Source organism: Cavia porcellus, unplaced genomic scaffold, assembly GCF_034190915.1.
Source record: "Cavia porcellus strain 051 isolate PalLab524CR breed Dunkin Hartley unplaced genomic scaffold, mCavPor4.1 scaffold_8, whole genome shotgun sequence".
Lineage (NCBI taxonomy): Eukaryota > Metazoa > Chordata > Mammalia > Rodentia > Caviidae > Cavia > Cavia porcellus.
In genome coordinates, this window is record NW_026947491.1 from 48,012,972 (window position 1) to 48,085,060 (window position 72,089).

Here is a 72,089-nt window from a genome sequence, read left to right on the forward strand (position 1 = left end):
ACTAATGGGATGTAAATTAGAATAGCCATTCTGAGGGAGAAATATAGAGATCCTTAAAAAAAAACTTAAAGTAAGAGTACCATATATTCCAGTACTGGGTAAAGACTCAGAGGGAATGATATCCACATAACCAAAAACACCACACTAATCACAGACGCCAAGATATAGAATCTGCCTAGTTGTCCATCAACAGGTGATGGAAAAACTATATGTGTTATAAACGCACAATGGAATGTTAGCCGTAAAGAAGAGTGAAATATTGTCTGGAATAAAATAATAGATCTGGAGGAGCTCATGTTGAGTGAAATCAACCAAACACAGACAGAAAATTGATGCATATTCTCTTTCATTTGTGGAAGTTGAAAGAATTGACCTAAATGTAGAATAATGTTTACTACAGATTGGGAAATATGTGTGGGGAGCATGGAGGAGGAGGAGTGGACAAACAGAATTTGGATTTGATTGGTGCACAGTATACATGAGTAGAAATACCACGTGGAACTCATTGTTGTGTACAATTAATATATATTAACTAAGGATAAAATAAAATAATTACAAAATTAAAGAAAAATTTTTAAGTTCTTGCAGTATTAGTATCTTTAAACTTCTGTTTTCTTTAAATGATTTCTCATTTTCTCTTTCTCCTTTCTCTTCCTCATGATTGATTTTTTTTCAGAATTTATCTTCACTGCTTAGTGCTACGCATCACAGAGACAGTGCTTTGATGAGAATTTTGCTGTTTAGCATGTTAACATATGCTGGGTGTGGCATATGCCGACCTATATGATATCATCACAAATCTTTGACAAATATTCTATTTCTTGGTACTAATATCATTAATTATACAGAAAATCAAGTTTAAAATACTACCACATTGTGAAACTGTTTGCTTTTGTTAAGATTCAGTTTTACTAACAATGTAAATGAAATAGTTTCTTTATATGCTAATTTTTAAACTAAGTCAGTGTATTTAATGATCTATATGCTACATCTCAATCTCTGTATTTTAAAAAATCTCTGTATTTATTTTAGAAAAATATACACTTACCACTCCAGTGTGCTGGTGATATGACTTTTCTTTTAATAGTGATCATTCATTAATTCTTTACCATATTGCAAGCCACACTTTTGTTCCCATCATTCTAGTGAAAGTCTTTGCCTTAATTTATTAAGACCTCATTTTGCCTTGAAGTAGTAGATGACTTATTTTGACCACACACGATTCATAACATTTTCTCATGAGTTGCCTTAATGTTACAGATATTTTCCCTCCTAGTCTTTAAATTTCTAATTTCTACTGTTTCTTTTTGTGCTTTTTATGTTTGTATGTCTCATTCCCCCATCTTATATACTTTTAAACTGAGCAGATATATTGTTGGTAGATATTTTTTGAATTTCTAATTGCTTAATTTCCAAAAATAATTTTTCTTAAGAATCTCAGGAATGTCATCAAACCTATGAGGTTATACATATTTTCCTTCTAGGTCTTTCCCTGAATGTTTATAATCTGACAAGTTTGGACAGCTGTTGAGCTAATCACTTCATACTTATTATTTATAGGAATGAAGCTTCCTTCTGAGGATTTTTCCTATCTATGCTCTATAAGCCCTGTTTGACTTTGGCATACAAATAAAAGTGCTTGGTCTCTGCTTTTTTAGAGTATCATTTATTCTTCTGGGATCCATTAAAATTCTAGAATAGCTTAAGATGTCATTCAGAGAAACTAGTTGTTACCTGTATCTTAGCACTATTCTAAGAATGTACACCATTTAATTAAATCAGTTATTTTATTAGAATATCATCAATAAATAATGCAGTTGCAGATACATGTTCAATGCTAAGAACTTTACAAAAAGTTTTCCATATGAACTGTTTTTATTTTGGATCTAACTGAAATTTGCTACAATGTTTAATTTACTTAGTTAATTTGTTATATGCAGACATTTTGACTGTTTTTGTTTCAGTGTGTTTTTCATTTACTGAAGTAAATTTTATTATGAAAAAGCAAAACTCTGTTTATATCCCTTACCCTCACTCTTTGCTTTGTCTTTACCAACTCGTAGTCAGAGGAATAGCTGAATATTCATTGCTATTGCTTTTGTTTTACTGATGCTTTGCTCCATGGAGTATTAAAACTGGAAGCCAGGAGTTTGGAGTTCTCAATTTGTGGAGAAATCATCTCTATCGTTTTTCAATAACTAATACAAATTATATGTTACAAAAATTCATTAAATAGTTTGAAATTTGAGTAAGTGTTTCTCAAAGAGAAATTTTGTTTGGATATTCCAATATTTTTAGTATTGTAAAATCTCACTATATGTGTGATTAACATATTTCCTACCTACTGAAGTGGAGGCTAGCTCAGATCATGTGTGAAAGTTCTACAGTCAGGTCCCAGAAATCATAGTATCATAGAGAAATGGCATTAACTTGGTCATGACTTGCTTGAGGATTCGGGTGATACCATGCAATACAAGTGTACCCTGACCTTTGCAACAGGTCATATCAGGATGCAGTGAAAGAGCTTTTCTGCATTCCACCTCCCAGCCTGCCTCTGCTTTTTTACAATATATAGAGACCTTTCTGTGGCTACTAATGTGCTCTACTGAGCAAGTGCTATGAAATCACTTTATCTTGTAGTCATTAAATCTACACTTCTATGAGATGTCTGATATTATAATACAAATGTTAAGTAGTTGCTTGAATTATATCAAAAATCCACTGATTATATTTCATTTAGAAGATTTTAGACTTTGATAGCTGAGGTAATATGTTGTCAAAGTCATTATGAAATGATATTTTTTTTGGTGTGATGGTTGTTATTCTTCACATTTCTCCAATTATGCCTTTATATAGGCAACTTATCTTTATATGGTCCTCATATGGTTTACATATCTTTGTGTAAGTATTACCATATTAATGAATAAAAATTAAAAGTAATGTATTTCTTAAATGACATTTCATTAATATACATATTAAAGCACAAATTTTAGATTTATACATTCATGAAAAATATCTATAGCTCATAGATAAACATAATCTTACAAAAAGCATGTAACTTAAATGAAAGAATTTCTTTTACTTACACATCTGAAAGGTATCATGGTCTCCCTCCAGCAATTCACTTATAATTATTCTTTCTTAAAAATTTTTAAAAAACAGGGTCTTGAGCCTGCCTGCACCAACTTTCAGCTTCCTGCCATGCATGGACAGCTCTGGAGATCTTGGGCCTTCCTGTGCCCTCAGTTCTGGAAACTGGGTGGCCAGAGATGGGTGTCCTCGCACCATTCCAAGCCCCAGGAGTTTAAGATCATTGTTCCCACCAGACAAGGAACTTCACAGCTTCTGGCTCAGCAGGGCTTGGGTCTCCCTGCTCCACCCCCAGTCACCCTCTCTCAATCCAGGGAATGGGGCATCCAGAGTCCTAGGAGCTGAGGGCATAGAAGAAGATTTCCAGCAGGCCCTGAGAAACCCTTGAAATAACATTTGAAACACAGAAATATAGGAAAATGACATAATGAAAGACCAAAATGCAATCTCAAACTTCCAGCCAACCCCAAGAAATGTTAGAAACCATGCACATAGAAGAAAATATAAGTGATACTCCTGAAATATCTGAAATAATAATAACTGAAATAAAGAAACAACTCCAGGAAGCTTTTAAAAAATTCAAACAAGAAAAACATCTCCCATGTAAAAGAAGAAATGATAAAGGAAATGAAAGGGATGCTGAACATATCTAAAGAAGACCCAGTTAAAAAATTAGAGGAACCAAACAAAAAGACAGAATCCATGGATGAACAACATCAGAAACAACAGAATATATGAAGCAGATTTAAAGAGACATACAGGAAATCAAAAATACCACTGAAAGTTGCCCAAACCACTTCAACGGAAGTGAAAATAGAATTTCAGACCTCGAAGACAAGATTTCAACTATTAAGTAGGAAAGAAAAATAACAAGGAATCAGGAAATAACAATTCAACAGCTTCAAGATGATGCAAAGAAAAACAACATAAGATTGGTAGAGATAAATGAAAAACAAGGGGACAACACAAAGGATGTCAAAGGGGTACTTAGAGAAGAAATAGCTGAAAATTTCCTGAACATGAGAATGGAAACTGATATCAAGATCAGTGAAGCACATCGAACACCAAATACAAATAACCAAACTAAAACTATACCCAGACATATAATAATCACATCCCAAAAATCAAACATAAGAAAACAATATTAAAAGCTGTCAAAGAGAAAAGACCCATCACTTATAAAGGAAAATCTATCAGAATCACAGCAGACTTCTCAGCACAAACAAAAAAGTCAAGAAGAGCATGGAGTGAAGTATTTCAGATCCTAAAGGAAAATGATTTCCAACCTAGTTTGTTGTACCCTGAAAAATTGTCCTTCAAAATGGATGGAGAAGTAAGACACTTCCATGACAAAGAACAGCTAAAGAATGTCATGATCACCGAGGCAACCATGTAAAGAATACTTAAAGACAGTTTAGATACACTTAGAAAAAAATCACTAAGCAAAGAATGCAATTAAACAGAATAGAAAGATAAAGATGCAACAGCAGAAAGATAACATGTCAACAATAAACCAATATATAACAGTTATAACAATTAATGTAAATGGTCTCAATGCACCAATTAAAAGAAACAGACTGGCAGAATGCATCAAGAAACAACATCCAACCATATGCTGCCTACAAGAAACCCATCTAACCCAAAGGACACTCACAGACTGAAAGTCAAATGATGGAAAACAATACTTCATGCAACAGGAACCAAAAAAAAAAAAAAAAAAAAGGCAGGGGTAGCTATTCTGTTTACAGACAATGTGAACTTCAAAGCAATAATGGTCCAAAGAGAAAAAGAAGGTCATTACAAACTGGTTAGGGGAAAACTTCAAGAGGAAGAGATAACAATCTTAAATATATATGCACCAAGTTCTGGAGGTCACAGGTATATAAGCTAGTATTAATAGAAATGAAAAACCAAATTAGCAATAACACAATTATAACAGGAGACCTTAACACACCATTGACACCAAGGGAAAGATCAACCAGACAGAAAATCAGCAAAGAAATAACAGAACTGAATCACACCTGTGAACAAATGGACTTGATACACATATACAGAGTGTCCCATCCAACAACATCAGAATACACATTCTTCTCAGCAATACGGGGGACATTACTTAAAATAGACCATATACTAGGCCACACAACACATTTAAAGAAATGCAAAAGAGTTGAAATTATCCCATGCATGTTATCGGATCATAGAGCCATGAAACAAAAATTAAGGGTGAAAGAAACTGCAAAAATATCACAAACACAAGGAAATTGAATAACACACTCTTGTGCAATCAATGGGTCACAGGGGAAATTAAAGAAGAGCTTAAACAATACTTACAAGCAAACAAAAATACAAATACTACTTAATGGAATCTGTGGGATGCAATGAAAGCTGTCTTCAGAGGGAAGTTTATTGCACTGAGTTCCCACATCAGGAAAACATAAAAATACAAATAAATAACCTAATGCTACACCTCAAACATCTAGAAAAAGAAGAGCAAGTCAAGCCCGAAGCCAAGATAAGGGAGGAAATAAAAATGAGAACAGAAATTAATGCAATAGAGACTAAGAAAGCAATCCAAAGAATCAATGAATCAAAGAGTTGGTTCTTTGAAAGAATAAATAAAATTGATAAGCCCCTCACCAACCTTATTTTTAAAAAGGGAATAAAACCTCAAATTCATGCAATAAGGAATGAAAAAGGGAAAATCACTACAGACTCTGAAGAAATACAGAAGATCATCAACACCTGTTTAGAAAAATTCTACTCTCATAGATTTGATAACATGGAAGAAATTGATTCTTAGAAACACATGAAAAATAAAAGCTAGGTCATAAGATGTAAAACTACAGAATAACCCAATTTTTATTAATGAAATTGAAAATGTAATTAAGTCCTTACCTACAAAGAAGAGCCCAGGCCCAGACGGATTCACTGCAAAATTCTAAAAGGAATACAAAGAAGACTTAATGCCAACACTCCTTAAACTCTTCAATGAAATCAAAAGGGAAACAATACTTCCTCAGTCATCCCTGGTAGAAAATATTACTGTAGTACCAAAACCTGAGAAAGATCCAACTATAAAGAGAACTACAGGTCTATCTCCCTAATGAACACAGATGCAAAATTCTTCAATAAAATGTTGGCAAATAGGATGCAGCAAATCAGCAAGGAGATTATACACCATGACCAACTGGGATTCATCCCAGGCATGCTGGGATAGTTCAACATAGGTAAATCAATAAATGTAATCCACCATAGCAATAAAGCCAAAAGTAAGAATCACATGATCATTTCTATAGATGCAGAAAAAGCTTTTTATAAGGTCCAACATTCAATTATGATAAAAATTTTACAGAAAATTGGAATAGATGGTCTTTACCTCAATATAATCAAGGCCATCTATGACAAACCAACAGCCAGTATCGTACTAAATGGCGAAAAAAGGAAGGCCTTTACCTTAAAATGAGGCACAAGACAAGGATGTCCCTTATCACTGCTCCTATTTAATATACTACTGGAAATACTAGCCAGAACAATTAGACAAGAGAGAGAAATAAAAGGGGTAAAGATAGGAAAAGAAGAAGTAAAATTATCATTAATTGCAGATGACATGATACTCTACATAGAACACCCCAAAACGCCATTAAAGACTTTTAAATATAACAAATAAATTTAGCAATGTAGCTGGATACAAAATCAGTACTCAAAAACCATAGCATTCCCATACACTAACAACAAAATTACTGAGAGAGTAATGAGAAGCCACACCCTTCACACTAGCAACCAAAAAATGAAATATTTAGGAATTATTCTCAAGAAATAAATGAAAGATCTATATAGAGAAAATTATAATATACTTAAAAAGAAATTGGAGAGGATCTCAGAAAATGGAAAGACATCCCTTGCTCACGGATAGGAAGAATAAATATTGTGAAAATGGCCATTCTCCCAAAACTCTTATACAGATTCAATGTAATCCCGATAAAAATACCATCAACATACCTCATAGATCTAGAGAAATCACTCCTAAAATTCATCTAGAACCAGAAGAGACCTAGACTAGCAAAGACAGTTCTAAGCAGCAAAGGCAAAGCAGGAGGCATCACAATCCCTGACTTGAACTTATACTACAAAGAAACAGTAGTAAAATAAACATGATACTGGAATAAAACAGAGCCAAAGACCAATGGAATAGATAGAAGATACACCCACAACAAGAAACACAGTCAACCACTTTTTCTTTGATAAAGGGGCTAAACGCATTCGCTGGAAGAATGACAGTCTCTTTAATAAATGGTCTTGGAAACCTGGCTCTCCATTTGCTGAAAACTAAAACTAGATCCACGCCTATCACCACGTACTAAAATAAAATCTAAACGGATCAGAGATCTGAATATTAAAACAGAAACGCTGTATCTATTGGAAGGCAAATTGGGAAAATCCTTGAAGACATAGGTGTAGGAAAGAAATCATGAACAGGAATCAAATCGCACAGAAATACCTCCCAGAATCAATAACTGGGATCACATCTTATTAAAAAATTTCTGCATGTCAAAAGAAATCTCTACCATAGTGAAAAGAAAACACACAAATTGGGAAAAAAAATCTTAGTGTACTGTCCCTCAGACAAAGTACTTCTGTCTAAAACATATAGAGGTAAAAAAAAATCAGACCCCCAAAGTTCAAAGACCCTATCCAAAAATAGTTATGTGAGATGAATACATACTTCTCAGATGAAGAAATACAAATTCCAAATAAATACATGGAAAAAGTGTTCATCATCATTACCCATTAGGGAAATGCAAATTAAAACCACACTGAGATTCCATCTCACTCCAAAAAGAATGGCCAGAATCAAGAAAACTACCAACAATAAATGTTGGATACTGTGGGGAAAAAGGAACTCACCTGCACTGTTGGTGGGAGTGTAGACTGGTGCAACCATTTTGGAGATCATTCTGGAGATTTCTCAAAAAGCTGGAATTCGAAGTCCCATTTGTTATAGCTATTCTACTTCTAGGCATATTCCCAAAAGAACTGAAAGCATCATACCACAGTGATATATGTGTACCTGTGTTTATAGTAGCACAATTTGAAATAGCCAGATCTTGGAAACAACCTAAGTGTCCATCAACTGAAGAATGGATAAAAAAAAGATGTGGTATTGTTATACAATGGAGTACTACTCAGCTATAAAGAAGGATCACATTGAGATATTTATAAAGAAATGGGCACAGCTTGAGACCATACCCATAAGCGAAATAAATCAAACTCACATGTATAAATACTGAATAGTTTCCCTAGTGTAAGAAATGATAAGAATAAATAAAAGTATGTGGTAATAATGATTCCCCATTATATTGCTTTGAAGCTTTATAATTTTTCATTTATTAGTTGGAATGGTTTTATTCTGGGTTATTTGATTTTATTGTCTGTGATGGTTGGAAGAGCTATTTTGAAGAAAACAAGACATTATAATAGCTAGTAATGATTTAATATCATCTTTTTTTGAAGTCCTACCATGCTTTGGTTCTTCTGTCTCCATTGGTTTTATCATGTTGTATCTTACTGGATTTTATTAAATGTGATATTATAAACAAAAATTTTTATGGACAAAGAGATAATATAGTAACCATTGTTCATTTTCTATTAGTTGTTTCTGAATACCCTGTAATACTTTCATTCTCTTGAATGGTTTTATACTATTTTGTTATGTTTGATACTATAGTGTATGAAGGTATACTCAAATATTTCAAGGAACGAGACACTATGGTGGCTACTGTTATGTCGGGTTGTCTTGTGGTGAAACACTAAGTTGCTTGAATTGTTCTGTTCTGACTTGTTTTGTTATGTTCTCTTTTATCTTAATCTTTTTAAAATAAAAAAAATCAGACAGAAAAAATAAATATGCTGGGTTTGGATACTGTAAAATCATCAGTACAATTTGTAATAATTAGTGTCATTTTATTGCTTTATGTTCATGACTATATGTATTTCTATATTACTTTTATGGTCCTGAATCATGATAGAATGGTACAGTACAAATTGAATCCTTAACAGTATCTACATTATTCTCTACCATATAATATGTTGACAATTAATGGTTGTATTCTAATTATATTAATCTGGGTCCTGGATGAACAAGGTTGCGGTAGACTTACCCATTAAGCATTTGATATATGTTGAGAAGGAAATGTATGTTGCTCTTAGAATTATTCTTCTGAAAATTTCATATGTGTAAAGGGTTTGATTTTGGTTTTGGTTTTTATAAATGTAAGAATCAAAGGAAAATTCTGCTCACCATTTTTTAGATAATTGAATTCTTTTCTACCATTTTGATAGTTAATGAGATAGAGAAGAAACAATGTCTTCTAAGTGATATTTATTCTATGAGCAAAAAATGGTACCCTAAAAACAAATCTCCCCACACAACTAAAAGCAATATATTCAAAAGAAGATTAAATAAGTGTACCCAGAGCTAAAGATGTCAACATAAATAGATCACTTGGAAGCTATTTTCAAGTTTCTACCACAGCAAGGAGTAATGTGGAATTTTTTTTTTTTTTTTTGAGTGGAGGAAGTTTAGTCAGAGTTTTACTTGTGACAAAAAAAATTGAAAACAACAGATAAATAAAAACTGGTAAGATCATTGGGAACTGACTGCCACATAAGATGCCCTATGGAGGCTGGTTACATGGGTGGTAAAGAGAATTTACCAAGATTAAGAAATAGAGTTTATTCAATAATATACAATCGGGAATACTGGAGACAAGTTTTCAAGAGAGATCTGAATTTTTGTAAGAGTCTGAAAATGTGGGAAAAGCATAGGCAACAAATCTAAATATCTCAGAAATGCTTTGTGTGGAAAGCCTGCTTCCTGTCGATCTTTTTAGGAACACCTATATTGTACTAAAATTATATATTAAAGTATACAATCATTTATTTCACTCTCACAGAAGCTCCTTTAGTGTCAAAGAAAGATATCTATCCACATTAGTTCTTTGATTTAAAATGGTTTACTGGAGGAATTAATTGGCTGTTTCCAGTCAGTTTTATTGCAGTGTCTCATGACTACTGGGTATGTAATCAGCAGGATTATATCTGCAGAGAAATTTTGCTGGTAAATGTTTTAACTTTTTGTCACCATATTCACCTCCAAAGAAAAATGTGCATCAAAGGCAAAATAATGAATGTGTGTTTCAGGTTATAGATATATAAATTAAATTCATTGTAAAATTTAAGAGATTTGATCTTGCTTTCTTAATAAGATATTTCTAAGGAAGCTTTGGGGACCTTGTGTATTAGTGTTTTATACTGCATAAAAAATTATCAGAAATGTGGTTCATTAGAAAGACAATTGTGCCTTGCCTCACACAACCTATCAGCTCTGCCATGCTGTAGTCAAGGTGTCGTTGGGGCTGGGTCCACAACAGGAGGTGATATGGTTACCTCCCAGATAAGTCGTAGAGTTTTAGGACTCACATTTTTTATGGATGGGAAATTTGTTGATTTACTTATTTATTTTTGGATTTTTTAAAAATTTTATTTAATGAGAAAAAAGAAAAAAACAGAAAAAGGGTACAAGTTATACAGAATTTCAGAAAAAAATAGTAGAAAATCACTAGTTAATTACATATTGTCATCTTCAAAATAGTTGTTGAAATTACAAAATTAAAGCATGTAGAGGGGACTTTCAAACAGTGAGATGGCAAACAGTTTTGTTCAATGATCCAACAAAACTCAATAATATGGTTATCTGTCTTATACACTTAAATATATATGCAGTTATATCTTTTAGAGAACTTTCTTTTCCTTTCTTTTGTACAATGACAATTACACATTTTGGGTTTTATTATTCCCACAGTTCTTATTACTTTTTTTTGAAGGAAGTAAAAACCAAATGTGACATACCAGGACAAAGTCAGTCAAATCAAAAGGATGAACATAATACATAATGTAAAAACAAAATACAATCTGATCAACAATGGTTACCATAATGCCTCTTGTTATCTTAAAAAGAATTGCCTATATCATCAGTTATAATAAAATTGAACAAAACAGTAAAGAATAAGACCAATAAAGCCAAAACATTGGAGACATTAGAGAACTTCAAAAGAAGATAGTAGTCAACCAGAATGGATGTCACAATGAATCTTATTGTCTTCATAGTTGTTGCCTATACTTTCAAACTTGGTACTATCTAGCATAACAGAATAGAGGAAAATCAGTCAAAACAAGATGGTGAGAGCAATACAGAGTTTCAAATCAAGTTAATAAGAAATCAAAGTGGGTCACTATAATATATCCTGCTATTTTTTATTTATTTTTCCCTTAATTAAAAGGATAAAAATGAAAAACTAGATAATAAAAAGGAGATTGAGATAAAAAAAAAAAAGAGAGAGAGCATAACAACAAAACAGTGCAGGTCAAAACATAGCCATTTAAGCAAAATAGTGTTTCACCGCAAGATAATCTCGACATAACAGTAGTTACCATAGTGTCTCCTCCCTTAAAATCTTTGGGTATAACTTTGTATACTGTAGCACCAAACATATCAAGACATTGTAAAACCATTCAAGAGAATGACAGTATTACAGGGTATTTAGAATCAACTAACAGAAAACAAACAATGGTTTCTGTATAATCTCCTCATCTATAAAAGTGTTTGTTTATATTATCACATATAGTAAAATCCAATAAGATACAACATGTTAAAACCGATGGAGACAGAAGAACAAAAGCTTGATGGGACTTCAAAACAAGAGGATATTAAATCAGCACTACCTATTATGATGTCTTGTTTTCTCCAAAATGGCTGTTCCTACCATCCAACCTTCTCTGCCTCTTTTCTGTTGAGCTCTTTTTCTGTCATTAGTTGTCAGTTTGTCCTCTTCATTTCACTTTCTGCTCCATTCATTGTGGTCTCTCTGCCACTATTTCTGGAAGCTTGGTATTTTTTCATTTTTAGAATATCCTGCAGTAATCTCTGTAGAGTTGAATTTTTGGTTGCAAATTCCCCTAGTTCCTCTTTATCCTGGAAGCACCTTGTTTTTCCATCAATTTCTAGGGACAGTTGTGCAGGATATATCAATCTTGGCTGGAGGTTATTATCTTTCAAAGCTTGAATTATTTCCCCCCACACTCTTCGTGATTTGATGGTTTGTGCCGAGAAGTCTGCTGTAATTCTGATAGGTGTTCCCTTGTAAGTGATCTGTTTCTTGTCTCTGATTTTAATATTCTGTTTTTATATTGGATTTCTGGAATTTTGATTATTATATACCTGGGTGTAGCTCTGTTTGGGTTGTAGGTGGCTAGGGTCCTCTATGCCTCATACATCTGAGTATCTTTACCTTTTGCTAAATTAGGGAAATTCTCCTGGATTATTTCTGTGAATAGCTTTTGTAGTTCATTTGTTTGAGTCCCTACTTCTTCTATGTTCTTAATTCTTAGGTTGTAGATTCTCTTGTCATCTTCTAGTCTTTGTATTATTGCTGTTTGTTTTCTTGTTATTTTTAAGAAGTTTTTCATTTCATGCTTACAAATCTGTCCTCCAGTTCTGATAATCTATCCTTAGTTTCTTTCAAGCTGTTATGCCAGCTTTCAATAGAGTTTTTAGTTTCCTGGTAATCTCTGTGAACCTGCTTCATGTATTCTATGTTTTCTCTATTTTCTCCATCAAACACTTCTCCCCTTTTTTTCTGTTCTTCCATTCCACCATCTGTTTTTTCTTGGGTGGTGCTTAGCATTTCTCTAACTATTCTACTTATTTCTTGCTTTATTTCATTAAATACTTCATTTTTTAACTCATCTATGAGGCTCCGGGGATACTGCTTTATATCTATAGGTGCCGTGTCTGATATTGCATGTTTTCTGTCTTCATTCTCTTTTGCATTTACCATTCCTGGATCAGTGTTCTCAGGATTGGGGGCTGAGGACCCTTTCTTGTTGCTCCCTTTTCCCATACTTTTTGTTCCTTCCATACAAGCATATGTAGGAGGCCCAGTTTTTTTTTTTTTTTCTCTTTGTCTGTTGCAGTTTGTTTGAATCCGCCCACTGGAGTGTACTAGGGAGACACAGACCTGGGCAGCCTCTGCTGGGCCTGCCCCTCCAGGTCAACTGAATGTTTCACTGCTAGGGTGCACTGCCACGCACAGGGAACTGATTTGGGCTAGCCTACAGGGTCTTAGTTCATGGTGTCACCACACCAAGTGCTCCCCACCACTCCCGCTTGAGAGGGGAATATGCAACTAAAGTCACTGCAGGGCCCTGTTCTGGCTACTCTGCTCATTCCCAGAATGTCCTCTGTTGGAGCCTCCTAGTCTATGATAGGGTCCCCATTTCTCTCACTCACCACAGGTCGATGCAGGGCTCCCTACAAGTCCCACTCTCAACACTGTTTGGTTCGCCAATTCCAGCTCTCAGAGCTTTCGGTCATCTCTCTCCCTGCTATGCGGATTGGGACGCAGTATCGACAGCAGGAAATTCAAATCGCGGCTTCCAATGGCACGGGATCCAGCTTCCGCACTGAGATTTTATCTGTTTCTGTTATAGCATCAGGATTGCATTTCCAGTTGGTTTCTCTCATTCCTGAGTCGGCAGGGTACATCTCCCCTCGCTTAGGACTCCTCACACGGCACTGCTCCTGGATTCTAAACTGGTAATCTCAGAGAGCCTCCGTGGTTGCTATTATTTGTCCACCATGTTCTCCCAGAAGTCAAGTTTTTTTGGATTTTTGAGACAGGAACTCACTGTATAGTTTTGGTCAGATTTGAACTCACTTTGTAGCCCAGGATGTCCTCAGATTTATGGTGATTCTTGTGTCTCAGCCTCCAAAGTGACTTGGAAAACTGGCTGTGGAATTTCTGACAAATTTCTTCAGAACCAGCAGTGCACCAGGACACTGAAGCCAGTTAGCTCACAACAGTGTTACATAATGTAACTCTCATGTAAGCCATTGCATGAGAAAAGCTGGTGCTGTGGATAGTAAGGAATTTTCCAGTAGTCAAGAAATACGAAAAAGTCAAAGTAATTATTGAAACAGTGCAAAAGAGCAGTGGACAAGTCCAAGACAGGATTGTATTGCAAGGGTGAAAGTCTGAGGATTTTATAAGAGTTTGAGGACAGGAAAGGGGGAAGGGATAATTGAAACAAGTGTCAGGAAGGCTTTCTTTAGAACAGCCTACATTCTGTGTACCTGTTCTATTTTAATTCATTAAAGGAGCCAGTGTGACAAGTTTTATGCCCAGCACAGCTCTTAAAACTCTGGAAGGAGGATGGCAGGGATGAAGAAGATGAGATTCAATATAAAAAATCTGGGGTCTGGTGGCGCCACTTTCCTCATGAGAGCAAGCAACCACCCAACACCTGCAGCAAATTTATTTATGCAATAATCATACAAGTAAGTTTGGGAAGCGTTTAAGGGAAGAGTAGAGTCTGAGACAGGAAGAATATCTAATCAACAGTAGAACAGCATGCTTTGGTGGCTACACAGGGAACAAGAGGAACTTAATTCTGTTATCACAAATGATGGCCAAGTCACTATGTGCACCAGCACTGTGAGCTATACACGTCTCATGAAGCCCAGCCAAACTGATGAGAAGTAAAGGCTTTGTCCTAGACACCCGAGCTACAGACAGCTTCTCCTTGAACAGACAAGGACTGCTACTTTGGTTTTTGTAGAAGGCCCTGAGGTTCACAATAAGAACACTTGTGTGATCAACTCTGAGCAAAGGGTCACAGCCTATTGGGAAGACATGTGTTACGCACCAAGAGCATACTTCTGTTTCCTTTTAAAATAGTTTAACCTGTGCAAACTGGAATGGTTGCTTGGTGTGTGCCAATTGAGAAAAGCTAGGTGAACTCTGTTTTGTCACCATAGATTCACTTGTTTTCTGCTTGTTCAGCATCCACAGTAGTATAATCTGAGTGATGCCACATCAACTTAGCCACGTTGTATGTGTTAGAAGAAGCTTCTAAGCCTTAGTAACACTCACAGAGAAGATATTATGAAATGGTTTCAACATGAAGTAGTGGGCATTGTGGCAGCCACCTTAAAGTCCTTTCATCCTAAAGTATAAATGTTTTCCTATACACCTGATACTAAACACAAAAACAAAACATTCACCAAATATTAGAAAAACAGAATAAACTATCTTATTATTTGATTAAATACACTGTCCTTTGTTAAAAATTTTTGTACAGTGAAGTAATCCACATAATTCACCTGATTTACCCCTCATTGTCATGGATTCACATGTTCACATGTAGCAACTTTAAGTAAACTTCAAACACAATTCTAAGTATCACAAAGCTTCACATCAGCATTCTTACATAAAAATAATTGAACAACTCAGCCCTTAAAGCAATGTCCCAAATCCCAATTTGTCCAGTGGAAAAATGACATATGTAGTAATTGTAGTACATAAACATTGCTTTTACTATAATGTAAAAGAATCCATAATTAACGTAAGTTTTTCCAATACCAATTTCATGAGTTTTATAATTATATTACAGACTCTCAGTTTTATTTTATCTTGATAATGTGCTTATGTACTCACTGTGTCTTGTCTAAAATAGATACTTGATATGTCCTTCATTAACCAAGAAGACATTTGAATTACACTTTTCATGTCCTATAGCACTTGCCTCTTGTTATTTTTTTCCCACATTTATGTTTGCAAGAAAAAAGGTAAAATTGCTTTGGCAGACATTCTTCTGGTTACAATTAAATAATGACAACACTAAATTTAAAATATCGCACTTCCCCCAATGTTGCTTGCATAATATACTTCTCTGAGGGCTAACATTTTAAAAATCATTTTTGAAATATTGCTAAAATTATTCTAGAACTCATTAGTACCGTCTCTCTCCAGAGATATTTTAATTATACTTTCCTACAAAATGTGCTTGTGTCTCTCCTGGAGCACAGCAGGGGGAGAATAAATTTAAATGATCCACTTGTTTTGTAAAGAATATTTAGAAAACCATGTTTTCTGAAAGTGAATAAGGTAAAAATTGTCTTCTTAAAAATTTCCACCCATTTTTTTACAAGATTCCTAAGAGTCTAGCAAACTGTTAAACCAGTTGGATTTGTCAGGAATTTGTCCTTTTGATGGAAATTTTAGAAAAAAAAGAGATTAATACTGAGCATTTGATCATTAAATTCGCCTAACACTTTACGACCAGTTTTAATGACACAATAAATTTTATTCTTATACCACACAGCCCACTTCTTTTCCATAACTGTCATTTCTTAAATTTCACTTATAAATTAGACTTTTCTTCTTTTGAAATAACTCTGTCACTTAAAAAGCAAAATATGCATTTTGCTATTTTCCTGTTTGATTATAAGTATTTCCCTGATTCCAATAAGAATTTTACTTTGTCTTTCTTCCTTTCTCTTTTTCCTTTTTATCTCTATCCTTCCTGTCTCTCTCCTCTTTTTTTACTCTTTCTCCTCTCCTGCCTTTATTCTGTCTTTCTTTCTTTCTTTCTTTTTCTTTCTTTCTTCCTTTCTTTGTCTTCCTTTCTTTCTTTCTTTTACTTTCCCCCCAAATTTGGTTTTGTTTCTAAATTCCTGCTCTGTAACCAGTTGTAATTGTTTTGTTACTGGCCTCTCCATTTCTGCAACCTTTTGCTTTTATTCTAAACAAAAGTTTGAGTCAGAGACTTTTACTTAGAGAAAATTTTTGCAATACTATGTATTTTCAGATTTAGCATGAACTTCATATTTGAGAGATCCAGAGTGTTTCAGACATAAATAGGGACACCCCAATTTCTCACAATGTCACAATCTTTTGTGGATCTCAAGCTATAGGAGTTTTTAGGAACTTTTTAAAGTCTGGTTGTAGCACCCTCTACCAGAGCCTGAGACTGTATCAACCTTCCTATCCGGCTCTCTTCCACCTGAAGTTTATGTAATCTGACTCACTGCACAAACATGCTCCATCTACTACATATAACCAGGATCATATTGTCAATAGCATTCACATACTGTATGATACAGTATAAAAAATCAAAGACAGATATTTGGAAACCTATGAGATGCATTAAAAATAAAACATTAGAACTTGACATGATTCTAAAAAGCAAGAGAACATTTGAGTTTAAGTAGTAGAACTGCTACCATATGAGACTATAACATTGTAGGTGTACTTTCTATTTCCTACCCATTTATTTTTCCATTTTTTAATTAATGTATAACCTAGACCACTTTACTTTGACTGTTATAACCATAAACTAATATATTGTTATTTAATGCAAAAAAGTAAATTTTAAGTATTTTTAAAACTACAGAGGATTCTATGTTTGTTTCTTTAGGATTATATAAATATTATATTTGAAGGTGCTGATTTGTTTGACAAACTGTTAATTCTCTATATGGAAAGATAGATGTTAAATATTTTCAAAACTATAAACAACTACAAAACACACTTCAAAACATTTTATTTCCAGAATCAAATCATGTGCACATTGGTGTATTATTTTAATAATGAAAGAGTACCTCACATTTTAAGTTTTTTTTACCTTATTCTTATATGTATATGACCTGATTTGTAAAATAAATTAGAGCACTTTTGGTGTTAGATTTTTCTTCCTACACAGATGCAGTGTTTGGACCAATGAAATGACCTATTCAAAATTAAATAATTAGTGATTTATAATGCAGATTCCAAGCAATTTTGTCATAGTTAATATATTTTCAAAATTCAGCAAAACTTGATGCCTAACTTGTATAATTTATTATAAACCATACCTGGTTCCTATTCAAGAAGGTGCAGTCTTTAATTACAGATCTGCAAGAATTCAATAAAGAGTGAGAAAAACATCTGTAAGAGTTCATTCTTCTCAGACTCACACATGACACAAAGCTAAATATTTTGATTTTCCTATTTCTAATTTTTACTTATGTCTTGAGTGTTTCTGGAAAGACGACAATTATTGCTCTCACTCTGATAAAGTTACACTTCAAAACACACAATTATTAATTCCTTAAGAATTTCTCTTTCATAAAATTCTCATTCACCACAAACTGTATTCCTAAATTCTTGGTCAGCTTTGCAACAGAAAGTACAAACATTTCCTATAATTCTTCAATGGACCAGGTGTTTTTCTTTATACTCCTTGGTTCAACAGAAGAAGTCCTTTTCACTTCTATATCCTATGATCACTACACATCTGCAAGCTACAGCATTGCACAACAATAATGAACAGCAGGATCTACATTCAGTTGGTAATTGGTTCTTGGCTGGCTGGATTTATAATTATCTTTCCCTCTGTTGTCAAGGGACTTCAACTGGACGCTTGTGAGTCCAAGATCATTGACCGGCTCATCTGTAACTCCTCTCTTATGCTCCTAATATTCTGCACAGGGACAACCTTCAGGTAGTTCTTGGGAATTTTCATGGCAGTATTTACTCTCATGAGAATCTCATCATTAGTATTACTTTCCTATGTGTCCATCCTTAAGATGGTTCTGAGAATCCCTTGTGCTGAGCTAAGGTAAAAGGCCATTTCCACTTGCTCCTTACATAATTGTTGTTTCCATTTTTTGCGGAAGCTGAAATGTAATGTATGTAAGAAATCCAGAAAAGAAGCAGTGACTTTGACCAAGGGATAGCAGTGCTCAGTATTTCCATTACCCCAGTGCTAAGGCCTTTTATACACTCCCTTAGAAATCAGCAGATAAAACAGCACTTTAACAACTTAGCCAAAAAGTGCTTGTCAGATAAATTTCAATGCTAGAGAAATTCATTATCTGAACTTTAAATAGAACTTTATACGTAAAGCAATATCAGTATTGTTCTGTTTTTCCATCTACAGTTGTAGTCTACATGTTTTCCATGAGCGTTTTGTTTTGTTTTTTATTTTTCCATTATGATCTCATTTGTCACAATAACATTTTTCCACTTACATGGCCTGAAAATGAGGATGGCATTTAACAAACTTCAGAGTTTAATTTTAAACAATCATCAGTAGGTTTTCACTTTTAGCACCAAGCAAAATAAATGTTATTATAAAGCAACTCTAAAAAGAATTTTCCTAATTGTTAAACACAGTATACTAATATTAACACTTCTGTGAGGCAATGTCTTCTAATGTATTTGTAGGGTTTTTTTTCCCACCTGTAATTTTTGCAATATAAACATTGGCATCTTATTTGGTGTCTGTCTTTTACCTTCACTGTGAATTTCAGAATTTATTATTATAATGTATGTTTAAGATTTTTGGCTTTCATTCCAAAGCTACTGCAAGCATTACTCTGTTATTTCCTGCAGGCCCCAGTGCCTCCTTCATGACTCATCCTCTATGAACTGCACCATGCTTGCTCAGGAGTCAAATTCTTTTCCTTTAATTTGCTAATGTTGAGCTCTGAGTTCATGCCAGGTGTTTTGGAAAGGGCCTGTCTTCCCAAGTAGTTCTGAAAATCTTGATACATTGATGATATCCTAAACTGTTTCCTGCTTTTGTATGGTTTTATTCTTTTTTAAAAATGTTAGTGTTCTGTAGACTTTACAGAGTTTGAGATTAAAATTTTTTCTAATAGTTACATGTTGATATAATTTTTTTATTTTACAGAGAATAAAAAAAAAAAAAACATAACAAGGCAGAGCAGAGTAAAACAATGCAAATAATACCGGATTTCAGATCAAGAAAGCAAGAATTCAACAGTGGCTACTCTTGTTTTCTTCAAAATAGTTGTCCATACCTTCAAATATCCATGCACATCAAAATAGTACAAAAGCAATCAAAACACAAGAATGAGAGCCTTAAGGGCTTTCAAGACCAGACACTAGGAAATCAGGTAGGTAATGGCTACCATAATTTCTCTTGTTTTTTTCAAAATAGCTGCCCACATCTTCATATATACTGAAATCAAATTATTGAAAACAGACTAGATCCAATCAAAACAAAGAATAAAAGCATTATTGGCTTTTGAAATAAAGGGGATGGAAAATCATCAATGACTGCCATGATGTCTTGTTTTTTCAGTGTTGTTGTTCATACTATCACACATACTAAAGTCAATTCTTATAAACCCTTTAGGTGAAGTTCTAGGCAAACATAAGCTTATACATGTACATCTACCCTTTCTGTATTAGAAGTAAAAACAAACAACAAATAAATAAATATATCTAAGAGGCCAAAACAATAACAATGTAGGCTTTCAAAAATGTTGATAGGAACATAACAATTTTTATTGTTATCTTCATAATTCTTATTTGAATTATCAGATATAGTCATGCAAAATTGATTTAATCCTAGGATATCTGTTTTGTTCGAAGAACTAATAGAATTAGTGGTATAAGTATCTAAGTGTTTGTATAAATATTTGCATTTTTTTTTCTCTCTTCCTTTCTCCTTTTCCTTGTCTGAGTTATTTTTTCTTTTCGGACAGTTTCTCATCCTTTCACATTATTTATTGAAGATATGGTATCTTATTTATTCTTTTAGTTTCTTTCATGAGGAGACAATATGGTATTTACACATGTAAGTTTGGTTTATTTCACTTCTCAGGATGGTCTCAAGTAGCATCCATTTACTTATAAAAACCTCAGTGTGGTCTTTCTTTAAAGCTGAGCAGCAGTCCATTGTATAAAAATAATACATCTTTTTTATCTATTCCTCAGTTGATGAACATTTGGGTTGTTTCCAAGGTTTACCCATTACAAATTGTGCTGTTATATACATCACTGCATATATATCACAATGGTATGATGCCAGAAATGGAGTATGAGGGTCAAACAGAACCACCAATCCCAGTGTTTTCATAAATCTCCACACTGTTTTACACAATGATTGCACCAGTCTAGACCACCACCAACAATGCAGAAGTGTACCTTTTTCCCCATAGCCTCTCCAGCATTTGTCATTAGTGGTTTTCTTGATCCTGGCTAGTCTTTCTGGAATTAGACGGAATTTCAGTGTTGTTTTAATTTGCCTTTCCCTAATGACCACTGGTGTTGGATGCTTTTTCACGTAATTATTTGTCATATATTTTTCTTTATCTGAGACATGTGTATTCATCTCAGATGCCCATTATTGGATTGGGTCTTTGAATTTTGGGACCTAACTTTTTAAAATTCTTTATTTTTCTAGATAGAAGGCCATAGTCTGAGGGACACTTAACTAAGATTTTATCCTAATTCATAGGTTTTCTTTTCACTCTGTGGAGATACCTCTTGACAGACTGAAACTTTTTAGTAAGATGAGATCCCAATTGTTGCTTTAGGAAGTATTTCCCTTGCAGTTTGATTTTTGTTGATGAATTCTCTACCTATGCTTATGTCTTCAGGATTTCTACCTACTTTGTCTTCCAGCAGATTAGTGTTTCTGTTTCTATTCTTTTATCATGTAAAATCATTTGATACATTCTTTCTAACTAAATGTTTCTTTTCTTTTTAGACCTTTATAATGTTAGGAAATTTTTGTCAAATAGGCAACTAATTTGACCCTGTTTCCTCTTGCCAGCACCTACTGTCTTTAGAATTAGTGAAGGTGATGCTTCTATTCTTTCATGAAAGTTAGGAAAAGTTATTCATTTGTAATTTACTAATTATCTATTTTTTCATGAAAGTGCGAGACATGTCTGTTAGTCTTCTAAATCTTTCAGCTAAAGTGAGCCCTTTATTTTTCAGTCATTCTTACCTTTCTCAAGTGTACCTCCCATGTTACATTATTAAAAAATGCTTCAAGTGAGGCATGCATTCCTTAGGGCATTGTGAGTTTAGTGGTTCTTTTCTCCTGTGATTTTTTGGTGAAATAAATCCACAAAATTATCTAAAATTATTTAAGTGTAATTACATAAAGCAATGTTTCATCAAGATTCTTTCCAGAAAAATATTGAAAATGAGATACAGTTGTTTTCTGATAATCTTCTCTTCATTGGTTTATCAAAAGTTAAGCTATGCATACAGTGTAGCAGTATAATAAAATATATTAATTTATCATCCTTGAGGCATATATTACCAGATTATTCCCCTTTCTAGCTACATAGGTATTTCACAAATTTATTTCACTTTATATTTATTGAAAAGTTCACCTGATGCTATATAATTTTATCTCACTAAAGTAATTATACTAAAAACCAAAAAGTTTCAATCACATGAACAAGTGTTTATAAGAAAAATACTGGCATTATATATGCCATAATATTTTGATAAATTACAAAGTATTATTTTTCTTTAAGCATACTCACATTGTATTTCTAGCTTCAAAAATGACTAATAAATATTTACTGAATGAATAAATAAATATACATTATTTAAGAATGAATACAAGGGCCAAAGATATAGCTCGAGGCACAAGTGCCTGCCTGGCAAGCACAAGGTCCTGAGTTAGATTCCTAGTCCAAAAAAACAAGAATGAACACTTAGTTTGAACTTGTTCAGGACATGTTTTTATTAGCACTGTCCATGTTTGTGTTACATAATAATTACATTCAAATGGGGAGTTGGTACATGCACACAATACATCTTAATTTCTTTTCTCCTTTCCCTTCACTCCCTCCCCACTTCTAACTCTTGATCCACTTTCCATTTGAACAGAATCTATATCCATAACTCAGATGTATTGGGACAAAAAGTTAAGCATTTTGGGGAGACAAATATTCTATTAGTGGAGTTTAATTGGAGTGAATCTGATATCAGTATTCATTTATTTTACTCTCGTTAAAATTAGCCTGGAACTTACAATTTCATATGACATTCCCCATCGTGTTCCTTTTTTGTAGTGCACCAAGAAACTAATTATTTCCAAATAGGTATAAGAAAATACAAATTGAAATGTTTTACAATTCCTTTTAACAATTTATGCGGTAAAATATAACTTCAAAAATGCTATTTTATTGCTTCAGATTTTAGTTTGGTCATTCATTGCCAAAGAAAGTGCATATTTCTAAACTTCATAGATTTCACTGTAAAAACATTTAAAAAAAACTCCTAAAATAGTGTTTCAATTTATCACAAGTGAATAAAAGCTAACTTTATGATGTTTTTATCAGTGAGGCAGTGCCTTATTCCCATTTACATAGTACTAGTATCTAAACAGAAGATTTACTATGTGAAGTTATGCAGAAGTAATTTAAACTTGGACATTTAGAGTGGCCATTGTAATCAGAAAAAAAAATAAATCTCTAAAACTGTATCTTATAGTTTTAATGATGCAACTTGTTTTATTAGAGTCTCAGCTTAAAAAAAGGGAAAATGTCTATAAAAATAATAATAGGAAATTTTAACTAAAAAGCAAGTATGTATGCATTCATTTTACTTATCATCCTGAAAATTCATAGTAAAGTACATGGCATGTGGAAAATGAAAAAAATATATGGAGAACAGCTATCACCCAGCAATCTCAAAAATATGAAAAAGAGAACGGAAAGGAGAAAGGTTGGCTCTAGAAACATAACCCATATTTGTCAAAGATTAATAATATGTGATGGAAGAAAAATATCACTTCTCAAACTTTATAAATTGAAATAAATTAATTTTTTTCAGGATAATGAAAGATGTGTATTCTGGGTATATTTGCACTAGAAACTATAGCTATATAAGAGATTTCTAAAATGCATTCATAATGAAATATTGTCAGCAAATAAAATATCAGAGAGTTGCATTGAGAGAATTAATAATGGTTGAAGGCATAAGAAACAACCAAAGATGCAGGTAATATAGTTAAAAGGCTAAAATTCGAGGAGGACACTGAATGGATATTTATGAATGAGTTCTTATTATTACAATATAAAAAATAAAAGATGTTGAAAGGTAGCTGATAGAAATTTTCAATTTTTAGTAGTATACTATTATAAAAGTCAAAGCTATTGTTTCAAAGTATTAAGGACACATTTTTTAATTAAGTCTTCAACTGCTTGTTTCACTTGCTTATTTCTTAGGGTGTATATAAAAGGATTCAAAACAGGTGCAACTGAAATTGTGAGTACTGCAACACCCTTGTTTAAAGACACTCTTTCCTCAGCAGAAGGTTTAATATACATAAAGATACAGCTTCCATAAGAGATGGAAACAACAATCATGTGTGAGGAACACGTAGAAAAAGCTTTTTTCCGCTGCTGGGTAGAAGGGATCTTTAGAACTGTTCTTATGATGTTTGCATAAGATGATATTACCAGTGTCAAACTAATCAGAAGTATGCAAATTGCTAAAATAAAATTTGCATATTCTAAGATCCTTGTGTCTGTAGAGGTGATTTTCAGAAGAGGAGGGTAGTCACAGAAAAAGTGATCAATATTTGTATCACAATATTCCAAAGTCTGACTCACAACAGCTGCAGGAGTTATGCTTAACACAGCAATGAAACAACAGGCAAACAAGAGCTCATAGCATACTCTGTGGCTCATAATGGTGGTATAATGAAGGGGCTTACAGATGGCCACATAGCGGTCATAAGACATGACAGCTAACAAGAAAAACTCTGATATAGCAAAGAAAAGGGCAAAGAATAATTGTGTCAAACACGCATCATAGGAGATAGTTTTTTCTTTAGTGACTATGCTGACAAGATATCTAGGGACACAGGTAGTTGTCAGTGAGAGTTCTAAGAAGGAAAAATTTTGAAGGAAGAAATACATGGGTGTTTTGAGGTTGTGATCCAGCAAGGTGAGAAGGATAATGATAAGATTCCCAGTGACACTCAATACATATGTTATTAATAGAAAAAGAAAAATTACAATTTGCCAGTTTGGATCCTCTGTGAGTCCTAGAAGAATGAATGTGGTCACCATTGTATGGTTTATCATGGTCAAATTCTTTCTTAAATTTCATCATTCCTGTGGATAAATTAAATTATCTCTGTGTTAAAAGAATTTTTTTCATAGACTTGAGGTTGTTATGGGCAGCCAAGAATTGCAAACAAAATTCAGATTTTTTCCCTTTTATCACTTTAGCTAGCAGTGGAAACTCCAGTCTTCAATGGCACTTAAGGTTTTTTTTGTTTTTTGCGTACTCATTTTTCTAATGCTACCTTTGAATTTTTCTACCTTTAGAAACAATGGCTTTGTTATTTCTTGCTATATGTATTTCTACTATTTCTAGTTTAAATATTTATGATTATTTAGGGGTTCTTTATTCCAGGGAATTTGATTTTTTTTCAACACAAAAGAAAGCAAAATACATTTTAGGTTTCAAAAGTTCTCAAATCTCAAAATCAGCATGTAAACATCAAGTCTAAATTATTATATGGAATTTGGAATTCATTACTCACTTATTCATCTACTTTAACTTTATGAGCAGCTTTTCAAATGTAAGAAATGATGTACCCTTGGTAAATTAAATTATTCCAACCTTTAATAAATATAAAGACATATGCACCTTCAAGTTTTGATAAAAGCTATTAAGAGGTACTGTTTATGTTTCTATGCTAGAAGTATAATGCAGCTATGTACATTGCATCTTCAATGTGAGTTCCACAAATATTTTGTTAGTCCAATTCTCAATTTATTTTCTCTAAAGTTTGAGCCTATTAATTTGCAAGATCTTAATATCGAAGTATCAAATACTAAAAATACTTACTTTTTTGCATTTCACAGGGGTGTTGCTTTTTGTTGCATTTTGAAACTTTTATTTGCTAGAAAAATATGCAAAATTAATGAATTTCCCATGACTGATTGTTGAACAATATATATGCATTTCTTTCTAACCCATACATCTGCTGTAGCCAACTCACTCTTAGCAAATTTCTAGTTTACTTCACTTTCACTTTCTCTTCTCCTTCTTCTTCCTCTTCTCTCCTTCTCACTCTTCTGGGTCTCTGTCTCTGTCTCTGTCTCTGTCTCTGTCTCTGTCTGTGTCTCAGTCTCTGTCTCTGTCTCAGTCTCTCTCCCCTCCCAATCAGAATAAATGTGGCACTTTAAAACTCATTTTTAAAAATTTCACCACATATTAGGTGTGGATTATCAGAATTCAATCTAATTTAGTCAGGAGAGCTAAATGACTTCTTAGTAACAAGTTGTAGTGTTTGTTTTTGTTTGCTTTTTAAAAATCATAGTCACTAACGAGCATTTCTCTTTTTCTTCAATAAAAGCTTTTTAGTTCTGCTTCACCATAAATAATATTTGTTCTTTAATAAGCACTTATTTACTCATACTTGGAAAAGAACCTTGGGGATAGAAAGACACTAATTGACTATTTTCATCATTAGCTCTGAAAAATAAATGACCAAGTTAATTAAGAGTTAGTCACAGTACCTACAAGTAAATCTAAACTATATTAAAAGAAAGTTGAATTCTTATAGTGAGAGTTAAATGTTTTCTGAAACTCTCTGGAATTTTAAAAGCACCCGAGCCGCTTGGTGCTTTCAATTTCTCACTACCAAAGAAGAACTGAGATCAAAACATTAACATTTATTTAATAATGGCATTGTCTTTACCTTTAGTTCACTAAATAATCACGTTTAGGCTGACAGTATGTCCTGTGGGGAAGTCATAGTCCTTTCAAATTCTCTTCACAATCCTGTCTACAAATATTTATATACTAATGTGATGGTCAGATAAACAGTGACAAGTTCCAAGGTTTGCCTGCATCAAATATCTTAGAGCTAAAAAGATTCCAGGGCAAGTCAATGTCTCTGAGACACTGTGAGTGTCTACATTGCCCTGGTATGATCTGTTAGAATTGTCCTCCTCAGTCCTCAGCCAGCAGGTAGTAGACACTGTAACCAAGTTCCTTATTTCAGTTGCCCCTGTCCATAAGAACCTGGGAGAACTCCTTGCTCTGTTCCATTATTCTGTGAATGCAACAACCAGCACCACTACCAGTGTAAGCAACTAGTCTAGCTGTATCTAGGTAAGGGCCCCCTGAGAAGTCCACAACCTTGGAACTGCAGCCATATGCACAAAAATCTGGATATCACTCAAGCTTGTTTCTGTGGACCAACAAAAGCCTTATTAGCCTTATCTCTAGGATTCCAATTCCTAAAACAAGAGAAAGTAAATGTCTCACCAGAATTTCTGTGCAGAAATGGACATAAGGATGTAGACACATGAAGAAAAGTTTTACAAGGAGAACAATAGTTTTCCTAAATGAATCACTTGAAGGAAATCTCTGTGATAGTTAAAAACAACTTAGAACAATGGTATTAAGTATACTGAAATATAAGATAATGTGAATAAATAAATAAGACAAAGAATACAAAAATATATGCAGTATATAACAGTGCCATGCATATATTCAGTATATATTACCAAACTGAAATAAGACAGATCCAATCAAAAATGTTAGAAATATGAGCAAAATGAAAGACACAATAAAGACCTTTTAAAATAATAATAAAGACATTTTAAAAGATGAATTTAAATTATCTGTGTTTAAACACCCAATGATTGTATTCATTAAACCTGAATAATTCATAAACTTTCTTAGAATATAACAATTTCACTAAAATACCACAATATAAAATAACATAGAAGGAAAAAGTAGCTTTCCTATGCACAACTGATGGGACTTGTTGAAAAAGAAACTAGGAAGGAAACTAAGGAATACACCTAACTGTGAAAGTGATTGGTCTTTGGAATATACCTATACAATATTAACAAGATAAATTTTAGGGGGCATAAATTTGAAAAACTATTTAATGTTCATGGATTGTAAGAAATAATATTGATAAAATTAACATACTATATAAATTGACCTTACAGATTCAAGGCACTTCCCATCAAAATTCTAATAACTTTCTTCACAAATATAGAACATTAAACTTAAAATTCACATGAAAGTATAAAAGGCTAGAATACTGAAGCAATTCTGAGCAAAATAGAAGGCTGGGTGAATCACAGTTGTTGACTTTATAATTTACATCAAAGTTCTCAAAAACAATCATTCTGGCAAATTTATATATGTACATGCAGAAGACTGAAAGCAAGTCCACTTCTTTCACTGTATACAAAAGCTGACCCACACCGGATCAAAGGCCTACATTTTGAACATGAAACAAAATCACCAATTCAAACTTAAACCCAAAACTTTAAAGAAGGAAATATTGGGAAAATAGTTCAAAACATTGGTGTAGGCGATGATTTTTACTAGATTAAACATGAAAAGTACTGCTAAAAATTAAAAATATACAAAAAGATTACATCAAGACAAGAAAGTGTTCATAAGCAAAAAAAAAAAATATAAACAAGATAAAGACATACCAAAAAAATAAAAGAAAATGCGTTCAAATGATATTTCTAAGAAGCAAACAAGCAAAGCATAAAGATTTCGTAAGATTGAATACGAAAGTAACAATTCAATTTTTAAATGACCTAAAGAAATAAAAACTCTTCTCAAAATAATTCATAAAAATAATCAGCACTGAAAAACTGCCAAATTTCATTGCTTATCAGAGAAATGCAAATCCAAACCATGAGAGCTCATTCACTCTAGTCACAATAATTATCAAAAAAAAAAAAAAGACAAGAAAATGTAATTGCCTGAAAAGATGAGGAAAAATGAGAACTTGCACTATTTTTTTGGTGGGAATGTACACTAGAACAGCCAAAGTGGAAAATGGTATGGACTGCCACTTTTAAAAAATGAACATACAATTAACTGTAACATTCCAGCAAGCCCAGTGCTGCAGGTATTGCTCAGGGAGAGAACAACTCTATTCCAGAAAGGCAGCTTTCGTTACAGAATTCTTCATGGAAACTGAAACATGGACTCAACAGAGATATTTTACAGGGAATGAATGATAAAGAAATCGCACAGTCATATTCAGACATCAAAAATGAAATTCTAAGGAAGTCAAAAGCATGTTCTCATACATTTGTGGATACCAATAAATCAATACTTTAGAAGGACATAAGGCAATAGTGGTCTCTATTTAGGGAAGTATGAAGGGAGGAAAGAAGAAACAAATTACAAGAGATTTTAGACATTAAGAAGGGTGTTGTGAGAGTTAGAGGGAAGTGAGCATAAAAGAAAGAAGATGGACCTACTGTGTGATGCATGCATGATAGAAACATAAAAATACATGTCAACATTCAGCACTACTACTGGCTATGGGATCATAGAATTGTCCTTAACTGTAAAATAGGCAATAATAAATGAAACCATTTTAGAAGTAACTACTAGGCACTAGTCTAGGGGTTTACATACGTGCTTGATTGATATTCACCACAGGTATGAGGAAGAGCATTTTTTACAGTGAGAATTGAAACACAGGGAACTTCAGCAGCTTCAAAGATACACTTAGTGTAGAACTTTGTATTTAAACCCTGGAAGATTGTGGGCATAACCTAGTGCTCCTAGGTGCTATACTGTGTTACCTTTTGTAGGTTCATAAGATAGCAATGAGATGGCATACAGAATTCCTAAAACAAAAAAGCCTATGACCTCTCAGTGCTTGCTGATTAAAGCTTGGTGATGGGGTAGTTGTGACTGTTCTAGGAATGTTTTAAAAATATTTAATAATCAGTGAGTTTAAGGGTGTGTGCTAGCTTAGTTGTATGTGAAGTTTACTTCCACTAAATGTTATTGTGAAGGAGATTGAGTCAGTGATAGATGGAATGATAACCTTGAAGAAATTTGAAAGAAGGAAATTTTCTGAATGGTGAGAAAGGGAAGAGGGAAAATTTGTTTGAGGTAATAATTGGAGTTAGCAAAGATTAGGAGCAGATGAAAGAAGGCTGACAGAGCTAGTATCCTGGGGACTCATAAAGAAAAAATAACCACAGAAGAAACAGGTCTGCTGCAGCACAGCAGGTGGATTTGGTAAAGTCTTCCCACAGAAAGATAATAAACTAGAAGGTGTGCTCATTCCAATCAAAAGCATGGTTAGGGTTCTTGAAGGCCATTTAGGGAGCTGGACGTAACTATCTTAGCTCAGCAGTGTCAACATCTTGAGTCACTATCACTCAGAAATAGGAAGATACTTTTTTTAAATAATAGTTGTATGCAGTAGAGGATATTTTTCAGCCTACAAATATTTAAGCATGGACATCCCTTTCCCATAGTTATTCAATGCTCTTAGACATCCTGACAGAACAGGAGTATAGGAGAGCATCTGCAAATTTGGAGGGACAGAATTAAAATGCATCAAAGCACCTTGGTTTGGGGCTGTGCATAAAGATGGCTTAACTGGGTAAATTGAAAATGTATAAGAAGTGAGCCAATCTAAAGCACTTAAGTGGTTCCAGCATCTCAGCTAGCCATGACTCAGTGCTTGGTAGTTACTCTTCTTAAAGACCAGTGTCCATGAAACAATTTGAGAGAAAGAATGTCCATTGTCTACCAAGTAATTCCATTTCTTCTGATTTAGGAATAATAGTGGATTCTTTGTTAGAAGGACTAAAATATAAGAAACACTTAAAAAATAGATGAACCATTTTTTATGGAATGGCTTACTTAGCAAATTTGATCAGGACAAAAGAAATGAACAAGGTATAATGAGGTACCTAGAGTGGAACAATTGCAGAGAAGTATAATATTTTTACAGCCTAAAATACAAGGGAAATGACACACTATAAAGAAGACCAGGGGAATTTGGTAGAATGGAAGCTGGACCATCTAGTTAAACTACAGATAACGCAATGGCAAGGATGACTGCAGGTGGAATGAGAGGAAGAATATTCTCCCTTCCATTTGAGCTCTAATCACTTGACAGAACCTTCAGTAAGTTGAGCCAAGTCACAAACCACTTGAAATTTAATCTTGAGGGCAGGTTTGGTGGTACACACTTATTATCTCAGGAGGCTGATGCAGGAGGATAATCTGAATGCAAGGTGCTCTGAAGTACACACTGAGACCTTGTCTCCAAAAAAGGTAAAAATAGAGTGTGATGGTCCACAAGAGTTAGATCCATAAGCATGTGTTCAGGCAGAAAAAGCAAAACATGATCTGTGCAGATAGAACATGACTATCAGAAATTATTCTAATTTTTTGTACATAATTATTTAGTGGCTGGGGATACAGCTCCTTGGCACAGCATCTACCTGGTCAATGCAAGGGCCTGATTTCATTTCCTGATACCAAATAAATTTTTTAATTGTTTTTAGTTGACATTTAAATTGCATATATTTAAAATTAGTCAATATGATATTTGGATATATGTGTACATAATAGAATGCCTAAACCAAGCTAATTAAAATATATATTATATTGTGGTACAATACTGTTTTATGGTAAGAATACTACATTTAACAACTTTCCAGTAGACACTGCTTTCAATTATCAAATGAAAGGAATTTGTATTAAAATGTGATAAGATAAATATCTTTGGGGGAAAATGTGTATATTTATGTGTATATGACTTTATTCCTCATTTACTACAATTTAAAATTATAGGAAAATAAAAACATGACCACTTTGTGTTTATTCTATCTCAAGAAAATTGTGAAAAAATTTATAGAAAAAGCGTAAATCAGTAAAAGAAGCTTGAGAGATTTTTTTGTTTACAAATGTATGTCAGAGCAGTAATATAGATATATTTGTATATGACATATATTCTCAGTGAAGAATTATTTACACTTTAGAAAATGTCTAGAATTTAATAATATACTATAAAGACAAGTGTTCCACTTTCCACATGTTAGCATAGTCTCTCTTCACATGTAATTTAAACCTATAAAATAATGTGAGAACAATGAAATTCATCATAAGGTTTGATACATTAAGCAAATCTATTATAACTGATGAAGATTTAAAGAATGTTTAGAACAAATAGTTATGTTAATCATATAAACTACAAAACTGATGTATACATAAGTGAACTACTTTTTCCTCATTTTCAAGTGTAACAGTCAAAAGTTCTAAGATGCAGGTTTAATTGAATCTCAGAAAAAAGAGAGAGAATAAAAAAAGAAAACAGTATTCAAAAAAGTCTCAAGAATTTTTTAATGTATTTAAAAGTATCAACTGAAATGAACCACAAGTGAAAACTACTCAGTGTTCATTTCCGCAAAACATGCTGTAGCTTGGTTTATAGCTCAGTGGTACAGCACCTGCCTAACAAGCGTGAGGTTGTGAATGCAATCCCTGATACCAAAGAGAAAATAAATCAGTAAAATAAAATTCACTGTAATGTAATATAGGCAAATTCACAGTTAATTCAGAACCTTCAGTATGAACTTTTATCCTAAGTAACAGCACACTTTGCCTAAGTCTGGATGAAGGGCAAAGGGGAGCTAGAGCAGCAAATGGAGAGCTGATGTAGGAGACTGTATTTGGTGATCATGTGTTGTGCTTGTAAACATTTTTCTTTCCTTTTATTAGTTAGGGTTCAGGGTGGAAAAGGAAATTATTGGAGCAAATTTCACAAAAGGGATTTTCTATTCAAGACTAGTTGAAAAAGAAAGGTCATCCTGAAATAATAGCTGTCCCCTGAGGGACTAGTTTTGGAAAAAAAAAAAAAAAAAGTACAAGTGCATGACTTGTGAAGATAAATCACAAAACACATTGATGGTTTTGCTTTTGTCTCTTGAATTGTCTATTCAGAGGAAACAGATGGATTTTCAGAATGCAGGAGTTTAGAATAGTTGCCAGAAGTTGTTTCTGCGTTTTCTCAGAAGACTGTGATAAATCCATGGCTTTCAGTTCCTAGGACCTTTGTGGTGTGGTGCCTCACTCCGTGGCCTCCTTAGTACTCCTATCTCTGAAGAGAAGGCACTTTTTGTTGCAGGTCAGGAATCTCAGTCAATATAGAGTCAACTATGAGAAATATAAAGAAATAAACTGAAACTGGAGAACAATTTATAAAGTCCAGTGCTGATCTAAGACCATCAACCACACATATGCTCAGACAGAAAAAAAAATAAAAATAAAAAACACAGAATCTTTATTTTTCTCCACTTGCTAATTTTCTTATAGTTCTGCTGCTCATTGTCAATGTGTACTGGGAAAATAAACGCAAAGAAGATGAGGTCATGCAGTTTGTAATGTCTGATGGCTATCATCACAAAGCTAAGTAAATACTAAATTTAGTGCTAAACTATAATCTCTAAAATCTAGTGCATTTGCTTTTGTAAAATTTGGTATGATTTTATTTCTTTATAATGATGATTACAGATATATCTATTTGGACTTGTGAGGCATAAAATAGTGCAGTATAATGTCTCTATTGTTTCTAGTTTTTTTCCCCCCGAAACTTACTGGTGACATTTAAATTGTGTTGATTGGGTCCAAAGTGGAACAAGTTGTGGAGCAGAGTTTTCAGACAATAGTTTTTGAGAAGGAGAAAATGTATACTCCTTTTTTAATATAAAATACGATTTTAAACCATTGAAATGTTGATGGTGTTTTTACATAAGCAGATGAAAAAATCCTCAGTTGTACACCAATCATGCTTTCATAAAAAAATTGTGAGGAATCGGATGAGAAGTAACAATTTCAGTTTTTGCTCCACTGAAACCTTTCTATATTTCTAAACATTTTAGACAAAAATGTGTGGGTTTGATCACCTTTATAATATATCACCATTTTCTCAGGTATTAAAGAAAACTTTTCATTGAAATTCAAGAGATTACTTAATGTTAGCCAAAAAATAAGTGATGACAACATATCCATGCCTTTGCTGGAAAGACGGTTATATTTCCTTGTCTCAGAGATGGTGACTTTGTTTTGGCAATAGTATGTTATTTTCACAGCTGTTCAGCTTATGCTTTCACAGGGGAAAAGGATTTGGTTTTACCTTTTATCAGTGTTAGGTGCCAAGTAGAAAGAGCCTGTACTCCTCACCAGGTGTTTGATAATTGATTTCTATAGTCAGGATACTTAGTTGATAAAAAGGAGAAAAACATGCCTCCACAAGTAATATTTTCTTTAAGGAAACCCAAAATAAAGATTTTTTTTTACACAATTACAAGCAATTGAGATAAAAGAAGAGTAAAATAGCTTAAAAACTGAAAGAATAAAGGTAAGTTTCCACTTATGGTATGTATCCATTTTTTAAAATTTTATTTAAAGAGGAAAAAAAAAGCAAACCAGAAAAAAGGGTAGTAATACAGAATTTCAAACAAAATAAACACTAAGAAATCACTAGTTGATAAATTATATAATGTCATCTTAGAAATAGTTGTTCAAGTTACAAAATTAAAGCACACAAAATGAACATTAAAACAGTGAGACTGCAAAGAATTCTGTGCAATGATCTAGCAAAATCTTAGTAATATGGTAACCTATCTTACACACTTAAACATACATATAGTAATATCCTTTACAGCACTTTCTTTTCCTCTTTTTTTTAATAATAGCAATTACACATTTGTGGTTTTATTACATCTACAGTACTTATTACTTTTACACTAGAGACACAACAGGATATTTACAAATAAGATTCTTTCTTATTTCAGTCACGAGGATAGTCCCAAATTGCCTAAATTTACCTATGAAGGCCTCAATATCATCCTTTTTATAGCTGTTTAATATTCCATTATATAAAAATACCACATCTTTTTCATCTGCTCTGCAGTTGATGGGCACTTTGGTGGTTTCCAAGATTTAGATACTACAAATTGTGCTGCCATAATCATGGGTACACATATATCGCTGTGATATGATACTTTCAGTTTTTCTGGGAAAATAACTACGAGAGAAATAGCTGGGTTGAATGGAACTTCCAATCCTAGTCTTCTGAGAAATCTCCATACTGATTTTCATAGTGACTGCACTAGTCTACACTCCACCAACAGTGGAGCAGTGTTCCTTTTTCCCCCGCAGCCTCGCCAACATTTCTTATCATTGTTTTCTTGATTTCAGTCCTTCATTCTGGAGTGAAATGAAATCTCAGTGCTGTTTTAATTTGCATTTTTTGAATGACCAGTGATGGTGAACCTTTCATTTATTTATTTGCCATTTGCATATCTTCATCTGAGAACTGTGTGTACATCTCAGATGCCCATTTTTGGAGAGGGTCTTTGAATGTGGGGGATTTGATGTTTTCAATTCTTTATATGTTCTGGATATAAGTCCTTTGTCTGTGGGGGTGCTGGCTAAAATTCTTTCCCATTCTGTGGGTTTTCTTTTCACTCTGTTGGAGATTTCTTTTGAAGTGCAGAAACTTTTCAATCATATGATATCCCAGTTGTTGATTCTTTGAAGTGTTTCCCTTGCAGTTTGCATTATGTTCATGAATTCTCTGTCCACCCCTACATCTCCAAGACTTGTACCTAACTTGTCTTCCAGTAGATTTAGTGTTTCTGTTTTAATATTTAGCTCTTTGATCTGTTTACACTTTACTTTTGTGCACAGTGTTAGGCATGGGTCTTGTTTCATTTTCAGCATGTGGAAAGCCAATTTTTTCTAACACCATTTATTAAAGAGGTTTGTTTTGGTTTTTTTTTGTTTTGTTTTGTTTTGTTTTGTTTTCAGTGAACATGTTTAGCCCATTTGTCAAATATCAGGTGGCTGAGTGTTTTTGTAATTGTCTTCTAATCTGTTCCATAGATCCTCAGGTCTATTTCTTTGGCAGTACCATGCTAATTTTATCACAGTGGCTTTGCAGTATAATTACAATACAGGAATTGAGATACCTCCTGCTTTGCATTTATCACCCAGAATTTCCTTGCTATTCTAGGTTTCTTCGGTTTACAAAGGAATTTTAGGAGTGCTTTCTCTAGATCTGTGGGGTATGTTAATGGTATTGATTGGGACTGCATTAAATCTGTATAACAATTTTGGAATTAAGGCCATTTTCACAATATTGGTTCATCCTATCCAAGAGCAAGGAATATCCTTCCATTTTCTAATATCCTCTTCAATCTCCTTTTTTAAGTATCACATAATTTTCAGTATATAAGTCTTTTACATTCTTAGGTGGATTCCTAAGTATTTTATTTTTATAGATGCTATTGTGAAGGATGATATTTCCATAATTTCTCTCTCAGTGAATTTTTTGTTTGTGTACAGAAATGCTACTGCTTTTTGAGCGTTGACTTTGTATCAAGCTACATTGCTGAATCTGTTTATTATCCCGAGTAGTCTTTTAATGGAGTATTTTGGGTCTTCTACATAGAATATCATGTCATCTGCATATAGTGATAATTTAACTTCTTCCCTTCCTATCTTTGTTCCTTTTATTTCTCTCACTTGTCTGATTGCCCTGACTAGTGTTTCCAGAACTACATTGAATAGGAGTGGTGATAGTGAACATCCTTGTCTTGTTCCTGATTTTAAAGTGAAAGCTTTCAGTTTTTGTCCATTTAGTATAATGTTGGATTGTCATAGACGGCCTTTATGAGATTGAGGTAGACGTCTGGTATTCTGAGTTTCTGAAGGGTTTTTAGTATGAACATGTGTTGGACTTTACTGAAAGCTTTTTCTGCATCTATTGAGATGATCATGTGGTTTTTGTTTTTGGCTCTGTTGATGTGGTGTATTACATTTATTGATTTGTGTATGTTAAAACTTCCCTGCACTCCTGGAATGAATCCCACTTGGTCATGATGTCTTCTTGATGATTTGCTGCATTCTGTTTGCCAGTATTTTATTGAGAATCTTTGCATCAATGTTCATTAGTGAGATTGGCCTGTAGTTCTCCTTTTGGTTGGGTCTTTCTCTTGTTTTGGTATCAGAGTAATACTGGTCTCCAGGAATGATTTAGGGATGATTACTTCCTTTTCAATTTTATTGAAGTGTTTAAGGAGTATTGGCGTCAAATCTTCTCTAAATTTCTTGTAGAATTCAGCATTGAATCTATCAGAACCAGGGCTTTTCTTTGTTGGTAAGTTTTTAATTAAGTTTTCAACTTCAATAGCTGATATTGGATTATTCAAAATTGCTATATCTCCTTGGTTGAGCTTTGGTAGTTCATATGTCTCTACATATCTGTCCCTTTCCTCTGTGTTTTCCACTCTATGTGACTAGAGATTTTCAAAGTAAGTATTCATGATCTTTTGAATTTCCATGGGATCTGTATAAATTTCCCCCTTTTTAGTCCTTATTGCATGAATTTCAGTTTTCTGTTTCTTTTTCTTGATAAGGTTACCTAGAGATTTGTTAATTTTGTTTTGTTGTACTCTAAGAAAGTAGCTTCATCATTTTGTGTATTATAGCAAACCTGTACCGCGGCTTACTAAATGTTTTCTTTTCTTAACTGATATGTTAAGTGACCCAATTGATATGTTGAGCAATACTCTCCCCTGTAAAGAATTGCAAGAATTTCACTTAATTGAAATGTTAATCACGGAGCGGCCCTCTACAAACAAGAAGAGTGGTGCTAAAACAAGCTAACAAGGGCTGTTAATCACGGGTAGGCGCCTCTAGTCTTCGCTAAAGAACTAAAGAAGACAAGAAGGCCCACTAATTTACACATTGTTTGAAGTAGTGTGTTTATATGCAGGGAGATTTGCCCATGAGTTTAACCTTTTTACCTAACCTTAGTTACTCTTCCCACAAGATAGATACTCGCCGTTTTCCTGTTCTGTAGCGCGCCTTATTGCCTCCCCCCACCCACCTATCTGGGCCATAAAGAATTTGGGTTTCTGGTGACCTCTCCCCGACCTGGTGATGATCTGTCATAAAATGAGCCTGCCCCAATTTTAAGAACTGTTTAGCTTCAAAGAAATTACCGGGAAATACTGTGGCCCAAACCCCGATCGGTGCTTTCCTTTTGTTCTGTATGTACCAATGGGTTAGATATCAGATCTTTGTAAAACTTAAGTTCCAGCATCTCATAACTCGTGACCCCTTCGCACTCACTGGCGAAGACAAGCTGTCCTAGGATAATTAACTCTCCACTTTCTTCCCCAAATATTGCTGCAGATGTGCCACTCTGAGATAATGTCAGTCTGCAGGATGGGAGTAATTTGAGCAACACCAGGAACTCCCGGGACTGTCAGAGCTAAGTGGACAGCAATACAGTTTCCAGATGCGGGTCAACAGGTTTAATGGCCTTACAGGTTTCCTCCCCACTTTCCCTTACTTTTAAAAACCCCTTTCCCCAGTCTTGGGCGCGCAGTCTTTGGTTTGATCTAGGAGAGACTGTGCCGCCAGGACTGGCTCAATAAAGCCTTTGCCACTTAAGTTTTGGACTCTTGTTTCCGTGGACTTTATACCGGGGCCCACGTTATAACATTTGGGGGCTCGCCCTGGATGGAAGCAAGACTCCAGACTCATTTCCGAACATCTGAAAGTAAGTGCTCTGGAGGTTTTGTTTGGGCCGCGGTCAATTTGTAATTTTGAGGGGACGCCCTCAATTTGGGAGTGGGAACCACCCGAGGACAGAGTCAGTTGGTTTGTCGGACAAATTCTGTCCATCTGTGAATCTGCCCCGGGTGAGGAACCACTCCGTTCGGAAGGGGACGCCCTTAATTTGGGAAGTGAAGCCCCCGAGGATGAAGTCAATTGGTTTTTGCCATTTGTGACTCCGCCTGGGTGGGGAACCACTTCATTAGTTAAATTTGTTAATTCCTCCAGATCCCAAAATTTGACTAATTTTTGAGCAAAGGCCATTCTGCTGCAGCTTGTCTTGTCCTGTCTCGTCTTGTGTGTCGGTCTGTGTGTTCATTTGTTCTAATTGTTCCCCTTTTTGGTCACCTAACTCTAACAGAGCCTTCTTTCTTAGGAGCTCCTTCCTGGAATTCGGAGTGGGCAAAGGTGATTCCGACCGTTTGCCTAGTCTCTGTAGTTTTTCTGTTTAACCCTAACTTTGCCTTTTAAGTTTTTTTTTCCAGCAAAACCAGCGACACCACCAGCTATGGGTCAGAACGAGTCCATTATGGGTCGGAACGAATCTGTTCCCAGCACTCCCCTTAGCCTTGTCATTGACCACTTTAAAGAATTCCAGAGGCGAGGTGGGAGATATGGGGAAAGGGTTCGCAAAGCCAGACTAACAACCTTTGTCACACAGGAGTGGCCCCTGGGGACCCAAGGAGTCTGGCCCCCTTTTGGGTCCTTTGATATGGAGACAGCTCGAGCGGTCCGCCAGTATGTATTTGGGCCCCCCGCTCACCCCGATCAGATTGTCTATATCCAGGCTTGGATAGATACAATCTATGATGCTCCCCCTTGGATTGAGCCACTTCCGAATGGAGTCCTAGCAGCCCTCAAACCGAAATCCAAGGCTGAAGAGGAGACCTCCAAGCCCAACGCACCTCCAGTCTTACCTCCGAGCGAAGACTTCTCCGACCCGCTAGACATCCTTCCCTTACCCCCTCCCCCGTATCCTGCCCCTGAGCCACAACCTGACTCCACCTCGCCCTCCCCGCCTCGGCCCATTCGAACCCGCCGCCACGCTCGACCAGAGGGACCTCTGGAACAGGGCCACGAGGCAGCGCCACTGTGTCCTCTGCGGGAGGTCCCAGCCCCGAGTGGGGGCTCCATGTTTGTGTACACCCCCTTTTCTTTCTCTGACCTCTATAACTGGAAAAGTCAGAACCCCCCTTTCTCGAAGGACCCAGAATCTCTGATTAGCCTTATAGAGTCTGTTTTCTCCACCCACCTTCCCACTTGGGATGACTGCCAGCAGATCTTACGCATCCTTTTCACGGCTGAGGAAAGGATGCGAATCTGCGCTTTGGGGCAAAAGGGAGTCCGAGAACCGGATGGATCTCCATCCACTGATCGGCAACGAATTGAGCACTTGTTCCCCTCCTCCCGACCCGAGTGGGACCCTAACACGGATGCAGGTAAGAAGGCTCTCGATGAGTATCGCCTGAGGCTCTTAGATGCACTTCGTGCGGCTGCTAAGAAGCCCACCAACCTTTCCCGAGTGAGTGCAGTGCAGCAGTTAGCCGATGAGTCTCCAGCGGTGTTCTTAGAGCGCCTTTTAGAGACCTATAGATTATATACTCCAATCAATCCGATGGCACCCGAGAACGCACGAGCAATTAATATTGCTTTCGTGTCCCAGTCGGCCCCTGATATTAGGAGAAAGTTACAAAAGCTTGAGGGATTCGAGGGAATGCCTCTCAGCCAGTTGGTCGAGGTCGCACAAAAGGTTTTCAACAATAGGGAAACCTTGCAAGAAACAACAACCAAAAGGATGACTAAAGTACTGGAATTACTTTGCGAAAAAGAAGCCAAGAGGTCAGCTAACCCTAGGAAAAAGGAAGCTCGAGGTAAGCGACCTCCTCTAGACAAAGAGCAATGTGCGTACTGTAAGGAGATGGGACATTGGCGTAAGGATTGTCCAAAGTTAAAGCCTAAGACAGAACGAGAGACTAAGGCCCTGTTGTCTCAGAAATGAGGAGGTCAGGGCTCGCCGCCACCCCCCGAGCCCCGGATAACTCTCCAAGTGGGAGGGCAACCGGTGGACTTCCTAGTCGATACAGGAGCTACCTATTCTGTGCTGACTCAACCATTAGGAAAACTGACCAAGCAATCTGTCAATGTGATAGGAGCTACAGGGGGCCGAAAATCGTACCCAAAGGTGACAGCTAGTCTGGCTCGACCTGGACATAGACTGGTCCAACATGATTTTCTCTGGGTCCCTGAGTGCCCGGATCCCCTTTTAGGGCGGGACCTTCTACATAAATTACAGGTGCAAATTGACTTTGTTACGAATGAACCTAGACTGAAGCTAGGGACTGATACCCCCTCAAAATCAGAGGGTATTAGAGTGTTGGCTCTTGTCCCAGAAGGAGAAAGTTACCGCCTGCTGGGAAGTTTGTCTGGTGCACCCGAGTTGTCACGGACTGACTTAGAATTAGAACTGCTGAACAAATGGAAACAGGAGATTCCAGAAGTCTGGGCAGAAAACAACCCTCCAGGGCTAGCAGTCAACCAAGTCCCCCATGTGGTAGAACTCTTGCCTCAGGCACGCCCCATCTGCTTAAGGCAATACCCAATAAGCCTGCAAGCCCGGAAAGGAATTAAAGTCCACATACAGAGACTAAGAGACAATGATATTCTCATTCCTTGTGTCTCTCCCTGGAACTCGCCCTTGCTCCCAGTTCAGAAACCGGGGACGAATGACTATCGCCCTGTACAGGATCTCCGAGAGGTTAATAGACGAGTGCTGACTCTACACCCAACAGTGCCAAATCCTTACACCCTGCTCAGCCTCCTTAATCCGGAGAACACCTGGTACTCTGTCCTGGACTTGAAGGATGCCTTCTTCACCCTGCCTCTTGCTCCGGTGAGTCAACCCCTATTTGCCTTCGAGTGGACTGACCCAGATACAGGGGTAAAGGAACAGCTGACCTGGACACGTTTACCTCAGGGCTACAAGAACTCTCCCACCCTTTTTGACGAGGCGTTAGCAAGAGATCTCTTAGGATTTAGAGAGGAACACCCCGAGATAGTGCTCCTTCAATATGTAGATGATTTGTTGATAGCCTCAACGTCCCTAGAAACATGTCAAGAGGCAACTGAGGAGTTGTTAAAGACTTTGGGGCGATTAGGCTATAAAGTCTCGGCTAAAAAGGCTCAACTGTGTCGCCAGGCCGTGACTTACCTGGGCTATAAATTACAAGAAGGAAAGAGGACTTTATCAAAAGAAAGAATCCAGGCCATATTACAAATCCCATCCCCAGAAACTAAGAAACAGGTGCGGGAGTTTCTGGGAGCTGTCGGATACTGCAGACTATGAATTCTAAACTTTACTGAAATCGCTCGCCCATTGTATGACTCTTTAAAGGGAGAGACTCAAAAGTCGCTCGACTGGACAGATGAGTGCGAGCAGGCTTTCCAACAGCTCAAGCGAGCTCTGACTGAGGCTCCAGCCCTGGGGCTCCCTGATGTTACTAAACCCTTCACCTTGTTCGTAGATGAACTCAGAGGCATAGCAAAAGGGGTTCTGACTCAAGATATTGGCCCTTGGAAGAGACCTATAGCCTATCTTTCTAAAAGACTCGACCCAGTGGCAGGAGGGTGGCCTCCGTGCCTGAGAATTTTGGCCGCTGTGGCAATGCTACTCAAAGAGGCTAAGAAGCTCACTTTTGGACAAAAGATTTCTGTGGTAACCTCCCACAGCCTAGAGACTCTTATTAAAACCCCCCCAGAAAAATGGCTTTCAAATGCCAGAATTCTACACTATCAGGCCTTGCTTCTAGACCCAGAATCAGTAGTTTTCAAGACCTCCTCAGCTCTAAACCCAGCCACTCTCATGCCCGACGATAACCCAGAAAACCAACAGATGCCTCTCCATGAGTGTGCTGACATTCTCGAGTTACAGCAGAACTTGCGAGCTGATCTAACCGACCAGCCTTTTAAGGACGCTTACAATTATTTCACCGACGGAAGCAGTTTCATTCAGGACGGGAGGCGAGTGGCCGGCGCAGCAGTGACCACCGAGAAAGAGGTACTCTGGGCTAAGCAGTTAGAGCCTGGCACTTCTGCCCAAAAGGCAGAGCTCATTGCTCTGACAGAGGCATTAAAGCTAGCCTCAGGAAAGAGGGTAAACATCTACACAGACAGCAGATATGCTTTTGCTACTGTACATGTACATGGAGCTATTTACCATGAACGCGGTCTCTTGACCTCGGCCGGGACTAAGATTAAAAATGCCCCACAGATCCTAGACTTGCTAGCAGCTGTCTGGCTACCTCAGCAAGTCGCTATTATTCATTGCAAGGCACACCAAGTGGGAGATGACCCCATCATCATAGGAAACAATTTGGCCGATCAGGCTGCCCGAAAAATAGCAACCACATCAGAGGGGCCTGCAGAGGAAATGACTGCCCTGATGCTAGTCCCTCAAGCCTTGTCAGAGCCTGTTTATTCGAAGACAGATTTACAGCTAGCATCTCAACTTGGAGCCAAACCCCGCACTCCAGGGGGCTGGTATCAGCTGCCCGACAAGCGAGTGCTGTTACCCGAAGCACTAGGACGAGAGCTTTTGCAGCAAGCTCATCAGGCTACTCATTTAGGAGGAACTAAACTAGCAGAATTGTTCAGAGATCGATTTTTCATTCCAAAGCTCTCCAAACTAACTGCCTCTCTGAGCTCTAGATGTCCACAGTGTTTGTTGGTCAACCCAACCAGGAAACCTCCACTGGAAACCACCCGGTATCGAGGAACCTCCCCAGGAGAACACTGGGAAGTGGACTTCACGGATATGGTAAAACCTGGCTTGCAGGGACACCGCTATCTCCTGGTGATGGTAGACACATTCACTGGCTGGGTAGAGGCCTTCCCCACTAAGTCTGAGTCAGCCCTGGTTATAGTTAAAAAGCTACTACATGAGATTATACCCCGATTTGGCCTCCCATTATCAATGGGGTCCGACAATGGCCCGGCTTTTATAGCCCAAGTTACTCAAAAGTTAGCCCAAGTATTGAAAATCAGTTGGAAACTCCATTGTGCCTATCGGCCACAAAGCTCGGGACAAGTAGAGCGCATGAACCGGACCATTAAGGACGCTTTGACTAAGCTGTCTTTAGAAACTGGTGACAATTGGGTGAGCCTTCTTCCCTTTGCATTGCTGAGGGCCAGATGCACCCCATATATTTCTGGGATCTCCCCCTTTGAGGCTATGTTCGGGAGACCCCCACCTATAGTTCCTAAGTTGTCAGAAGACAAATTAGCCGAAGTAACTAACCAAGATCTCATTAAGTCCTTACAGAGTCTCCAGCCTGTACTGACCTCAATTCACCAGCTGTTCAGACAAAAACATCCGAACCCCCCCTTGGGAACGCTGCCCCAAGCGTCAATTGAGCCAGGAACGTCGGTCCTGGTGCGACGACACCACCGGGATTCGCTTGAGCCGCGCTGGGAGGGACCGTTCACCGTGGTGCTCAGCACTCCCACCTCCGTCAAGGTAGCAGGAAAGACTGCGTGGATCCACCACACACAAGTCAAACCACTGGAAGCTACAGACGACGAAAAGGGTCCCCGATGGACAGTACAACGGACTGGTAACCCATTAAAGTTAAAGTTTGTAAAGGACTCTCAGCCATAAAATTATGTCTGTACTATGGTATTTGGCTTGGTGCTCGATTATAATTGTAAACCCCGGGAATGGGGACTGGATTGTTTCAGACGAGAAAACTAAAAGGGAACTAGGGAGAGCTAAAGGCACGATAAATCAAGTCACCATTGACCTATGTATACTTTTCAATGGGATAATAATTAATGATGACAGCCCAACTGGCAGGGTAGGTGGGTCGGTCCACCGTAACCTCTGCTCGGGCCGTGGGCCTAAAGCTCTGCAAGTTATGTTCCAACTCAAGCAGGCATCCCTGTATGTATGTCCTAAAAACCAGCCTGACCCCAATTATAATGTGTACTGTGCCTCCGATCCAAAACATCAATATTGTTATTCGTGGTCATGTGTCACAGGAGGCCTAGATGGATACTATAACTCTGAAAAGTATCTCGCTGTCAAGTACATAGGAAACAAAAACTGTTATGGTGTTTATACTTGTAACCCAGTCCAGCTGACCTTTCTAAATCCAACGGATTTTAGGTGGCTGGGGCAGGGACTTACTTACGCTGTTAAAATTTATAAATCTGGACATGATCCTGGAATTAGTATCAATATCTTATACAAGCCACCTAGAAAGCCTCCTGTAGTCATTTACAGGAGAGGACGCCGCCCAGTGACAGCCCCCACTCAGAAGGCACCCATTAATTTCCCACTCAGTCGACCCCGGAGGCACACTCCGACGACTAAAGTGACTGAGGCCACATACAATGGGAGCATTTACCACACAGACCAGCCCCAGATAAAGCTGTGTAAATGGAGGGGGGAAGGGGGCATCCCATACTGGATAGAGATTAGAGTGCCTAGCCTCGATCCAACCTCGATGCAACCTTCAACGAGGGCTACAAAAACTGGTTTGAGAAGGTCTAGACGGGCACAGACTGAGCCCAAAGCCTCCGCCCCACCTTCAATGATAGCGGAAATATTCCAACCTTTGGAAGTAGCAGCTGAGCTACTTAACAGTTCCCTTGATAGCGATTTAAAAATCCCATGCTGGCTGTGCATGTCCCCAGAGCCCCCCTTCTATGAGGGCTACATCACGGTCACTGATAAACTAGCCTCCGATCCCTCTAGATGCAAAATGCTCCTTCCCCAATCGCTATGGAAAGGCACCAGTTTAGAGGGGATAACTGGTACCTGCATATATCATTTTAGCCACACAGCCCCTGAGTATTGCGACCTTTCTCACTCTTATCGCATCACAGGAGCTGGTGACGCTACTCCCCTAATAGCCCCGGCCAGCCATTGGTGGGCTTGTACTTCAGGATGGTTCCCTTGTATGATTTCAAAAAAGTTCGTTGTTGACCAGGATGAGGTGTGTGTACTAACCCAGGTTCTGCCTAGAATCTACTGGCACTCCGAGGAAGAAGGGAACCGGGCTCTCATCTCAGCCAGTCACCAGATCAATAAGAGAAGTCCAGCCCTCCCTATTATGGCTGGGATCAGTGTATTCTCAGCCCTCGGGATGAGTGCTGCGTCCATGGGAGTTAGCATACACCAATACAATATGCTATCTCAACAGGTAGATGAAGAAATAAAAAGAGTCCAAAATGCTATTGAGGCCTTAGAGAGTTCAATGGACTCATTAGCTGAAGTAGCTCTCCAAAATCGCAGAGGACTAGACCTCTTGCTTGCTGAAAAAGGAGGACTGTGCTTGGCCCTGGGAGAGCAATGCTGCTTGTACGCCAATAAGTCTGGGGTAGTTAGACAAAACTTAGCGGAACTCCAAAGAGGCATACAAGAAAGAGAGAGACTAAGACAAGGAGCTCTAGGGTGGGCGGAGCAAATGTTCTCCTTCCCACCGTGGATAACCAACATAATAGCGACCGTAGCCGGTCCTATCATTGTGATTCTAGTGCTAGCCACTTTGGGCCCCTGCATAGTAAATAGGCTGACTGCATATGTCAAGCGTCAGGTACAAAGTATAAAATTAATGATGGTCAGGCAACAAGCGTATGAGCTTGTCCCCAGCAGACCTTAAGTACGGCCAAGGATTTGGCCCAGAAGTCACAACATCAGAGGGGAATGTTGTACTCTAAGAAAGTAGCTTCATCATTTTGTGTATTATAGCAAACCTGTACCGCGGCTTACTAAATGTTTTCTTTTCTTAACTGATATGTTAAGTGACCCAATTGATATGTTGAGCAATACTCTCCCCTGTAAAGAATTGCAAGAATTTCACTTAATTGAAATGTTAATCACGGAGCGGCCCTCTACAAACAAGAAGAGTGGTGCTAAAACAAGCTAACAAGGGCTGTTAATCACGGGTAGGCGCCTCTAGTCTTCGCTAAAGAACTAAAGAAGACAAGAAGGCCCACTAATTTACACATTGTTTGAAGTAGTGTGTTTATATGCAGGGAGATTTGCCCATGAGTTTAACCTTTTTACCTAACCTTAGTTACTCTTCCCACAAGATAGATACTCGCCGTTTTCCTGTTCTGTAGCGCGCCTTATTGCCTCCCCCCACCCACCTATCTGGGCCATAAAGAATTTGGGTTTCTGGTGACCTCTCCCCGACCTGGTGATGATCTGTCATAAAATGAGCCTGCCCCAATTTTAAGAACTGTTTAGCTTCAAAGAAATTACCGGGAAATACTGTGGCCCAAACCCCGATCGGTGCTTTCCTTTTGTTCTGTATGTACCAATGGGTTAGATATCAGATCTTTGTAAAACTTAAGTTCCAGCATCTCATAACTCGTGACCCCTTCGCACTCACTGGCGAAGACAAGCTGTCCTAGGATAATTAACTCTCCACTTTCTTCCCCAAATATTGCTGCAGATGTGCCACTCTGAGATAATGTCAGTCTGCAGGATGGGAGTAATTTGAGCAACACCAGGAACTCCCGGGACTGTCAGAGCTAAGTGGACAGCAATACAGTTTCCAGATGCGGGTCAACAGGTTTAATGGCCTTACAGGTTTCCTCCCCACTTTCCCTTACTTTTAAAAACCCCTTTCCCCAGTCTTGGGCGCGCAGTCTTTGGTTTGATCTAGGAGAGACTGTGCCGCCAGGACTGGCTCAATAAAGCCTTTGCCACTTAAGTTTTGGACTCTTGTTTCCGTGGACTTTATACCGGGGCCCACGTTATAACAGTTTATTCTCTCAAAAACAAGCTTTTTAACTCAACAATTCTTTGTATTGGTTTTTTAGTCTGATTGACATTAATTTCTGCTTTAATCTTTACAATTTACTCTCTTCTATGAGTTTTGGGTTTAACTTGCTCTTCTTTTACTAGAAACTTGAGATGAAACATTAGGTGGTTTATTTGTGCTTGTCCTGGTTCTTGATATGATAATTTATTGCTATGCATTTCCCACTTAAGACTGTTTTCATTGCATCCCACAGATTGCAGAACGCTATTTCTGTATTTTCATTGAGTTGTAGGTTTTGCTTTATTTCCTCTTTAATTTCATCTGTAACCCACTGCTTGTTCAGAAGGTTGTTATTTAACTTCCATGTATTTATGCAGGTTTTGCAATTTCTTTTGCCATTAATTTCCAATCTCAGTGCACTATGGTCAGATATTATCCATGGGAAAATTTCATTGCCTTTGTAGTTACTTAAGAATGTTTTATGGTGTAATATATGGTCTAGTTTGGAGCATGTCCCAGGTGCAGCTGAGAAGAATGTGTATTCTTATGTGGTTAGATGGAACATTCCATAAACATCTACTAAGTCCAATTGCTTGCAGGTATGATTGAGTTCTATTATTTCTTTGCTGACTTTTTGTCTAGTTGATCTATGTCTTTGTGACAATGAGGGATTAAGGTCTCACATTATAACTGTGTTCTTGTGTATTTGGTTTTTCATGTCCATTAGTATTTATCTTATACATTTGGATATTTCTGTATTTGGTGCATATATTTACAATTGTCAGTTTTTCCTCTTTGACTTTTCCACTAACAAGTATGCAGTGACCTTCTTTATCTCTTTTAATCATTTTAGGTTTGAAGTTCACATTGTCTGCAAGTAGAATAGTCACCCCTGCTTTTTTTCTGGGTTCCTGTTGTACGGAATGCTTTTTTTTCCCTGCTTTGACATTTCATCTCTAAATTTCCTTTTGGATCAGATGAGTTTCTTCTATACAGCATAGTGTGAGATCCTGTTTCTTGATCCATTCTTCTACCTACTTCTTTTGACAGGTGAATTGAGGCCATTTACATTTATGGATATAACTGATATGTACTGGCTCGACTTTGCCATGTTATGTTCCAGTTGTTGCTTTCTGCTTTTCCCACCTGTTCAATTGCTTTTCCTTCCTGGTGTTTTTTTTGTGTGGTTGTTTTGGGGACTGAGGTCATTTTCATAATAATAATCAACTATAAATAACAATCTGTGCAAAATATTCCTTGGCTTTTTCTCTAACCATTTCTAGAAGATTTTTCAACAATTTTTGGCCTTCATGTAATTTTCTTAGAAAAGAGTAAATGTAAAATAGTTAAAGCTTAATTTTCCTGTAATTTTGCATTACATTTAATACAAGAATAAATAACTTCTATGATTTGCGGGACATGAATACAAAATTCTAGATTTGTTTCCTTAATAGAGATTTTATTTAATCACATGTGGAGTGCAAGATACACTCTAATTTGCCACTTGATTTTCTGCTGTGAGCTTCTAATAAGTATGTTTTTCTTCCTCTAAAGCACATATGATCAATTTTTTCAATAATTAGCCATAATCTGTAAGAGCAAATTTTATCTTTAAAAGCAGAAAATATAATTTCTGGGCTTCATTTTAGCCACCAGTGTTACATTAAATGCCAAAGTCTACATTATTTCTGAATGTGTTTAGTTTGTAGAGGCTCTGTTTTTAAGTAAAATTATGTAAGTGCCTCATTTACAAGGACATGCCAAGAATATTATTATTATTCCCTAATCGTGAATTTAATGATAAACGATTTTGGTAGATGCTCTTTCTGAAGGATGAATGCATAAATTTTAGATATGCACATACCATCATTAAAATGAAGGACAAAAATAAGTTCTTCTTTTTTTTTCCATCTAAACATTAATATTACACATTGTGAATGTCTTCAATTTCCAGAAGCATTTCATCTATTTAAAAGTAATTATTTGTTGTGTGGTAAGTTTACACAGTAGAGTATTAGTCATAAAGAAGGATACATTTGAATCATTTGTAGGAAAATTATTCTTTATGACCATAATGTTAAGTGAAACATAAATCAGAAATATATGTTTAAAATATGAGAAACCTAAAGTATAAGTAATTTAAAAGGTGAAATAAGAGACAAATAGTAGAAAAAAGGTAGACCTTTTGGACACGGTAAAGGCATTTTGAGTTAACAAAGAGAAGGACAAGAAAAAGTAGTAAAATGGGATAAGTATATGGACCAAATCTCCAGAATGAATAAATTCATTATATAGTACATTGAAAACACATACTATTAAAAACAAAAGAAAAGAAAAATTAATTAGTATCTTGCTAGCAAATGATTAAAAGAAATTATATGCTTAGAGATAAATATACAAATAGTATAAAGTAGCAATATATATATATATATATATATATATATATATATATATATGTGTGTGTGTGTGTGTGTGTAAGAAGAATCATAGGAAATTTTGTCGTGGATTTAATTTAATTCTATTGAAAAAAATAAATCAGTCCTGAGTTCAGACTCACTGCACATAACCTCCATTAACATAGTATTTGCTCACAGAAAATGAATTAACATTTCATTACTGTAAAATTGAATGATATAATTATTAATTCAATAAATGTATAGAACATCACTAGTGTTTTACAGCAAAAGGAATTTATACCTCTTAATTTTAGTTGTTAAACATTTAGGAGATTACTGAAGGCTTTGATTGATAAACAGGACTGATAAAATTACCAGGTGGTCACTTTCCCTATTTATCAGCCAAAGTCTTATATATTCCTGGCTTATTTAACTTTGATTACATTGTTTGAAATCTGTAACAAAAAAAAACATAGCATCTCTGAGCTGAGCTGCCAGGCTGCTGTTTACCTGTGTTTGTGTTCTGGTGCACCAGCAAAACACGCCCAGGATGAGGGCAGGGCACGCAGAGAGAGGCGGGGTGATTGTCGGGACTTAGTGTGCAGGGTGGGCTGGGATTGCCTGCAGAAATGTGCCCAACGCTACAGTGATGGTGGCACATGACACTGGTGGCAGCAGGCTCGCAGTGGTGGTGGGTGTGTGGCGCATGGACGTGTGGCACACAGGAGGAGGAGCTGGGAGACAGAGTTGGGACGCTGTGTGAAGCTGGGATCTTACACGCTGGGACCCTGTCCGCCGGGCACAGTGCGAAGCTTGAATTGCTTGGGGAGTGCGTGGCAGGCAGCTGGACCAATGCAGAGCTGTGCCACCACATGGAGCTGGAACTGCTCATGGGACACGCGGAATTGGGCATGGTGTTAAAGCCAAACCCCATGTGGGTCTGCTGCATGAGGGCTGAGATACTGCACATGGAGTTGGGGCACAGCATGAAAGCCTTAAGCAGCTTAAAGCAGCCCCACACAGTATCTCTCAAAATTGTTTGGGCTTATATTTCTCATCTCGGTGGGGAATGGGTCAGCGCACACAGTGGGGATGGGGGGAAGTGGCAAGGAAACAAAAAGGATGGGGACACTGGTGGGAAAGGACACATTCCCGAAACAAAGGCTTAAAGATAGAGAGTTTTGTAAACTTGTTGTCAGTGTGATAAGCCATAGATAGGTATGGCTTTTTGGGGGGACAGGAAGTGGTCCCCAAGATAAAATCTAGTGTGGGGTCTAAGCCCACAGAGTTATAGCCAGATGAGGCAACGGACCATGGTCTGTCAAGTTTAAAGTTGTCACTTTTTACTCTAGACCGGTTATTGTATGGTTCCAAAGCTTCGTAATAATTGGCCGTCACCAATTCATACGAATGGATTTCACATGGGTTCAGTAACAACTCTGCCCATGAGAACTTAAAAAGCTCTGAAGGACATGAGAGTCTCTCACTGTGGACATAGCCTGGCCCAGGAAAACTCTGCTTTGGGCTATCCAAACCCCAAAGATGTGAAAGTCTCCAACTGTGGACATGGGTTGCCCAGAAAGACCTTGCCTTGGGCTATCTAAGGACATGAGAGCTTTACCTGAACCCATGGAAAGGGGAGAAAACCTGCCAGGGGCCTGGCCCAGTGGCAATCTCCAGGGGGTTGGTCACCTGTGGTAAATTGGGTTGGTGTTGTTTGCAAGCCGGCAGCCACAAGTTTACAGCTCCCGAGTGTAGAAGTGAGGAATTAATGCAGAATGCAGTCCGGTCCTGATTCTGAATGGCAGGGCACTCAAACTGGGAAAAAGCCCCAGGAGTCTCTCATCTGCCATTCCTGGTCAGGGAACTATATGATAGAAGTGTGGGAGATGAGCAGCTGCTGAAAAGATAAGAAGTATGAAATATAAATGTCCTTTATTTTGAGAATGCGGGGAGAGACACCCCTGATCCCCTGGGCACGGCATCTCCCCCCGGTCGGCGATCTCTCTGTGGAACACATGGAGTGGAAGCATACAGGTAGCTTAGGTTAGGGGTAGTGCCTGAGGGGCATTCAGGATGTACAGGCAGCCCATTGGCATTCTTTTGGTGCCATAGGTAAATTCCTAATGGTGGGGAAGATAGAGCCATAGGTAAATCCCTATGGGTGGGGGAGATAGGGGCTCCTTGGTTCCAGCTGAGGCTTTTCCAGCTACAGTGTCCGGCCTGGGCCAAAACCCTTTCAATTATTATATGCTATATTATTTGTGAAATATTAATTACATTTCAGAAAATATCTAAAATATCATACTAAACTAATAAAAATTTACTTCTAAGGTATTAATTTGTTCTCATGAATTTCAAATATGAAAGATGAGAAAATAATGAAATACTTGATAAGGTTCAATAAGAGAAACAAATCTACATGACTGGCATGAAATAGCCAACCTAGAGAAAATAGCCATGCTCACACAATTGTTATATTGTTTTAATATAATCTTAATCAAAAGATTTAAAGAATTTTCTAAATTATTAAAGTACATAATCCAAAGACTCAAGGAGATCATAGAACAAGTGAAAACCATGCAATCTCTTCAATGAAGTTCACCAAAATGGAAAATAGGCAAAAATAGCTCAAAATCTTGAATATAAGATTCTATACTTTTGCAGCTAATAACATGCTTTTGCTCAAATCTGGATAAAGGGTAAAAGAGAACTAGGAAGCTAATGGAGAGATGATACATAAATACCATATATGACAGACATTTTCCACATTCATCAATTTTCATTGCTTTCGTGCCTCGTAATGGGAAATGCTCCTGGGAAAACTTCATATATCACATTTTTTATTCAGGTTGGAAAAGGAGAAGGAAGAAAGAAACACTGAGATAATGATTATCCCTTCAAGAACATAGTTTGGGAGAAAGAAAGCTCAAACCATTACTTCTGAGGGTAGATCAATATGTTAGACCGGTGTCGCAAGGAAGACTCCAAGGGCCTCGCTCTCATGTAAAAAACAAAGGGGTTTTTATTATTCCGTGTACACGGGGTCCTCCAAACAGGTGGAAACGGAGAACCCCTTACTCGAGCAGGGCTGTGCCTTTTAAGGCCTAAAACCGCAAAGCAAGCAAGCATTGTTACAGAAGCCAATCATAGCGATTAGAGCAGAGCTGATGGTGAGCTGTCCTTAAGGGATTGGGTTTTTTAGTGGGGCAAGGGAGTGTCTCCCTAGAAGGGGTGGCATTTCTTAGGAATGGGCGTTTGTCTCATGACTGAGAGATCTGTCTTAGGTTAAGACTGTTTGTCTTAACTGTTTAAGAACACTGGTTCCTATGGGGGTGGAGCTGCACATAGTTTCGAAACTCGCACCACAAGGCCTCCTGAATAGAAAAGTCTAACAGCAATTAACAACCTTAATTACCTTACTTTAGCACCACAACCGTTCTATTTGTAGAGGGCAACAATGGTTAGCATATCAATTGGGTAAGATTTTACAATTCTTTACAGAGAGCATTGATTCATAACATATCAATCCTTTGCCTAGAGGAAAAGGAAGACACACATTTACAGTTACAGGTATTACTATGATATAAATGAAGCTATTTTTGTGAAGAATGTACAATCTAATACAATCTGATGCAATTAACACAATTTGTGATGGGGCTTCTGGATAGGGAAGACCCAGGATGTCAGGAGCTATTACCTCAGGCCTTTGTTTTATGGCCTTTAGGAAGTTAAAACTTAACCTAGTTGGATTTGAAGGGAGAAGGGGAGGGGAAGCAGCAGATGGAACGAGCTTTCTTGGTCTCTTCAAATAAAGGTTTGCTTTGGTCCCTTGGGTGCTCTATTCAGTAAACAGATTCGCAGAACACAGGAGATCAGAGTAGTTGCTAGATGACAATTCTGCTCTTACTTTCAGGGATTACTGTGGAGACTTTCAACTCTTGGAAACCCAGTGAAAGGATCCCATACAGTTAGCACTCTTTTGGGGTTCACTTGCTGCTGCAGTTTACACATCTGTGGACCAGGAGAGAGCTAGCTGTGGGAGTGGTGAAGAAATAAACTGAGAGGCCAATTGCCTCTATGAATCATGTGCTGCTTCTAGGGCTGTAAAAAAGATGATCCAACAGAAACAAAAAAAATGGAATGTTCAAACCCCCTTATTAATATAAGGAAGTGAAACTCCCAATCTACTATGTCCGCTAACTCATGTTCTCTAAAATTGAAGAATGAATTTTAGGAACAACAGAGGTGAAGAGTAAATATATTTATTGAGAGAAAGCTTTGGTCTGAAGAGAGACAGAAGGGGTCCCAAGTAGAGTAAAACCATGGGTTCAAGGTGAGGAAAAATCGGGAGCTCAAAGGCAGATAGGCATAAGGTGGGACATAACTGTAGTTAGCCAATAAGATCAATAGTTCAGGTAAAATTGATTACACAAGGGACAAATAAAGAAGCAAGTCACATAGAAAGCAGGCATTCTTAAGGAGCAGTGACTCTTTCCTAGGGAAATCAGAACTATTTAGGGTATCAATTCTCAGAATATGGATGCATTTGAATGGTCTTTTGTCCTGAGGCCTGGCCCTCAGCAGGAGGCATCAGCATCCCTGGCAGCTGCCAGGTGTCTGCACTGGCTCCATTGAGGACCCAGCTCTATCTCACTGCCTATAATATTTCTAACTAGCTCAGCCACCTGCAACATTATTTTCTCCAACTTTCTAACTTTTCTGTACTGCTTCTTACTATCAGGGTCTATTAGGAACATGAATGTAAAGATTAGGCAATGCAACATGCAGGCTCTGATCACCAAGATCACAAATCTAAGTAAACGTTAGGCTAGGTACTAAAATATAAATTTGTTATAATTAATGTTATTTTATTTCTTTATATTCATGATTATAGGTATTGATAAGGGGAATGAAACTCCCTGCCTAATAGATGTCCCAGTATGAGTTCATTTTCTCTAAAATAGAAAAATGAATTTTAGGAACATTGAAGATTAAGAGCAAGATATATTTATTGAGAGAAAGAAAGCCTATGTCTGAGAGGGAGACAGAATTGCCCCTGAGTGGGTTGCCAAACACATTGTCTTTTCTAGGGACTTCTATAAAGTAAAACCACCAGGTGAGATGAGTCCAAAATGGGAAAAATGGGAATTTGCAAGGTGGGCACAAGGTGGTACAGAGCTGTGGTCAACTATAAGATTAACTGCTCAGATAAAATTGATTATATCAGGAACAAATAGGGAAGCCAGTCACATAGCAAATGGGTATGCTTAAAGAACAGTGACTCTTTTGGTATAGGGCTGAGATGATGACTCCTGGCTTCTTCATGACTGAGAGTATTTAAACTCTCAGTCCTTAGGACATGGGTGCATTTGCTTTGCCTTTTATTTTGAAATCTGCCCACAGTGGGAGATGTTTTTCTCTTCCAATGTTGCAAGTTATCTGTTATTCTATACTGGCTCCTTTGAAAACCCAGCCCTCTCTGACTGCCTAGGATATTTCTAACTAGCTCAGCTGCCTGTAACAGTATTTCTATCTAACTCTTGGAGCCATGAGCTACAGTAAGATAACATAATATCCATGAAAGGAGTAACAGTATCTACATTATTCTCTGCCGTATTTTCTCTTGACAATTATTGGTGGTACTCTAATTATATTAACCTGGCTCCCAGATAAACAAGGTATGGAGCAAAATCAACCAATATGGGTTAATATATGTTGAGAAGGAGATATGTTGCTCCTAAAATTATTCTTCTGAGAATTTCATGTGTGTAAAAGTTTTGATTTTGGTTTTGGTTTTTATTCAAATAAGAATCAAAAGAGTACTGTATAGTCCTCACTGTACACTGGATAATTGAATGCTTTTCTACCATTTTGATGGTTGATGAGAAAAAGGAAAAAAAAGTCTTCTAAGTGCCATTTATTGTAATAAAAATATGGTCCCCTAAGAACAAATTTGCCCCCACAGCTAAAAACAATGTATTTAATAGAAGAGTAAATAAGTTTATCCAAAGCTAAGCATTTCAATATAAGTAGATTCTTAGAAAAGCTATTTCCAAATCTGTACCACAACAAGGAGTAATGTGGGATTTTTTTTTTTTTTTTTTTTTTTTTTTTTTGAGTGGAGAAACTTTCTTCAGAGACTTAGAGTTAGCTTCACAGCCTTCTATGAGCTGGATTTCTGTGAGTCCAAGATCATTGATCAGCTCACCTGTGACTCCTCTCCTGTGCTGTTGATCTCCTGCACAGTCATATCCTTCCTAGAGTTCCTAAGATTTTTCCTGGCAGTGTTTACTGTCATGGGAACCTTAACATTAGTGTTACTTTCCTATATATACATCATTAAGACAGTTCTGAGAGTCCCCTTTGCTGAGCTAAGGTAAAAGGCCTTTTCAACTTGTTGCTTGCATGGTTGTTGTCTTTGTTTCTTGTGGGAGCTGAACTTTCATGTATGTAAGAACTCCAGCAAAAGAAGCAATGACTTTGACCAAGGGATGGCAGTGCTCAGTATCTCTGTTGTCCCAATGCTAAGGCCTTTTATATATTCCCTTAAAAACCAGCAAGTAAAACAGTCCTTTAAGAACTTGTCCAAGAAATGCTTGTCAAATAAATTTTAGTGATAAAGAAATACAATATCTGCACTTTAAATGGAATCTTATATGTAATGCAATATCAGCATTGTTCTATTTCTCCATCTACTATCTTATTCTATATTCTTTCAACAAGTGTTTTGTGCTGTTTTCTATTTTTCTCATTATGATCTCATTTGTTACAATAACATTTCTCCATGTACACAATCTGAAGATTTTCTAAGCATGAGTAATTTAATGTCACAAAATGAGGGCGATACTTAAAAAAGAACCTCATTATTTAATTTTAAACAATCATCAATAATTTTTCCTTCTTAATACCAAGCAAAATTTAAATAAATGTCATCAAGAAGCAACTCTAAAAATAACTTTCCTCATTGTTAAACACAGTGCTGTAAAATAAACACATCTGAGAGACAATGTCTTCTAATGTATTTATAGTTCTTTTTCTTTTTTTCCCTGGTAATTTTTGCATCCTAAACATTGGCCCATGTTATTTGATCTTATATCTTCATTATGAATTCTGTCATTTATTATTATAGCCCATGTTATTTGATCTTATATCTTCACTGTGAATTCTATCATTTATTGTTATAATGCATGTTTAAGAGCTTTTGCTTAAATTCCAGAAGCTAATACAAAGATTACTCTGCTATTTCCTGCAGGCTCCAGTGCCTCCATTGTGACTCATCCTTAATGAGCTGCACCTGTGGATGTCAGGAGCCCTTTGTTTTCCTTTAATTTGCTAATGCTGAGTTCATGACAAGTGTTTTGGAAAACTCTGTCTGCCCAAATAGTTCCGAAAATCTTGGTACATTGATGATATCCTAAGCTGTTTCCCAATATTTGATCTTTAAAAAAATTTTGTATTTTTGTAGACTTTGGAGATGATAGAACTGTGGGGGGAAAGTGGAGGAGGAGGAGGACCGGCGGCAGCTGAAAAGATAAGAAGTATAAAATATAAATAACCTTTATTTTGGGAATGTGGGGAGAGACACCCCCGACCCCCTTGGGCATGGCATCTCCATCCTGGGCCGGTGATCTCTCCATGGAATACGTGGAGTGAGGCAAGTAAGTAGCCTTGGCCTGGGGTGGAAGCTAAGGGGGCATTAGGGATGCATAGGTAGCCCATTGATCTTAGTATGGCACCAGAGGCAATTCCTAAGGGTGGGGGGAAATAGGAGCTCCTTGGCTTTACCCGCTACAGTATCTAGCCTGGACCAAAACCCTTTCAGGAAGAGTATAAGATTAAGAATGTTTATAAAAACCACACTTTGAAGATGGGCCTAGCCGTGGGACCCCGTTTCCAGCCTGGCAGACCTCTCTCTCTCTTAGGGAATGCGCCGCAGCTTCCTGCCTGAAAGAGTGAGGCAGCATGAGCCACAGGACCCCCTTACAGCCTTGCCAACCACCCTCTCTCACCCAGAGGGCACCTGACAGCTGCCCCACCTGAAGGAGGGAATTAGGCCAAGCTGCAGGAAACTGCTCCAACCTTACCTGCAACCTTCTTTTGGCCTGGAGAGCTCCAGCACTATTGCAACCACCTGAAGGAACAAGCAGCCCTGCTGAGGAGGGAAGCTTTGCTGCCACAATGGGGAGGTGTATAGCTCGAGGAGGCTTTAGGTCTACCTGAGAGGATCCTGGAAACCTTTTAATCTGGGGGCTTTGCTGCCCAATGAGGGAGCTATACTACCAGAGGAGTCCCAGGAGTCCAGGACATAAGAGAAAATTTCCAACACACCCAGGGGAAGTTTGGAACACTTAAAGCTCGAAAATATAGGAAAATGACAAAACAAAAGATCAAAATGCAATCTGAAACATCCAGCCCATCCCAAGAAAGCCTAAGAGCCATGTACATAGAAGAAAATACAGGCCACATACCTGAAATGCCTGAAATAATAGTAACCAAAATAAAGAAGCAACTGGGAAGCCTTAAGAGAATTCAAACTAGAAATAATCTCTCAGGTAAAAAAAGAAATGATGAAAGAAATGAAGCAGATGCTGAACATATCTAAAGAAGACAGAGTTTAAAAATTGGAGGAACTAAACAAAAAGATAGAATCCCTGGATGAACAATATACGAAACAAACAGAATATATAAAGCAGATGCAAATAGATATACAGGAAATCAAAAATTCCACTGAAAGTTGTAAAAACTGCCACAATGAATGTGAAGATAGAATTTCAGACCTTAAGGCAAGATTGCAGCCAGTAAACAGGGAAGGAAAGATCTTTTAAAAATAACAAGAAATCAGGAAATAACAAATCAACACCTGCAAGATGACACAAAGAGAAACAACATAAGGTTGATAGGGATAAATGAAAAAGAAGGGGACAACATAAAGGATGTCAAGAGGATATTTAGAGAAGTAATAGATAAAAATTTCCCAAACATGAGATTGGAAGCTGATATCAAGATCAATGAAGCAAATAGAACTCCAAATAGCAATAACCAAAATAAAACTACACCCAGAAATATAATAATCACCATCCCAGAAATCAAACAAAAGAATATAATATTAAAAGCTGTCAGAGAGAAAAGTCACATCAACTATAAAGGAAAACCTATCAGAATGACAGCAGACTTCTCAGCACAAACAATAAAATCAAGAAGAGCACGGAGTGAAGTACTTTAGATCCTAAAATAAAATGATTTCCAACCTAGACTTATGTACCCTGAAAACTGTCCTTCAAAATTGATGGAGAAATAAGATACTTCCATGACAAAGAACAGCTGAAGAACTTCATGATCCCCAAGCCAACCCAGCAAAGAATACTGAAATACAGCCTAGATACATTTAGGAAAAAACCACTAAGCAAAGCAGACAATTAAACAGAACAGAGAGATAAAGATGAAACAGCAAAAAGATAACATGTCAACTCTAAATCATATATAACAGCTATGACCATTAATGTAAATGGTCTCAATGCAACAATTAAAAGAAACAGACTGGCAGAATGGATCAAGAAACAAAATCCAAACATATGCTGTCTACAAAAAACCAATCTAACCCAAAAGGATATTCACAGATTAAAAGTCACAGGATGGAAAACAATACTTCATGCAGCATGAACCCTCAAAAATGCAGCAATAGATATTCTGTTTGCAGACAATGTGAACTGCAAACCAATAATGATCAGAAGGGATAAAGAAGGTCACTACATACTGGTTAGGGGAAAACTTCAAGAGGAAGAGATAACTATCTTAAATATATATGCACCAAATTCCAGAGCACCCAGCTATATAAAACAAGTAGTAACAGAAACGAAAACACAAATTAACAGCAACACAATTCTAACAGGAGATTTTAACACACCATTGACACCAGTGGACAGATCAGACAGAAAATCAGCAAAGAAATAAAAGAACTGAATCACACCTGTGAACAAATGGACTTGATAGACATATACAGAGTATTCTACTCAACAACAGCAGAATAAACATGCTTCTAAGCAGTACATGAGTCATTCTCTAAATAGACCATATACTAATTCACAGAACATATTTAAATAAATGCAAAAGGGTTGAAATTATCCCTTGCATGCTATCAGAAAATAGCGCTATGAAATTAGAAAATAATGCAAAAGATACTGCAAAAATCCCACAAACACATGGAAACTGAATAACACACTTGAGTAATCAGTGGGTCACAGAGGAAATTAAAGAAGAAATTAAAGAATACCTACAAACAAATGAAAACACAAATACAGCTTACTGGAATCTGTGGGATGCAATGAAAGCTGTCCTCAGAGGAAAATTTATTGCAGAGTTCCCACATCAGGAAAACAGAACAAATACAAATAAATAACCTGATGTTACACCTCAAATATCTAGAAAAAGAAGAGCAAGTCAAGCGCAAAGCCAAAAGAAGAGAGGAAATTATAAAAATCAGAGCAGAAATCAATGCAATAGAGACTAAGAAAACAATCCAAAAAAACCAATGAATCAAAGAGTTGGTTCTTTGAAAGAATAAATAAAATAGATAAGCCCCTAGCCAACCTTATTTTAAAAAAGTGAAGAAAAAGCTCAAATTCATGCAATAAGGAATGAAAAAGGTGAAATCACTACAGACCCTGTAGAAATACAGAAGATCATCAGCAGCTATTTTGAAAACCTCTGCTCTCAAAGGTTTGGTAACACAGAGGAAATAGACAGATTCCTAGAAGCATATGAAGTACCAAAGCTAGGTCAAGAAGAAGTAAAACTGCTGAATAACCCAATTGCTATTAATGAAATTGAAAATGTAATTAAGTCCTTACCTACAAAGAAAAGCCCAAGACGGATTCACTGCAGAGTTCTACAAGAAATACAAAGAAGACTTAATGCTCAAACTCTTCAGTGAAATGAAAGGGAAGCAATCCTTCCTACATTGTTCCTGGAAGCAAATAATACTCTAGTATCAAAACTTGAGAAGGACCCAACTGAAAAAGAGAATTACAGACAAATCTCCCTATTGAACACAGCTACAAAAATCCTCAATAAAATACTGGCAATTAGGATGCAGCAAATCATCCAGAAGATCATACACCATGACCAAGTGGGATTCATCCCAGGCATGCAGGGATGGTTCAATATATGTAAATCAATAAATGTAATCCACCATATCAACAGAGACAAAAGTAAGAATCACATGATGATTTCTATAGATGCAGAAAAAGCTTTTGATAAGGCTCAACATTCATTTATGATAAGAAACTTGCAGAAAATTGAAATAGATGGTCTTTACCTCAATATAATAAAGGCCATACATGACAAACCAACAGCCAATATCATACTGAATGGCCAAAAATTGAAGGCCTTTACTTTAAAAGCAGGCACAAGGCAAGGATGTCCCTTACCACCGCTCCTATTTATTATAGTACTGGAAATACTAGCCACAGCAATTAGACAAGAGAGAGAGAAATAAAAGGTGTAAAGATAGGAAAGGAAGAAGTTAAATTATCATTATTTGCAAATGACATGATACTCTACATAGAAGACCCCCAAAACTCCATTGAAAAGCTCCTAGATATAATAAATAAATTTAGCAATGTGGCTGGATACAAAATCAATACTCAAAAATCAATAGCATTCCTACACACTAACAACAAAATCTCAGAGAGAGAAATGAAAGAAGCCACACCCTTCACAGTAGCAACCAAAAAAAATGAAATATTTAGGAATTACTCTCATGAAAGAAATGAAAGACCTATACAGGGAAAATTATAATACACTGAAAAATGAAATTGAAGATGATTTCAGAAAATGGAAAGACATCCCTTGCTCATGGATAGGAAGAATTGTGAAAATGGCCATTCTCCCAAAACTGTTATACAGATTTAATGCAATCCTGATTTTCAAAAATGCCATCAATGTACCTCATAGATCTAGAGAAATCACTCCTAAAATTCATCTGAAGTGAGAAGAGACCTAGAATAGCAAGGAAAGTTCTAAGCAGCAAAGGCAAGGCAGGAGGCATCACAATTCCTGACTTGAAGTTAAACTACAAAGCAACTATAGTAAAATCAACATGGTACTAGAACCAGAACAGAGCCAAAGATCAGTGGAATAGAAGATACAACCACAACTACAAATATCCTCAACGACCTTATCTTTGATAAAGGGGCCAAACATATTCACTGGAAGAAAGATAGTCTCTTTAATAAATGGTGTTGGAAAAACTGGCTCTTCACATGCTGTAAACTAAAACTAGAGCCATGCCTTTCACCATGTACTAAAATAAAATCTAAATGGATCAAAGATCTAGATATTAAAACAGAAACACTAAATCTATTGGAAGGCAGATTGGGTTAGAAACCTTGAAGACATAGGAGTAGGGAGAGAATTCATGAACAAGACTCAAACCGCAAGGGTGGGAAATATTTCCCACAGTCAATAATTGGGATCATCTCTTATTAAAAAGTTTCTGCACATAAAAAGAAATCTCCAACATAGTGAAAAGAAAACCCACAAACTGGGGGAAAAATCTTAGTGAACTGCCCCTCAGTCAAAGAACTTCTGTCTAAAACATATGAAGAATTTAAAAAAAATAAGACTCCCAAAATTCAAAGACCCAATCCAAAAATGGGAATCTGAGATGAAAACACAATTCTCAGATGAAAAAAATACAAATGGCAAATAAATACATGAAAAAATGTTCATCATCATTAGTCACTAGAAATGCAAGTTAAAACCACACTGAGATATCATCTCACTCTTGAAAGAATGGCCAAGCTCAAGAAATCCACCAACAACAAATGCTGGAGAGGCTGTGGAGAAAAAGGAACTCTCCTGCACTGCTGAAGGGAGTGTAGACTGCTACAACCATTGTGGAGATCAGTCTGGAGATTTCTCAGAAAGCTGGGACTGGAAGCCACATTTGACCCAGATATTCCACTCCCAGGCATATTCCCAAGAAGAACTGAAAGCATCATGCCACAGTGATATATGAGCACCCATGATTATAGCAGCACAATTTGTAATAGCCAGATCTTGGAAACAACCTAAGTGTCCATCAACTGAGGAATGGATAAAAAAAGTTGTGGTATTTTTATACAATGGAGTACTACTCAGCTATAAAGAATGATCACACTGAGATATTTATAAATAAATGGACGCAGATTGAAACCATACTCATAAGCCAGATAAATCAAACTCACATGTATAAATACCGAATAGTTTCCCTAGTGTAAGAAATGATAAGAATACATAAAAGTATGTGGTAATCATGATTCCCAATCATATTGGTTTGAAGCCATTTAATGTTTTCACTCATTAATTGGAATGGTTTTAATCTGGGTTGTTCGATTTTATTGTCTGTGATAGTACAAATAACAATTTTGAAGAAAACAACACATAATAGCTACTGCTGATTTAATATCATCTTGTCTTGCAGTTCCATCAAGCTGTTGTTCATCAGTTTCCATGGGTTTTAACAAGTTGTATTTTATTATATTTTACTATATGTGATAGTATAAACAAAAGTTTTTTTAGGCAAAGAGATAATACAGAAACTGTTGTTCATTTTCTGTTAGCTGGTTCTAAATACCCTGTAATTCTTACATTCTCTTGAATGGCTGCACACTGTCTTAATATGCTTGATGCTATAGTAAATGAAGTTATACTCAAATAATTCAAGGAAAGAGACACTATGGTGACTACTATTATGTCACGTTATCTGGTGGTGAAACACAATGATGCTTAAATTGTTTGGTTCTGACCTTTATTGAGATAAAAGAGGACATTCTTTTACTATGTCCTCTTTTATTTCAATCTCCCATTTTTTCATTAATTTATCTTTTTCTTATTTTTTAATTAAGGGAAAACTAAATTAAAAAATAGCGGGATATATTACAGTAACTTTTTTTTTCCTATTAACCTGATATGATCCCCAGTATTGCTCTCCCCATCTTGTTCTGTCTGATTTTACTATATTCTGTTTTGTTTGATAGTATCAAGTTTGAGGCTATAGGCAACCACTTTGAAAGCAATAAGATTTACTACGATACTCATTATGGTTTGACTATTATCTTCTTTTGAAGTCCTGTAAGGTCCCCAGTGTAGGTTTTATTGGTCTTGTTCTGTACTGTTTTGTTCAATTCTATTATACCTGATGACATGGGCAACTCTTTTCAAGATAGCAAGAGGCATCATGGTAATCATTTTTGATCACCTCATATTCTATTTTTGCATCATATACTATGTCCATCCTTCTGTTCTAACTGACTCTGTTTTGTTTTGTCACATTTGGTTTTATTCTCTTCAAAAAAAGTAATAAGAACTATGAGAGTAATAAAACCCAAAAAGTGTAATTGTTATTGTAAAAAAGAGAGGAAAAGAAAGTGACCAAAAGGATATATCTGCACGTATATTTAAGTGTGTAGGATAGAAAACCTTATTACTGAGTTTTTGTTGGATCATTGAACAGAACTGTCTGCAATCTCACTATATGAATGTCCACTTTGTATGCTTTAATTTTGTAATTTGGACAACTGTTTCTAAGATGACAGTATGTAATCTATTAACTAGTGATTTCTTACTGTATTTTTTTCTTGAAATTCTGTACTACTTGTACCCTTTTATTGCTTTTTTTTCCTCTTTAAAAAAAAAACACACTTTGATATATATGTGTTCTGAAAGAGATTGTTAATTACAGCTCAAACTAACAGGAGCACAACTTTAATATTCACTCACTTTCTTCTCTACTAGTTTCTTCTACAAGATTTGAACACATTAAATTATTTAATTTACTCTCAGAAAACTTTTCTTTAATATTCATGCAACCATGAACTTCATCTCCTGCTTTCACAAATTAGCCAGAAGCACACATCTAGGATAGTATAGTTACAGACAACTGAGTTAGATAAAATTGGCATAGGCAGTCAAACAGGGTTAGGTCCTTGAGCCAGTGCAGAACACCAGATACTTTGCAACTGAGGGGAAGAGAGACACCTCCAGCTGTGGGCCTGACCTCAAACAAAAGATCAAGCAAATGCAACCAGGTCCAAAGTACTTATAGTCCCAATAGTTCTCAATCACCCTGAAGAAAACAGGAGCTACCATCCCAATCCCTTCAGGAAGAGTCACTTCCCTTTAAGCATCCCCTCCTGCTATGTGACTTCCTTCCCCATTTGGCCCTTACTTAATCAAATTTGTCTGGGCAATTAATTTTACTGGTTGATCATAGTTCTATCCCACCTTGTGCATTCACATTTTGGACCCATCTCACTATGTTGTTTTAACCCATGAAATTCCCTTTTGGGGATGTTCTCTGCTTATTCAGTGCACTGTTCTTCAACTCAGCCCTCTACAGCAGGTATATCTTTAGGCCATTCAGAAGTCACCACTGCTCCCCATAAAGTCATTCCAACTCCTTACATCCATTATGCTGATAACATCTTAAATTAAATCACAACATACCCAATCTCTGTTCACACGTTTCATATAACCTCTCTGAATCCTTAAATGCCTTGTATTTATTTTAAGAATTTGCAAAACTTTGCTGATTAACCCAACAAAAATACATAGTTTCTCCTAGAGAACTACAATTTTTCTTGGAGAAGTATTTCTCCATCTTTGTGCTACAGAATCTCTGATTAGAGTTTCTTTTATGATTACTTCCATGATTAAAATAATAACTAGAAAGATAATTTGAACAACCTAATCAGGAAACTCTTTATTTCATCAGTCTTTCCCTTTGCTGCCTGCAAAGTCTCATAGTAAGTTAAAATCTTACCTTCCTCCAACACATAAGGTTTCCCAGGAGCACCTGATTAAAATGTTACCAAAATTAATTGTAGAAGCACTTATTTTCCATCTCTAGGGATACATCAATTATATTTCCCTTCAAAATAAACTCCTTTAAAAGAATATTCCAAAACACATATAATGTGACTCTTTCTTTTGAAGAAAAGATTTATCCAAATATTGGCGTGACTAAACAATGTAAAAGGAATCATGGAACACAAAGCTTTTAACTTCCAAAAATAATTTTTCTTAGAAGTATAATGATTAGCTTTTTTCATCTTTTTTTTTCACATTGATAAATAGATTGCTTATGAATAGGAAAAATCTGACAAAATTTTATATTTTAAAAAATAATGACTGGACACAAATGAATGAATTGATAAAAGATATATCTAAGACATGTGTTTCTTTTCTTACAATTAGAAAATTAAACTATGACCAGATCAATATAAAGGTAAGTGTGTTTATTCTACATCTACATTGTTTCTAAATCTTAGAACTGTAAACAGACACTTTGAAATGTGTGGTGAAAACATTTTGTCAGTTCTTCCATTATTATTTCTGCCCAGCTCTTCCAAAATTCATCCCTGCCAAGTTCAAAAATTGGTGTCACGTGTTTCAGGAAGGAGATAGGCAGCATTTTCTTAACTAAACTTCACTGGTGTGACTTCATGAAGGAAAAACAGAAACCGGATTATGTTTCCTCATTTCAGTGTCTTCTGCACCTTTCCTCAAGCCTTGCATTTAAACTGCCTCAGGGATATTATAGGGATATTTCCTTTCAAAACAAACCCATCTAAAGGAATTTTCAAAAACACACAATGTGTCTGTTCTTTTTTGAAATATCAGACTACGCTGTGGCTCACTCAAAAGTCACCATTCTGGTTTCTATTTTCTACTATGGTAGCTGTAGATCATGCTCAGCAACTTAGGAGAGTATCTTCAAAACATTGAGTGTCTGTTTCATTGAGAATATAAGATTCTCATTACCTAAAATTGCCATTTTGCTGTTATGCACTGCTGCTTGTATCTTATGATTTAGGATGGGAAACGCAAAATAATTGATGCATGAAGACCGAGCTTAGGTCATGCAACTGAAACAAACCCTTGAATTTTAATGTCAGTACTAATCAGTATTTTTCAAATGTTATCTCATTCTCTAATTTGACAAGTAAAGTTGAAATTTAGTCAGAAATGGTGCAGTAGAGCCCTGGGTGCTATAATGACTTCATATACTCTTAATGTAACTGTAAGAAAAAGTGACCTAATGTCTCGTTATTCCAATTTCCATACCTGCGAAATGAAATTCCTACTTTAATTGACTTGGTCTTTTCATGAACATTAGGAAAATATTATATGCATCTTAATCAGGAGAACAAAAATTAGGAAATAAAGTTCATTATATTCTATGTTATGTTATTGTTACTGTCTTCATTCTAATGTATTTGTTTCCTTATCACATATTCCAAAATCAATAAAATCATCAGATTGTTCTTCTTCCAAAGTATAACTTGATAAATTTCAACAACTTTCTGAAATAATATATTTACTCCTAATTGATTTAAGGGGGCTTATTTTCTTATTTTATGACTGACTACTTGAGAATTTTATTACAAATTTTCTGTGGCAGCCATTAATAAGGGCAAAAGTATATGTGTGAATTTCTTTAGAGAATAGCTAGTAGGATCAGTTTTGCATAGTGCAAGAAAGAATGTATCTCAGTGAATTTCTCATGTACAGTATTGTTTTTATTTTTCTACAAATATAAATCAAGAATTACTTATAAAAAAGGCTAACCTAGGACTCAGAAATCAGATTTCTAAACAAAAATTATAATTTTTATTTATTGTAATAATATTTTCAAATTGTTATATATTCTGGTAATATAATCTTTTTCAAGCATAAGGAAGCTAATCATATATCATTATTATTAATCATTCTGTTAAAAAATTCTTTATTTTAACTGAGTAATAAAAAAATAAGTAAACAGAATTGGGATTAAAATAATTTTTAGAAGTAATCAAACAGACTAATCTTTTAACAAATTTAGGTGAATGCTTTTAATTCTGATGGATACTTAATTTGTCACTTTTTGTTATCTAGTAAAAATTTTTATGCAGATTAAGACCTCTAAGAGTGTATTTGAAATCATAATAAAAGGTGACATTTCTTCTTCTTCTTTTTCTTCTTCTTCTTCTTCTTCTTCTTCTTCTTCTTCTTCTTCTTCTTCTTCTTCTTCTTCTTCTTCTTCTTCCTCTCTTCTTCACCCACAGAATGTTAGAATTCAACACTTAGCTATGCCAAATAGGACAACAGTTACAAAATTCATTCTGCTGGGACTTACAGATGACCCAGAGTTACAAGTTGTGATATTCGTCTTTATGTTGATCACATACTTACTGAGCGTAAGTGGAAACTTGACCATCATTGTGTTAACACTGTCAAATCCTCATTTGAAAACTCCCATGTACTTCTTCCTCAGGAATTTCTCTTTGTTAGAGATTTCATTTACAACAGTCTGCATTCCTAGATTTCTGATCAGCATTGTAACAGGGGACTCAAGCATTTCCTATAATGCTTGCATGGCACAAGTATTTTTTTTTATCTTTTTGGGATCAACTGAGTTTTTTCTTTTGTCTGTCATGTCCTATGATCGTTATGTAGCCATCTGTAAGCCTCTACATTATACAACTATCATGAATAATAAAGTCTGCAACCGTCTTGTAATCAGCTCCTGGTTTTCTGGTTTCCTAATAATTTTCCCTCCAGTGATTATGGGCCTCCAACTGGATTTCTGTGACTCCAACATTATTGACCACTTCACCTGTGACTCTTCTCCTATGCTGCTGATTGCTTGCACGAACACAGAGTTGCTAGAGCTTATGGCATTTTTCTTGGCACTGTTCACCCTCATGGTGACTTTGGTCTTGGTGATTCTTTCCTATACACTCATTCTTAGAACCATTCTGAAAATCCCCTCAACCCAGCAGAGGAAAAAGGCCTTTTCCACCTGTTCCTCCCATATGATTGTGGTTTCTATTTCTTATGGAAGCTGCATTTTTATGTATGTGAAAACATCTGTGAAAGATGGTGTAGCTCTAAGCAAAGGTGTAGCGGTCCTTAATACCTCTGTTGCTCCCATGCTGAATCCTTTTATTTATACTCTAAGGAACCAGCAAGTGAAACAGGCCCTGAAGGATTTCACCAAAGCACTATTATCATCAAACAAGCACTAATCATAATAAAATCTGTAGCTTAAACCACAAATAAATACAAAGTATCATTCTATATAGTAGATATATACAAAGGAATAAAGTACATATCCTCAATATTGAAACACTTGTTTTTATTGAATTAACACAAATTAAACAGCCAACAGTACAGAAATGTAAGCTACTTAATAAGTGACAAACTCTATTTTTAAAATGGCAATAAGTATATTAAAGAGATGTTTTATGTAGAATTCAAATTAAATCAGTTGGTCAAAGAGTTTATAGTCACTTTAAAGCTCCATTTTAAAATTTCTTTCTACATTCTAACATATTTTCCTACATTCTTAACATTTTTATTTTTCATGTAATTTTCTTGCCTTATTTTCTTCCATATCGCATGTCAAGCATTTTGTAATTGCCAGATATATTTGTAAAACGAATATTATAATTTGCTTTTAGAAGACGCATAGTAAGCTTCAGACAGTCTATACAGATTCTACCTGAGAATAAGTGATCCAAAAGAAAATTCACAGCAGCCTGCCTTAAATGAGCAGAATGAGATCTAACTTCAAATTTCAGAAAACAGTGCTTTCTGATAACTTTGAAGAAAGCGTTATTCTTCTGTTTTTCATTCTCTTACTGTACTGAATGGGACAGCTGGAATCTGCATAGGGAAAACTCTTGTGAAAACAATGAACTTCTTTTAAAGTGGATCCCTCCACACTGTCCAGGTTGCTGCTCCAACAACTATTCTACATCAGAAATGTGTATCTACAACTCCAGTGATTACATATCTACTGCTTACAAAACAGCAAAACTTAACAAAATGAAAGTATTTTTCAAACTGTTACATTATTTAGGACAGATGGTCTTCAGTGAAGTGCTTCAAGGAGAATTATAAGAAATGATTGCTTTTATAGTAAATACAGTGACTTTATATTTTGACAGATTATGTTAAAATATTACTATAAAATTAGTGACATGAAAGATCACAGAAATAAATTACATGAAATTACTCCGTTAAGATTTATATGTATTTATTTAACATGCATATAATAATTAATAATACAACCACTGGTGCCCAAATAAATCAGAGCAGTTCAAATATAAACTATACACTTGGACAGTTTTCAAAGAGTCATTATTAATCATACTACTTAAGTAGCAGGTATAAAAGTAAATGTGAAATTAAGAACCTAGAAACTAAAAACATTAAATTAGTGTATATTTAAAAAGGATATAGCAAAACTAATATTAAATAGAGAAAATAGAAATTTGATTGTTAAACTGCTAATGATAAGCTCATAGTTTTTAAAACTAGAAATTACTCAATTCTACTATCAAAAATGACACTAGAATATAAAATGTATAGGCTGTCTTATTCCTAGTATTTCTAAAACACAACCAATTATACAATTATGTGGTTTTAAGGTAGTAATGGCACTAAGTGTAACTATGTAATTTTCAGTGTTTGAGAGAAAAGTATAAATCAGTAAATACTTGTCAAGAAGCCAATAACTTAACATAAGCTGCTAATAATATCAAGTTCTATGAACTATGCCTTCAAAATATTCACTAGTTTGTACTCCATTTTTTAAAAATTTAGGTACATAAAAATCATTTAGGGTTTTTATTTTTAAATACTTGGAGCCTGCTGAAAATACATAGTTAATAATATCATTATCAAAATCTCAAGATATCTGCATATATGCAATAAAAGTCCTTCTATAGTTAGTTAATGCTATTTTTAAAATACTAGAATGAGATGAGACACATGAAGATACCTAGTTATTAGAAAATTTGGATATGTAGTATCTCATGTTATTTTATATGACTCAAAATACATTAATGTGACTGAATCATCAAAAGCGTGTACTTAGTACATGTATGAAAGTGACTGTGTCCAATCCATAATGCAAATATACATTAAATGAGAAATTAAAATTTTACTCAATCTTGCAACTACTGTCCTTAATATAAATGGGAACCAAATAGTATTACTAGCCTAGTGGTATTATTTATTTCAGAGACTTTTTCACCAAATACATTTAGCCAATGCTAAACCGTGTAAAAAAAAAAAAGCAAAATTTAAAAATATTCAAAATGAGAAGGAAAATATTGATTTTTTTTCAGATGCTTCCTGTGAATGCATTGATAATTTCAAAAACTCAGTGAAGTTAACAGAGCATTCATGAAAAAATGTGAAGTTGCTTATAAATAGAAAGAAGTTGTAATCATAGATTTGGAGAATTCACACTACTATATGTCTATACATAACATGAGAACTATGAATTCAGTAAAGTCCTATCAAAAATATAGTGGTATTAAGAAAAACCAAAAAAACACCTATTTTACCCTAAAATATAAGACTACAAAAAGTCTTCAATAGTCAAACCATTCATGAAACAGAAGAAAAACTGAAAGCAACTTATTCCTCAATTTGAAACTATATCACTGAACCCTACTAATCAAAACAGTAGATGTTGGAAGTAGAAAGACACAAAGAAGCATAGAACACAATAGAAAGCCTAGAAACAAACACAGATATGCTAACTAAACTTTTTAATAAAACTATCAACAATATGCAATGTGGAAGGGACAGACTTTTTAATAAATATGTTGAGGAAATGGCTATCCATATCCATAATTCAAAATAATAGTTGTATACTTATTTCATACCCTTACAAATCTTACCTTGAAATCAACTAAAAGTTTATGCAATTTGAAATCCCAAATCTCCTAGAAAAATTAACCAGGGAAAAATCTTGACATTGGTTTTGTTAAAGAACTCTTTAATCTGACAAGTAAAGCACAAGTGTATAAACAAGTAAGTAGATGTGAGTGGCTAACCTAAAAGTAATCTGCACAGTAATATATTTAACAGAATAAAAAGGCAATGATAAATAATTAATATTCAAAATATGTAAGAACTCCTATAACTCAATAGAAAAGGGGAAATTTTTTTTAAATGGACAAAGTACTTGAGCTTACATTTTCTAAATAAGATGTACGAGTTCTCAATTGGCAAATAAAAAGTTTCTCAATATTTATGATCTTAAGAGTATGCCATTGAAAGTCACCTTGAACTGTTTGTTATCATGAAAAAAAAAACAAGATATAATAACAAGTGTTAGTGAATGTGTGGAAAAAGGAGAAGCTACTCTCTGTCATTTCTAATGAGTAATTATGAGGTAGATTTATTGAGAATTCCTTGATGAAGATGAGTCATTTCTGTCATTTTCTCTCGAGATAATCTGTTTCTGGATTTCAAGATTCAATTATGTTTTTTATATGGTTCTCTATGAGTTTAACCTAAACAGAGTTTGTTTAGTTTCTTGGGTTGTAATTTATGTCATACAATCAAAATTGGCAAGTTTTCAGGCACTATCTTCTCAAACATCATTTCTGCACCATTCTATCTTAATCCTGCATGCGAATCACATAATTCTTATGTTGATCTGTTTGGAAATAATAAGAAATGTAAAGGTGAACTTCGAGTTAGTTCCAATTTTACATGAATATTAGCTTAAATGAGAAGAATGACCTTCCCTGTGTATGTTTTAGCTGAAATGGCGTATAATAATAGTCTTCAGTAGTTTCAAGAGTTGCTTCATCAAGTACTTTTCCCCTAAAAGACTTTTGTACAGTTTTACCTTTCATATTTTAAGACAATTTCCCCCTTGTTTTATGGAT

General features: G+C 36.1%; 2 protein-coding genes and 1 pseudogene across 3 annotated transcripts; 2 read left to right on the top strand and 1 right to left on the bottom strand.

The window, feature by feature from the left end:
- Positions 1-14,045: 14,045 nt before the first annotated feature.
- Positions 14,046-55,985, top strand: LOC134477470 (olfactory receptor 6C65-like; annotated as a pseudogene).
- Positions 23,903-24,841, bottom strand: LOC100729114 (olfactory receptor 6C74-like). Its single transcript, XM_003475990.4, has one exon. It carries the CDS (start codon positions 24,839-24,841, stop codon positions 23,903-23,905), a length of 939 nt encoding a protein of 312 aa, XP_003476038.2.
- An 11,496-nt stretch (positions 55,986-67,481) lies between the features above and the next one.
- Positions 67,482-69,218, top strand: LOC100719720 (olfactory receptor 6C65-like). Of its 2 annotated transcripts, XM_063254215.1 has the most exons (2): positions 67,482-68,386; positions 69,182-69,218. In XM_063254215.1, the coding sequence occupies exons 1-2, from the start codon at positions 67,482-67,484 to the stop codon at positions 69,216-69,218; spliced, it is 942 nt and encodes a 313-aa protein (XP_063110285.1). The 2 variants fall into 2 exon arrangements, with proteins under 2 accessions (XP_063110285.1, XP_003476268.2); XM_003476220.2 differs by lacking the exon at positions 69,182-69,218 and having other exon boundaries at positions 67,482-68,420.
- The last annotated feature ends 2,871 nt before the right edge of the window (positions 69,219-72,089 follow it).

Coding starts and splice junctions, on each gene's coding strand:
- LOC100729114 (XM_003475990.4), bottom strand. CDS start 24,841: ATGATAAACCATACAATGGTGACCACATTCATTCTTCTAGGACTCACA.
- LOC100719720 (XM_063254215.1), top strand. CDS start 67,482: ATGCCAAATAGGACAACAGTTACAAAATTCATTCTGCTGGGACTTACA. Junction 68,387..69,181: donor AAACAGGCCCTGAAGGATTT/CACCAAAGCACT, acceptor ACAACTCCAGTG/ATTACATATCTACTGCTTAC.